Source organism: Oncorhynchus masou, chromosome 10 (genome assembly GCF_036934945.1).
Source record: "Oncorhynchus masou masou isolate Uvic2021 chromosome 10, UVic_Omas_1.1, whole genome shotgun sequence".
NCBI classification, from domain to species: Eukaryota; Metazoa; Chordata; class Actinopteri; order Salmoniformes; family Salmonidae; genus Oncorhynchus; species Oncorhynchus masou.
In genome coordinates, this window is record NC_088221.1 from 43,005,539 (window position 1) to 43,077,627 (window position 72,089).

At 45.9% G+C, this 72,089-nt stretch overlaps 1 protein-coding gene across 1 annotated transcript; it reads left to right on the forward strand.

The window, feature by feature from the left end:
• Positions 1-16,518: 16,518 nt before the first annotated feature.
• Positions 16,519-33,881, forward strand: LOC135546868 (proline-rich protein 2-like; the record flags this gene model as incomplete). The annotated part of the gene is made up of 3 exons (XM_064975434.1): positions 16,519-16,560; positions 20,258-20,446; positions 33,345-33,881. Coding segments are annotated over exons 1-3 (768 nt in total), but the record flags the coding sequence as incomplete, so codon positions are not given.
• Between the last annotated feature and the right edge of the window lie 38,208 nt (positions 33,882-72,089).

Here is a 72,089-nt window from a genome sequence, read left to right on the forward strand (position 1 = left end):
ATGTGTTTTAAGCACTCTGTCACAAACCAGCCCATCATTTCAGATAAATCTAGGTCCGATGGTATGGCAAAGAGACGGGATGGGATTTGTATAAAATTGAAGCTCACTTATTTAATTTTTACACAAATTAAAAACAGTTCAAATCGAAATTTGGAGAAAGGTAAAAACAAGCAACAGTGACTCCAGCCATGATCACCTTGTTGCTGTAGTTTCCTTCACGTCAGACAATATGGGATTTAAAGGGATAATCCACCCCAGAGGTAAAAGTCTTCATGTTTTATTTATCCTTTATTTATGACTAATATCTCCTTCATGAATTTTAAACACCAGCTGTCAGAGCAGCTCATAGATCACTGCACCTGTACATAGCCCATCTGTAAATAGCCCATCCAACTACCTCATCCCCATACTGTTCTTTTTGTTGTTGTTGCTCCTTTGCACCCCAGTATCTCTACTTGCACATTCATCTTCTGCACATCTATCACTCCAGTGTTTAAATTGTAATTATTTTGTCACTATGGCCTTACCTCCCTTATCTTACCTCATTTGCACACACTGTACATATTCTTTTTTTCTATTGTCTTATTGACTGTATGTTTGTTTATTCCATGTTTAACACTGTGTTGTTATTTGTGTCGCATTGCTTTGTTTTATCTTGGCCAGGTCGCAGTTGTAAATTATAACTTGTTATCAAATAGCCTACCTGGTTAAATAAAGGTGAAATTAAAAAAACTTTATTTAACTAGGCAATTCAGTTAAGAACAAATTCTTATATACAATGAAGGCCTACCCTGGCCAAACCCGGACGACGCTGGGCCAAATGTGAAACTCCTGTGGATTTGGTGAAAGCCTATGTTATATCTGTAACCACGTTTCCATTCATATGTTTTTATGCGAGCAATGTCATATCGTATAAAACAAAATCAAGACACCTGTCATGGAAACAGGAAGTTTCAGTACAATTTCATGAATGCAGCCAGATCATTTGTTCGTTCGATATGGTGGGATCATTTTGTGTTGGTAAGAATAATTATGCGAGAAATGTCAGTGGAAACACCTTTATGCGCAAATATTGATATAATAACCATTATATCAAAGTAAATTCATCATGAGATGATATGGTATGTGATCCTTCTACTACAACTCAGGAAACCATGCCGTTTATTTAGCTACAGATGAAATAACTTACGATGAACTTCACAGGTTGATGAAAGTACACAGTGATCTTGATGCTCCTTTACAGTAAATATCGAGGGCATGATTCTGGTGACATGATGATCGATACTTGACTGCCGTTTGACTAATAAAAATAATCTCGCTCTTATCCATAATAATCTCATCATGTAGACTAGTTTACCCGCTCTGTATCTGTGAGCTGTTGGCTAGAGCGCAAATGCCAAGACCAGAGTAGGCACATTTGGTATTTAACCCAACAGTTTTTGTGACAAACTAGAGTAGAGTTAAAAATGTGATGGATGTACGTTGAACTTTACATTTGATTCTCTACATAAAAACTTAAGCAAAAAAGTGCATTTTTTTAGTGCACTGTCATCACGCACTGATTTTGTATCTGCAACGAGTTTGTTTGGTGGGAAAATGCACACCTTTTTTTAATGCTGATTTTGAAAATTTGTCATCAGTCTAAACTGTGTACTAAATTCTTCAACTCAGTTTCTCCCTTTAAGTACCATCTTGCAATGCTCAGTAGCTGCGTTTCAAACTCATAAAAGACACCCTCGTCCACTTACCCTCGGCCTTATACCCTTGGGGGAATCCCCGCGGGCATATTTGTCATTTGTCCAAGTGATTAGTTTGCAACGTAAGCCCCTCAGCCCTCGTATTTAATGGAGTTTGCAAGTGTACAATTATGTTCACTTCGGGGCCTGAAACGCCCCATAATTCAATTTGCGATGATTGTACATCCCTAACCCTAAGAAAAGTCAGCCAAAACTTAAAACCTCAACGTCAATATGGAGTCAACATACAAGTGTAAGTAAAAACAAATGTAAATATGTTAGAAGTTGTCCTACTAATGCACAAACACGTCTTGTAAAAGTAAATATGTTTTTGTTTAGTTAGCTTTTGGATATTGTAGAAATAAAACATTTTCCTTCTTCAGAAGTTCCAGCTTTGCAGGCTGACGTTAGTTAGCTCATTCATTTGCTAACTATTATACTTATAGTAATAATTATATGGTTAATATGAGTAGACATGCAACAGTAGAGCATATAAAACACAATCGTTGCAGGACAAACGAGTGATGAATTTCAGAGAAAAAATGTAATGAATTAAAATGAATTCCTTCCTCCCTCGCCGCCTTGTAAGTGTAAACTCGTCAGATACGTCATCAGAAGTGTCCACTTATTCTGAGGGCTGAGGGTAGAGGGTATGTCTGTTAAGTGTTTGGAATGCAGCCAATGTCTGTGGGAAAGTGCCATTGTTGCCACAGCAATGTACTCTGCACTCGCTTTGGGCAGAGGTGGACTGCAAGTTGAACTCCTGAGATGGACTCTTAAATTGATAGTACAGTTTGTTAGGCATTTTTTTTTTTTACAGCTAGCTAGCTACTGACTTTGGTATAATTGTTTGGATTTACGTTTGCTAGCTAGCTAGCTAGTCAGCCAGCCCAGAGAGAGATCATTGCATCGTGGGTTTTGTAGTCGACTTGAGCTGCAACAGATTTCCACAATGATTTTGACGTTGCTGTCATGTTCGGACCTTTATTTCCTTTGTTTTGTCATTATTTAGTATGGTAAGGGCGTGAGTTGAGGTGGGCAGTCTATGTTTGTTTTTCTATGATTTGGGTATTTCTATGTTTCGGCCTAGTATGGTTCTCAATCAGAGGCAAAAAATTCAAATCAAAATCAAATCAAATTTATTTATATAGCCCTTCGTACATCAGCTGTTATCTCAAAGTGCTGTACAGAAACCCAGCCTAAAACCCCAAACAGCAAGCAATGCAGGTGTAGAAGCACGGTGGTTTGGAAAAACTCGCTAGAAAGGCCAAAACCTAGGAAGAAACCTAGAGAGGAACCAGGCTATGTGGGGTCGCCAGTCCTCTTCTGGCTGTGCAGGGTGGAGATTATAACAGAACATGGCCAAGATGTTCAAATGTTCATAAATTACTAGCATGGTCGAATAATAATAAGGCAGAACAGTTGAAACTGGAGCAGCAGCACGGCCAGGTGGACTGGGGACAGCAAGGAGTCATCATGTCAGGTAATCCTGGGGCATGGTCCTAGGGCTCAGGTCCTCCGAGAGAGAGAAAGAAAGAGAATTAGAGAGAGCATATGTGGGGTGGCCAGTCCTCTTCTGGCTGTGCAGGGTGGAGATTATAACAGAACATGGCCAAGATGTTCAAATGTTCATAAATTACCAGCATGGTCGAATAATAATGAGGCAGAACAGTTGAAACTGGAGCAGCAGCGCGGCCAGGTGGACTGGGGACAGCAAGGAGTCATCATGTCAGGTAGTCCTGGGGCATGGTCCTAGGGCTCAGGTCCTTCAAGAGAGAGAAAGAGAGAGAGAAGGAGAGAATTAGAGAACGTACACTTAGATTCACACAGGACACCGAATTGGACAGGAGAAGTACTCCAGATATAACAAACTGACCCAGCCCCCCGACACATAAACTACTGCAGCATAAATACTGGAGGCTGAGACAGGAGGGGTCAGGAGACACTGTGGCCCCATCCGAGGACACCCCCGGACAGGGCCAAACAGGAAGGATATAACCCCACCCACTTTGCCAAAGCACAGCCCCCACACCACTAGAGGGATATTTTCAACCACCAACTTACCATCCTGAGACAAGGCTGAGTATAGCCCACAAAGATCTCCGCCATGGTACAACCCAAGGGGGGCAACCCAGACAGGTGCCATTAGTTGTCTCTGATTGAGAATCATACTTAGGTAGCTTGGGTTTCACTGTGTGTTTGTGGGTGATTGTTCCTGTCTCTGTGTTTGCACCAGATAGGGCTGTTTAGGTTTTCTCACGTTTATTGTTTTGTTAGTCTATTCATGTATAGTTTTCTTTATTAAAGAACCATGAATAGAAACCACGCTGCATTTTGGCCCGCCTCTCCTTCAAGTCAAGAAAACCGTTACAGAATCACCCACCACAACAGGACCAAGCGGTGTGGTGACAGGCAGCGGCAGCAGGAGCAGCGAGAAGAGCAATGGACATGGGAGGACGTTTTGGACGGCAGGAGTATGGACTATACTACTTGGGAGGAAATAGACAGGTGGGCGGTCGACCCAGGAAGAGTGCCGGAGACCGCCTGGGATTTGCTGGAGCAGTGCGAAGAGGGGTATAGGAGAATATAGTTGGAGAGACAAGCACGGCGGCGCGGTAGGAAGCCCGCAGTTACATAGCCAAACAGCAGTTACCTAGCCATACAGCAGTTACCTAGCCAAACAGCAGTTACCTAGTGAAACAGCTGTTACCTAGTGAAACAGCAGTTACCTAGTGAAACAGCAGTTACCTAATCAAACAGCAGTTACCTAATCAAACAGCAGTTACCTAGTCAAACAGCAGTTACCTAGTGATACAGCAGTTACCTAGCCAAACAGCAGTTACCTAGCCAAACAGCAGTTACCTAGCCATACAGCAGTTACCTAGCCAAACAGCAGTTACCGAGCCAAACAGCATTTACCTAGTGAAACAGCAGTTACCTAGTGATACAGCAGTTACATAGCCAAACAGCAGTTACCTAGCCAAACAGCAGTTACCTAGTCAAACAGCAGTTACCTAGCCAAACAGCAGTTACCTAGTAATACAGCAGTTACATAGCCAAACAGCAGTTACCTAGTCAAACAGCAGTTACCTAATCAAACAGCAGTTACCTAGTCAAACAGCAGTTACCTAGTCAAACAGCAGTTACCTAATCAAACAGCAGTTACCTAATCAAACAGCAGTTACCTAGCCAAACAGCAGTTACCTAGTGATACAGCAGTTACATAGCCAAACAGCAGTTACCTAATCAAACAGCAGTTACCTCGTCAAACAGCAGTTACCTAGTCAAACAGCAGTTACCTAGTCAAACAGCAGTTACCTAATCAAACAGCAGTTACCTAGCCAAACAGCAGTTACCTAGTCAAACGGCAGTTACCTAGTCAAACAGCAGTTACCTAGTGAAACAGCAGTTACCTAGTGAAACAGCAGTTACCTAATCAAACAGCAGTTACCTAATCAAACAGCAGTTACCTAGTCAAACAGCAGTTACCTAGTGATACAGCAGTTACCTAGCCAAACAGCAGTTACCTAGCCAAACAGCAGTTACCTAGCCATACAGCAGTTACCTAGCCAAACAGCAGTTACCGAGCCAAACAGCATTTACCTAGTGAAACAGCAGTTACCTAGTGATACAGCAGTTACATAGCCAAACAGCAGTTACCTAGCCAAACAGCAGTTACCTAGTCAAACAGCAGTTACCTAGCCAAACAGCAGTTACCTAGTAATACAGCAGTTACATAGCCAAACAGCAGTTACCTAGTCAAACAGCAGTTACCTAATCAAACAGCAGTTACCTAGTCAAACAGCAGTTACCTAGTCAAACAGCAGTTACCTAATCAAACAGCAGTTACCTAATCAAACAGCAGTTACCTAGCCAAACAGCAGTTACCTAGTGATACAGCAGTTACATAGCCAAACAGCAGTTACCTAATCAAACAGCAGTTACCTCGTCAAACAGCAGTTACCTAGTCAAACAGCAGTTACCTAGTCAAACAGCAGTTACCTAATCAAACAGCAGTTACCTAGCCAAACAGCAGTTACCTAGTCAAACGGCAGTTACCTAGTCAAACAGCAGTTACCTAGTCAAACAGCAGTTACCTAGCCAAATAGCAGTTACCTAGCCAAACAGCAGTTACCTAGTCAAACAGCAGTTACCTAGCCAAACAGCAGTTACCTAGTGATATAGCAGTTACATAGCCAAACAGCAGTTACCTAGCCAAACAGCAGTTACCTAGCCAATCAGCAGTTATCTAGCCGTACAGCAGTTACCTAGCCAAACAGCAGTTACCTAGTGAAACAGCAGTTCCATAGCCAAAAAGCAGTTACCTAGCCAAACAGCAGTTACCTAGCCAAACAGCAGTTACCTAGCCAAACAGCAGTTATCTAGCCAAACAGCAGTTATCTAGCCAAACAGCAGTTACATAGCCAAACAGCAGTTATCTAGCCAAACAGCAGTTACCTCGTCAAACAGCAGTTACCTAGTGAAACAGCAGTTACCTAGCCAAACATCAGTTACCTAGCCAAACAGCAGTTACCTAGCCAAACAGCAGTTACCGAGTCAAACAGCAGTTACCTAGCCAAACAGCAGTTACCTAGTGAAACAGCAGTTACCTAGCCAAACATCAGTTACCTAGCCAAACAGCAGTTACCTAGCCAAACAGCAGTTACCGAGTCAAACAGCAGTTACCTAACCAAACAGCAGTTACCTAGCCAAAGCCATCTACTACAGTCATTACTTCCTCTGCACTGTTTTTAGAAAAAGTCGCACTGTTCTCTGCAGCTGTGTCGACCCGTTCTCCATAGAACAAGCAAGCCAGCCATACAGACACTCTTTTGCCATCCCGCTCCCAGGTGTCCTCATGGTCCTCAAGTCAGCCCTCTAATACCGCTAAACTGCATTTTCCTTTTAATTGGGATTGGAATGATTTCAGTAGCCTATTTTAAATGGCTGTTGAGCTTGGGTATGGTGACTGGTCACAATGTATGACATCTTTTCTGCCAACATCTGATAAGCCAACTCATACTAAATAGTACCAAGTATGTCAACTCCATGATGATTTAATCCACGGAGTTGAGCGTAGACTACAGATTTTGAAATTAACATCTGACTAATTAGTCACTATGCAGTCGATAATATATATATTTTTTTACATTTTAAACCCCTTGTTTGATGAAAAACATACTTTTTAATAAAAAATCAAATAAACCCATTGACTGCTCCCTTGTTGAGATTCAATTGGCACATGCACATTTGCGCTGAGTTGCCATTTTAGATCAACAGCAATGAGGAAGCAGTCGGTAGTTGTATTTTATTTATGATTTATTAAAAAGGATGGAATTCAACAAACAAGATAGGCACTCAACAACAGAGGACAAATATAAGTACACGGTAAGGATAAAAACACACTAGTCTGCGCCCAACTCCGTGGATGAAATCATCGTGGACTTGAGGTACTTTGTAAACTTCGGAGCAGAGTAAAGTGTCGTTGTTTATGACAGTTCACTTACTGTGTTAATCAACAAATTACATTGTTCTTACTGCAGTAGACCCAGCTCATAAGTGAAACTTTCACCAGTGATGTGGTTTTTAAATGACTAAGGCTCTCTAGGCCTACTTCAAAGGGATGCTCTACATTTACAAGGCCACCCAAAGTCCTGAGAATTGCTTACACACAATGTAAAAGCCTTTTTTCAGTCAGTGGAATGCCTGAAAGTGTGATAAGTCAGCTGCATGACAAATCATATTCTGACCGATACAGTGTGATTTTAATAGCATAGTAAATCATTTTATATTCAATCACTTTTTGACAACCCCTTTTGATTTGAACAGAACCTTCCATATGTATTTGCCCATTGTAGAAGTGCTCAGAAAGTAACTTTTTGGACCTTTTTGGGCCAAAATCATTTGAGATAAAGGTGTTTTTTTTGCATAACCCACCATACCATGAGACATACAGTACCAGTCAAAAGTTTGGAAACACCTACTCATTCAAGGGTTATTTTGTATTTTTTTTACTATTTTCTACATTGTAGAATAATAATGAAGACATCAAAACTATGAAATAACACATCGAATCATGTTGTAACCAAAAGTGTTAAACAAATCAAAATATATTTATTTTTTAGATTCTTCAAAGTAACCACCACCTCGATGACAGCTTTGCAAACTCTTGGCTTTCTCTCAACCAGCTCATGAGGTAGTAACCTGGAATGCTTTTCCAACAGTCTTGAAGTTCCCACACATGCTGAGCACTTGTTGGCTGACTTTCCTTATTTACAATGACGGCCTACCATGGCCAAACCCGAATGACACTGGGCCAATTATGCGCCGCCCTATGAGACTCCCAATCACGGCAGGATTTGAACCAGGGACTGTTGTAACTCCTCTTGCACTGAGATGCAGTGCCTTAGACCACTATGCCACTTGGGAGCCCATTTCAATGAGCATTTAACAACAGAGTTTTAAGCTGCCCTACCGACACTAGGAAATCCAGGAGTTATTAGTTTTGTAAGGTATTCTATAATTATGGTGCATTAAAACTATAGGCAGATTTACCAAACCTTGTGGAGACAAGCGGAACCTCCAGAGTTAACCAACACTGCGAGCTGGACACAAGAAGGGAGTAATGAAGTGATCTAAAGGGATTTATACTGTCAATCCTACATAGGAACAATATTGAAATAATAGAAATAGATAATAGAATACACATAACCATTTAAGTTGACAATCGACAGTGGGTGGGCCGGGCGGCCATCTTTATGGTAGTAATTCAAATGTAGCAGCTAAATTCCAGTGGTCTGAAGGGATAGGTCCATTCTATGAATTATAGTATTGAAATGGCACCCACTCTGTTTTCAGAAACATGTTGTGTCTCAACTGATGGTGGGCACTACACCACCTCAGATGATGTAACGTAGGGTCTAAGCTACATCATAAGTGAATATGAAAATAAAGAAAATTGTAGTTGACACATTTTTAGATAATTGACATTAAAGGTTCAAAACATTTCAGTTTGACAACCTTGTTTGTAAGCTTTTAAATGATATCAAACCCAACCGTTTATGTTTTGGAGTGATATGGTATCTCATGGATTGGTGGGGTAGGCAAAATGTTTAAACTGAGCACCTTTATCTCCTGAATGTTTTGGCTTTCAGGTCCAAAATGTAGCTTTCTGAGCACTTCTTGCATGATCAAACATGTATGTAAAGTTTTGTTTAAATCAAAAGGGATGCTGTCAAAAAGTGATTGAATTCAAAGGGATTTACCCAGCAGTATAGAGGCAATAGCACAGTTATAAAAGCAAATGAATGGCTCACCTCTCACATGTAGGGTCATTTCCAAAAGGAGGACTGATATTCTTGAGTGGGGCACTGTAGTTTGTTATATATAGTCTGTGAAGTTCTACAGTGTAAAACACATTAAGGACACTTGATCTTTCCATGTCATAGACTGACCAAGTTAAAGCTATGATCCCTTATTGATGTCACTTGTTAAATCCACTACAATCAGTGTAGATGAAGTGGAGGAGACAGGTTCAAGAAGGATTTTTAAGCCTTGAGACAATTGAGACATGGATTGTGTATGTGTTCCATTTGCCTTTGAACGGGGTATGGTAGTAGGTGCCAGACACACCGGTTTGTGTAAAAAACTGTAATGCTGCTGGGTTTTTCACGTTCAACAGTTTCCCGTGTGTATCAAGAATGGCCAACCACCCAAAGGACAACCAGCCAACTTGACACAACTGTGGGAAGCTTTGGAGTTTTGGAGCTTTGGATCCCTGTGGAATGCGTTCGACACATTGTCGAGTCCATGCCCCGACCAATTAAGGGCTGTTCTGAAGGCAAAATGAGGGGGTGCAACTCAATATTAGGAAGGTGACCTAAATGTTTTGCACACTCAGTGCATATTGGACTGCCTTTCCATTTTCCTGGCTATTGTTCGTATTACTGTGCCTTCTCCTTCTCCCCATTCAAAGCAGCACAGAGAGATTAACACATGTCCATGTGCCTATAATTATAGCTGTAGTCCCTTTCAGTGGATCCTTAAATGATTGGCTTTTACATAAAGCCTGCGCTTGTGAAGTACAAGGGCACGACTCCCTCAATTAAAAGAAGGAAAAGTCACTGCTCACTCATTTCACCGCTTTGAAACCTTAATCTGCGGAAAATGGGAGCCGCCTCCCCTTTTCTAATATGAGATCAAAGGAGTTATGAATAGCATTACACGTTCCTTGCTCGATGTGGGAAGCCGCTTAAATTTGCATTGTCAACCTGAAAAGCCTGCCATGAGAAGACTGAATGAAAGGTTTTTAGGACACAATATTACCCTCTGTTTTGCTGGTTGAGCACTGATCCTAATGGAATCATGGTTAGTCTCATGACTGCAGTACCCACTTTTGAACAATATCTGTGAATATTATTGCCCTATGACCTATAACTTGATTATAAATCAGGATGGAAAATTCTATACATTAGGAATGTAGTCTATTTCAAGTATGTCATCTAACTAAACCTTTCAATCAAAAATAAGACGATGCTCTTATGCCTTGATATATACCATGTTATCTATTCAGGTTCAAGGAAGAGAAAATGACAGAAGCTTAACCTATTTTCTCAAATATTTTCCCACATGTCAAATTGCAGTTTATTTGACTGTCTAGTGTATGCATTTCTATATTTAGATGTGTAGTAGGTGTGTTATGCTATATATGTATTTACGACATTTGTCAAGTGAGACCTCATCCTTAACTACCTTCCGGACGGTGCACAACACAGACTGAAATGTAGTTAGCCTCCGCCTCAGTTCTCAGCATCTACAGTATCTGAGGCGATATCTCATCCGATCTTATATTTAGGATAAATAAACCCTCACAGAGGAAGTATCAGATCTATAGCCTCTTCCCTTTTAAACCCCATCCAATATGTTGATACACACACACACACACACACACACACACACACACACACACACACACACACACACACACACACACACACACACACACACACACACACACACACACACACACAAACACAAACACAAACAGAATGCATGCTGAAACCCTGAATGGCTGAAAGGACCAAAGGGAGGTGTTGGAATCTGGCACGCTCCAGCGATCTGTGTTTGTAGTGCTTCTGGTGACGACTTTAATGGTCACGATTGGTCCTCACTGTGACGTCTTTATGCATTTTTTATATGGAATCACAGCGGCTCAGGCTGCCTCCCCCACCGTTGCTATTTAGGTCTATGTAAATCCTGTGTTTCTGCATGAAATCCCTTTGCACCTCAGGGCGGTGTGTGTGTGTTTTTCAAAGGTACACACACATGATTTATAAAGCTGTGGTGATGATTGGCTGATTGTCCTTAGATCTTCACTGTATTCGCCCTATGCTCTGGAAATGTTGTCAGTGATGTTGAGGATGTGAAGCTACATTATAAATGTGAAGGCATTGTGCTAAAGATTAAACCAGACAACAACAATTGTCCAATATTCACTTTTTGTCATATTGTTTTGTTTCCAGACAGGTGTTTTCGGTCTAAAGACTAACCCTATCTGAGAGTCTCCAGACAGACAGGTGTTTCAGTCTAAAGACTAACCCTATCTGAGAGTCTCCAGACAGACAGGTGTTTCAGTCTAAAGACAAACCCTATCTGAGAGTCTCCAGACAGACAGGTGTTTCAGTCTAAAGACTAACCCTATCTGAGAGTCTCCAGACAGACAGGTGTTTCAGTCTAAAGACTAACCCTATCTGAGAGTCTCCAGACAGACAGACAGGTGTTTCAGTCTAAAGACTAACCCTATCTGAGAGTCTCCAGACAGACAGGTGTTTCAGTCTAAAGACTAACCCTATCTGAGAGTCTCCAGACAGACAGGTGTTTCAGTCTAAAGACTAACCCTATCTGAGAGTCTCCAGACAGACAGGTGTTTCAGTCTAAAGACTAACCCTATCTGAGAGTCTCCAGACAGACAGACAGGTGTTTCAGTCTAAAGACTAACCCTATCTGAGAGTCTCCAGACAGACAGGTGTTTCAGTCTAAAGACTAACCCTATCTGAGAGTCTCCAGACAGACAGACAGGTGTTTCAGTCTAAAGACTAACCCTATCTGAGAGTCTCCAGACAGACAGGTGTTTCAGTCTAAAGACTAACCCTATCTGAGGATCTACAAACAGACAGGTGTTTCAGTCTAAAGACTAACCCTATCTGAGAGTCTCCAGACAGACAGGTGTTTCAGTCTAAATACTAACCCTATCTGAGTCTACAGACAGACAGGTGTTTCAGTCTAAAGACTAACCCTATCTGAGAGTCTCCAGACAGACAGGTGTTTCAGTCTAAAGACTAACCCTATCTGAGAGTCTCCAGACAGACAGGTGTTTCAGTCTAAAGACTAACCCTATCTGAGAGTCTCCAGACAGATAGGTGTTTCAGTCTAAAGACTAACCCTATCAGAGAGTCTCCAGACAGACAGGTGTTTCAGTCTAAAGACTAACCCTATCAGAGAGTCTCCAGGCAGACAGGTGTTTCAGTCTAAAGACTAACTCTATCTGAGAGTCTCCAGACAGATAGGTGTTTCAGTCTAAAGACTAACCCTATCAGAGAGTCTCCAGACAGACAGGTGTTTCAGTCTAAAGACTAACTCTATATGAGAGTCTCCAGACAGATAGGGTTAGTCTTTAGACAGAAACACCTATCTGAGAGTCTCCAGACAGACAGGTGTTTCAGTCTAAAGACTAACCCTATCTGAGAGTCTCCAGACAGACAGGTGTTTTAGTCTAAATACTAACCCTATCTGAGGATCTACAAACAGACAGGTGTTTCAGTCTAAAGACTAACCCTATCTGAGAGTCTCCAGACAGACAGGTGTTTCAGTCTAAATACTAACCCTATCTGAGTCTACAGACAGACAGGTGTTTCAGTCTAAAGACTAACCCTATCAGAGAGTCTCCAGACAGACAGGTGTTTCAGTCTAAAGACTAACCCTATCAGAGAGTCTCCAGACAGACAGGTGTTTCAGTCTAAAGACTAACCCTATCAGAGACTCTCCAGACAGACAGGTGTTTCAGTCTAAAGACTAACTCTATCTGACAGTCTCCAGACAGACAGGTCAGGTAGTGAAATGAATAGTCAGCATTCACAGAGAGTCTCCAGACAGACAGGTGTTTCAGTCTAAAGACTAACCCTATCAGAGAGTCTCCAGACAGACAGGTGTTTCAGTCTAAAGACTAACCCTATCAGAGAGTCTCCAGACAGACAGGTGTTTCAGTCTAAAGACTAACTCTATCTGACAGTCTCCAGACAGACAGGTCAGGTAGTGAAATGAATAGTCAGCATTCACAGTGTCCTTACCTTGTTATTCACTCCTGGGTGGTGTGGTGCGTTGGGGATTCCCTTTCATAGCAGCGTGAGGGGGAGAGAACGGTGACATGAACCCTTTCAGTTCATTTCTGAGGTGGAAAGATGTCAGCACCCTGAATACTCTGAAGAGGTGGGCGAAAGGTATAGGTGAGGAGAGATTTGATCGTCAGTGGGTCCATTTCGCAATGGTTGGAAATCACCCCGGAGATGTGGTCTAAGACCTGTTGTTTCGTGTTCTATTCCAACAACTGTTAGCTGTTGTTATGCCGAGCTTTCTACAGCAATGGTCCATCGTCTATCCACGTGTTTTGTTTGTAATTGTTTTTTCTGTATAAGCGTCCATAATGTTTTGTGCTTGACAAGAGTCACACACAGTAGGTCAGAGATGTCAATATGTAACAAAGATTTCTACATTTAGCTTTTGTTTACACATTTATGCTGCCAGTATGTCTTGGTATTCCATTAGGGGTTTTGGATCAATGGGTCACAATTGTGCTTTCAGGATGATAGATTTTTGTCATTGGCCTAAACTTCTGTTTGCCCTGAAAAACATCCACTTTCTACTGAACTCCACGTCTTTTAAACTCCTAAAGGGTTTGTCATTTACAAAAAGATTGCACAGCTCATTCCCTACTTAAGATATGACTTGCATTTCAGAGCGAGAGAGGGACCAAGATATTGACTGATTGGAAAGTCTGTGGGCGAACGATGAGTTACCCATTGTGGGCAGGAAGAATGAGATGGAGGACAGTATTTACTGTAGATGTAAACAGGATGTCATGGTGAGAGAATTAATTGGAAAATAAATTGCACTCAAACACAGTTTTTATTTTATTTAACTGTTATTTAACTAGGCATGTCAGTTAAGAACAAATCCTTATTTCCAATGACGGCCTTTCGCTACACTCACATTAACATCTGCTAACCATGTGTATGTGACAAATACAATTTGATTTGATTTGATTTGCCTACCTCGGCCAAATCCTAGCAAAGTACGAAGCTGGACCAATTGTGCGCCTCCCTGTGGGACTCCCAATCACGGCCTGTTATGAAACAGCCTGGAATCGAACCAGGGTCTGTAGTGACACCTCTAGCACTAAGATGCAGTGCCTTAGACCGCTGCACCACTCTGGAGCCCAGTGTCCTGTATATCAATGTATTCCCAGCATTTTAGGCTGCCATTTCCTTCTATCGCCATCACTCATATTCTTCCTTGCGCTTGCCATTCCATTACACTACCAGATAGAGTTTGTGATGACTATTTTACAAAAAACGAATTTGTATGTGATTGTCAATTTTCTGTAACTAATACATTTGGAAAAGACTGTGTGGGCTTAGCTCAGCACATATTTGTATTTGCTCCACAGGAAATGAATAGATTATACTTCCCAAAATGTAACTGGTCCTTTCCTTTTCCCTGCCAAGGAGGCCTTCATTGCCAACCTCTGATTTCCCCATCATTTCATATTCTTACTGCAGTGTTCTTTGTCCTTGCTTACGATCATCCCATGTTTCTCTCCTCAGAATCAGCATAGCCTATCCATGAGTGTGCTTCTGTTGGAGGTGCTCCCACAAGCAGCTGATAGACCTGTTCAGAGAGAATGTGGAAGACTGCGTAGCCATCAGCAGCCCAGGCCATCCCGGCCAGCCCCTCATACAGGTTAACACAAAGACGCAGGATGGAGTTAATTGATACATTCCTGAGTAAGATTGCTAGGTAATTGGTGTTGCATAACATACACTGGGTTTCTCTTTCCAAGACGCTGTTTGTGAGTTTCCATGTACAGTGAGCTCAGTATAGGGGAAATCCAATTCCTCTGTTTTGGTACAGTGAGATGGAGAGTGGGGCATGCGGTTGTCAGCTATTCTAAGGTACCCTGGTATCACTCACTAGATGTCAGAGATTGGGATTCCATTCCGTCATTTACTTCCACGTAGAGGGTTTAGCTAATATGTAGAGCAGGTGTGTCACACTCATTTTGGCCCGCAGGTCGCATTCAGTCTTCACCAAGGTCTGGATGGCTTCACTTAAAATGTATTATATTTTCTTGTCATAAAAGTTTGCAAACATAATCCTCTATCCCAGGGTTTCCCAAACTCGACCCCCTGAATGCTCTGGCCCTACACAGCCGATTCAAATAATATTGATGATGATTTGGTTATTTGAATCAGCTTTGTAGTCCTTGGGAAAAACCAAAACGAGTTTGGGTAACCCTGCTCTATCCCATTGCTTCTAGAATTTCCAATGCTCACTGATTGTCTATCTTTCGGTTTGATTACTGTTAGCAAGCTGGACAGCGTGAAGAGACTGTAAATATAGGTTCATTTTCATTTCTACAGTTTCCATTTGGTTTTAGTCATTTCCATTTCGAATGAGATTGTCCCCCCCCCCCCCCAAATGTTTTCTTTCCTAAACAAAATAATTGAAAGGGTTCTGTATGTTTGACACCTTATTAATAAGGGAGGAACCCAATGTATAACAGTAGTTAGTCATCCTCTTTTTGTGCGTTGGAATTGCTTGCATGTTTTATTAGCAACTTTCCTTTGTCATTAAGCCAGAGTGTGCAGTATAATCATTTGATGAGAAACTCTGCTTTGCAGAAACTGGTCTGATTCAGGACTTGGTGAGTACTTGACAGATTGCCAAAGATGGGGTGATTTACTATACGTCAGGAAAAGCGATGCAGTGATGCTGCAGTCCTTCCACACACCCACAGGACTACCACTCAGGTTGATGTGTAACCTTCTTGTTTGGTTTTTGATCTCTTATCTGTCTTATCTGCAACACTGCTGTAACGGTTGCTACTGAAGAAACACAGTGGGCGAGCCACGTCACATACAGTAGAGTGAAATTCCTACTTCAAAAGGTCATCAGTCAAAATGAAGACAGGTAGTCAAATCGGTAGTGGCTCGATAGCCTACATTATGGAGTGCCATGTTGCTAAGTAATAGCTCATACAGTAACTAAACTAAAAGCAATTTTCTCTTTCTCTTCTTTTTTATGATACGTTTTGATACAGAACGAGATATTCCCTTTTCCCGAAGTGAAAACAAGTTGTAATTCAACACATAACAAATCAAAATGTTCTACTTATTATTCATATAATACAAAACGGAAAGCAAAAAAAAAGAATCTATTTCCTGCTAAAGTGATACATTAAGTAACTCCTCCAGTCTCTGTGCTTCTAATTCTTAACTACACTGGATGTCCCTGTGGACTATTCTACTGGCAGGAACAAGTTAAAAGTAGAGAACTCTCATCTGGTTTGAGTCAGAGCCCTGCATTACCAACAGAGTTTAGGCGGTGAGGGTGATTTCTGTAACGTGCAGTACTGTAGGCCTCTTTTGGTTTTGATCGAAGGCCCAAACAGGCCAGGAAATTGTGCTAATCCCAGGTCTGAGAGGCACACGGGGACGTGATCTTAGCGATGGCTCGTGGACTCAACCACATCAAAGAGTCCTGCTCATGGGTAAAGGGGACTGACTGACTGATGAAGGGACGAGCCATGGCTTGAAGTCACTTAGGGAGTTGCTGGAGCTTCAAAGACTCATCACTGAGCACGCAACAGATACAGAGACGGAGAGAGAGAGATGTGTGTTCCACAGGGCTGCGGTGGAAACGATGCAGTTCTTATAGCCTTTAGCCGTACCCTCATCCTACTCCTCCTCTGTTCCTCTGGTGATGTAGAGGTTAACCCAGGCCCTGTGTGTCCACAGGCGCTCTCATTTGCTGACTTCTGCAACCATAAAAGCCTTGGGTTCATGCATGTTAACATCAGAAGCCTCCTCCCTAAATTTGCTTTATTGACTGCTTTAGCACACTCCACCAACCGTGATGTCCTAACCGTATCTGAATCCTGGCTTTTCCATCCCCAAGGTTGCGGAATTGCAATCTACTGTAGAGATAGCCTGCAGAGTTCTGTCATACTATCCAGGTCTACGCCCAAACAGTTCGAGCTTCTACTTTTAAAGATCCATCTCTCCAGAAATAAGTTCCTCACTGTTGCCGTTTGCTATAGACCCCCCTCAGCTCCCAGCTGTGCCCTGGATACCATATGTGAATTGATTGCCCCCCATCTATCGTCAGAGTTCGTACTGCTAGGTGACCTAAATTGGGATATGCTTAACACCCCGGCCGTCCTGCAATCTAAGCTAGATGCCCTCAATCTCACACAAATTATCAAAGAACCTACCAGGTACAACCCCAAATCCGTAAATGTGCACCCTCATAGATATCATCCTGACCAACTTGCCCTCTAAATGCACCTCTGCTGTTTTCAACCAGGATCTCAGCTATCACTGCCTTATTGTCTGCGTCCGTTATGGGTCTGTGGTCAAACAACCCCCCCCCCCATCACTGTCAAACGCTCCCTAAAACACTTCTGTGAGCAGGCCTTTCTAATCGACCTGGCCCGGGTATCCTGGAAGGATATTGACCTCATCCCATCAGTAGAGGATGCCTGGTTGTTCATTAAAAGTAATTTGCTCACCATCTTAAATAAGCACGCCCCTTTAAAAAAATGTAGAACTAAGAACAGATATAGCCCTTGGTTCACTCCAGACTTGACTGCCCTTGACCAGCACAACAACACTCTGGGGCGTACTGTACTAGCATCGAATAGTCCCCACGATATGCAACTTTTCAGGTAAGTCAGGAACCAATACACACAGTCAGTTAGAAAGCAAAGGCTAGCTTTTTCTAACAGACATTTGCATCCTGTAGCACTAATCCCAAAAAGTTTTGGTACACTGTAAAGACAATGGAGAATAAAAGTACCTCCTCCCAGCTACCCACTGCACTGAGACTAGGAAACACTGCCACCACTGATAAATCCACGATAATCGAGAATTTTAATAAGTGTTTCTCTACGGCTGGCCATGCTTTCCACCTGGTTAACCCTACCCCGGCCAACAGCTCTGCACAACCCACAGCACTTGGCCCAATACCCCCCCTGATTTTCATTCACTCAAATCCAGACAGCTGATGTTCTGGATCCCTGCAAATCAGCTGGGCTAGACAATCTGGACATTCTCTTCCTAAAAGTATCCTCCGCCATTGTTGCAACCCCTATTACTTGTCTGTTCAAACTCTCTTTCGTATCATCTGATATTCCTAAAGATTGGAAAGCGGCCGCGGTCATCCCCCTCTTCAAAGGGCGAGACACTCTAGACCCAAACTGCTACAAACTTATATCCATCCTGCCCTGTCTTTCTAAAGTCTTCAAAAGCCAAGTGAACAAACAGATTACCGACCATTTTGAATCCCACCGTACCTTCTCCGCTATGCAATCTGGTTTCCGAGCTGGTCAAAGGTGCACCTCAGTCACGCTCAAGGTCCTAAACGATATCATAACTGCCATCGATAAAAGACAGTACTATCCAGCCATCTTCATCGACCTGGCCAAGGCTTTCGAGTCTGTCAATCACCATATTCTTATCAACAAACTCAACAGCCTTGGTTTCTCTAATGACTACCTTGCCTGGTTCACTAACTACTTCTCAGTTAGAGTTCAGTGTGTCAAATCAGAGGTTCTGTTGTCCGGACCTCTGGCAGTCTCTATGGGGGTGCCACATTGTTCAATTCTCGGGCCGACTCTTTTCTCTGTATGTATCAATGATGTCGCTCTTGCTGCGGGTGATTCTTTGATCCACCTCTACGCAGACGACACCATTCTGTATACATCTGGCCCTTCTTTGGACACTGTCTTAACAAACCTCCAAACGAGCTTCAACGCCATACAACACTCCATCTGTGGCCTCCAACTGGTCTTAAATGCTAGTAAAACGCATGCATGCTCTTTGACCGATCGCTGCCCGCATCCACCCGCCCGACTAGCATCACTACTCTGGACGGTTCTGACTTAGAAGATGTTGACAACTATAAATACCTAGGTGTCTGGCTAGACTCTAAACTCTCCGCCCAGACTCACATTAAGCATCTCCAATCCAAAGTTAAATCTAGAATCGGCTTCCTATTTCGCAACAAAGCCTCCTTCACTCATGCTGCCAAACTTACCCTCGTAAAACTGACTATCCTACCGATCCTTGACTTCAGCGATGTCATTTACAAATTAACTTCCAACACTCTACTCAGCAAATCTGTTTTGTCACCAAAGCCCCATATACTACCCACCACTGCGACCTGTATGCTCTCGTTGGCTTGTCCTCGCTACATATTCGTCGCCAAACCCACTGGCTCCAGGTCATCTATAAGTCTTTGCTAGCTATAGCTCCGCCTTATCTCAGCTCACTGGTCACCATAGCAACGCACTCCAGCAGGTATATTTCACTGGTTATCCCCAAAGCCAACACCTCCTTTGGCCGCCTTTCCTTCCAGTTCTCTGCTGCCAATGACTGGAACGAATTGCAAAAATCACTGAAATTGGAGACTTATATCTCCCTCACTAACTTTAAGAGTCAGTTGTCAGACGCGGCTTACCGATCGCTGCAGCTGTACCCAGCCCATCTGTAAATAGCCCATCCAACCAACTACCTACCTCATCCCCATATTTGTTTTTTTACTGCTCTTTTGCACACCAGTATTTCTACTTGCACATCCTCATCTGCACATATTTCACTCCAGTGTAAATTGATAAATTGTAATTTCTTTGCCACTATTGGCCTATTTATTGCCTTACCTCCTTACTTCATTTGCAGACACTGAATACAGATTTTTCTATTGTGTTATTGACTGCACGTTTGTTTATCCCATGTGTAACTCTGTGTTGTTGTTTTTGTCACACTGCTTTGCTTTATCTTGGCCAGGTTGCAGTTGTAAATGAGAACTTGTTCTCAACTGGCCAACCTGGTTAAATAAAGGTGAAATAAAAAATATATAAAAAAATGAATAGGGTGCATGAGTGATGGGCAAGGCTGGGTGGATTATCCTGCTGGGGGAAAGTTAGTACATCTGGGTGATGTTAATGTTTTACCTGCTGGTTTTAAAACCAATGGCTATTAAATTAATTTTAGAGGTTGGCATCGGAGGGAACATTTAATTCTGACATGGCTCAGCTAAAAAAGACAGTTCTCTCTCACCTCCCAAAGTTTCATTTTAGTCACACAGTAGTAGGGACATAGAGGATTGGCATTTGTTAGTGAGGAATTAATGTATTTGCAGATAGATGAACTCACCATCCTGACCCACTGTGCTATGTTCTGGTCTAGTGTGGTCTGGTCCTCAGGGTACTGAACCTGTCTGAGCTGGTGGCCCTTTGCCCTGACCTGGCCACACTGAAAAATGTGCTATACTTCCGACAGAACCAGCTGGTCTATCCGGTCCGCAAGAGACAGGACAGACACTTCCAGTATGGATGCAACCAGGTCCTCATGGTGAAGATTGACCTGGCCTTGACTGTACAGTACACAATGGATTTGGTGCCATGTGTGTGTACCTTATTATCACAGTTAACATGAACAAAACTAACGTCAAAGCAAACAGCTGTCCCAAGAAACAAGAGCCCTAACAAGCAAGGAAAAATTAGCAGCACGCATAATTACTCTGTGTATTTAAAATAACAACAACACTATTCATACGGTAATAGTTTGTCTTAATGAGCATGTCAGGGGTGCGCAACATGATTGGTTAATTGAGATAGGCCAACATGATGCTCTCTGGGTAATTAAAGTCACTTGTGTCGAGCGACTGCGTTGTCATTAATCAGAGGGCAAACAGTAAAGAGAGAGGCACTCTAAAGAAAAGTCATTGTTGTTGATCTGCGTAGGGCAACGCGTCAATAAGCCAGTTCTGTAAGGCCCACTCAATCTACTTTAATGGCATTAACCCAGTCAAATATGGCAGCATTAAATAATACGCTACTCAAAGGGAATGTATCATTAAGAGATGTTTGATTGGATTCAAGCCAGATTGCTTTGCTAATTTGAATTATAATGCAGGGCTTTCGTTGTAATGAAAGAGAATGGGAGCCATTTTAGACTGTACAGATAAATGCACACTATGCTGAACCTTTCCATGTGGCACACAGAATCTGCAAATGAACGGCACAGCAGTGTCACTTTGTGTGTGTGTGTGTGTGTGTGCGTATGTGTGCATGTGTGTGTGTGACACTGACTGTGTGCACCCTCCCCCCCCCAGCTTGGTGGAAGATGTTCAACTCCTCTTTTTTTCAACACGGAGTCATTCCTGTCCTCCATTTCGTCCTTCATGAAGATGATTCCGGACCACAGGCCCTAAGACCTGGACATGCTCATCTGCCCAAAGGGCCAGGTCCTCCACTTCCCCATCCAATCCCCCCATGTCACAAGGTCAGTGTCATCATCCTTGGCTACAGTCATTTGCCTTCTAGGGTAAACCAGGCCACTGATGCCACTGATTAAAGGAAGCAGAGTTGAGAGAGAGAGTGTTGCAGGCTCCTAATCCGACCCAGAGAGCTGATAGGGTTTGGAAGCATGGTTAATGGCAATCTGACTGACTGGAGAGAAGTTAGTTCTGTAAGAGTGTCAAGATTAGAAGTGACTACGGAGCTTTAATATCCTGTTTTGTTGAAGCCCATCTATCACTCTCATCCGTACTGTCCTATGTATATGTTACAGATGTCGGCGTGACGTTACAGATTTCGTTGTGACATTGCAGATGTCAAAGTGGCGTTACAGATTTCGGTGTTTAGTGGACCTGTGTAAAGTGTTTGGGTGAGATGGTCAGAGGTGGCAACATTAAGAATTAAACGGTTTTTGTTTGTTATCTCTTTAAGTTCTTCATCAGTGTAAAAGGAATATAAACTCAGCAAAAAATGAAACATCACTTTTTCAGGACCCTCTCTTTCAAAGATAATTCTTAAAAATCCCAAAAACTTCACAGATCTTCATTGTAAAGGGTATTAACACTGTTTCCCATGCTTGTTCAATGAACCATGAACAATTAATGAACATGCACCTGTGGAACGGTTGTTAAGACACAAACAGCTTACCGACGGTAGGCAATTAAAGTCACAGTTATGAAAACTTGCCTTTCTACTGACTCTGAAAAAAGAAAGATGCCCAGGGTCCCTGCTGATCTGCGTGAACATGCCTTAGGCATGCTGCAAGGAGGCATGAGGACTGCAGATGTGGCCAGGGCAATAAATTGCAATGTCCGTACTGTGAGACGCCTAAGACGGCACTACAGGGAGACAGAACAGACAGCAGATTGTCCTCGCAGTGGCAGACCAGGCCAGCGAAGAGCATGGATCTCACTCCATTGAGCATGTCTGGGACCTGTTGGGTCGGAGGGTGAGGGCTAGGGCCATTTCCCCCAGAAATGTCCGGGAACTTGCAGGTGTGTTGGTGGAAGTGTGGTGTAACATCTCACAGCAAGAACTGGCAAATCTGGTGCAGCCCATGAGGAAATGCACTGCAGTACTTAATGCAGCTGGTGGCCACACCAGATAATGACTTTTGATTTTGACCCCACCTTTGTTCAGGGACACATTATTCCATTTATTTTAGTCACATGTCTGTGGAACTTGTTCAGTTTATATCTTAGTTGTTGACTCTTGTTATGTTCATACAAATATTTACACATGTTAAGTTTGCTGAAAATAAACTCAGTGAGAGGAATTTTCTTTTTTTGCTGAGTTTAGTGTCGAGGGGTGGTACTATATTTATAAGCTGTTTTCTCGGCTCAGTGACGAGGGATGGTACTATATTTATAAGCTGTTTTCTCGGCTCAGTGACGAGGGGTGGTACTATATTTATAAGCTGTTTTCTCGGATCAGTGACGAGGGGTGGTACTATATTTATAAGCTGTTTTCTCGGATCAGTGACGAGGGGTGGTACTATATTTATAAGCTGTTGTCTCGGATCAGTGACGAGGGATGGTACTATATTAATAAGCTGTTTTCTCGGATCAGTGACGAGGGGTGGTACTATATTTATAAGCTGTTGTCTCGGTCAGTGACGAGGTGTGGTACTATATTTATAAGCTGTTGTCTCGGATCAGTGATGAGGGGTGGTACTATATTTATAAGCTGTTGTCTCGGATCAGTGACGAGGGATGGTACTATATTAATAAGCTGTTTTCTCGGATCAGTGACGAGGGGTGGTACTATATTTATAAGCTGTTGTCTCGGTCAGTGACGAGGGGTGGTACTATATTTATAAGCTGTTGTCTCGGATCAGTGATGAGGGGTGGTACTATATTTATAAGCTGTTGTCTCAGATCAGTGACGAGGGGTGGTACTATATTAATAAGCTGTTGTCTCGGATCAGTGATGAGGGGTGGTACTATATTTATAAGCTGTTGTCTCAGATCAGTGACGATGGGTGGTACTATATTAATAAGCTGTTGCCTCAGATCAGTGATGAGGGGTGGTACTATATTTATAAGCTGTTGTCTCGGATCAGTGACGAGGGGTGGTACTATATTTATAAGCTGTTGCCTCAGATCAGTGATGAGGTGTGGTACTATATTAATAAGCTGTTGTCTCGGATCAGTGACGAGGGGTGGTACTATATTTATAAGCTGTTGTCTCGGATCAGTGATGAGGGGTGGTACAATATTTATAAGCTGTTGTCTCGGATCAGTGATGAGGGATGGTACTATATTTGTAAGCTGTTGTCTCGGATCAGTGACGAGGGGTGGTACTATATTTATAAGCTGTTGTCTCGGATCAGTGACGAGGTGTGGTACTATATTAATAAGCTGTTGTCTCGGATCAGTGACGAGGGGTGGTACTATATTTATAAGCTGTTGCCTCAGATCAGTGACGAGGGGTGGTACTATCTTATTGCTCTGTTCAAAAATAATGTACTCTCTGCGAAGCACTCAAACTCGATGCAACAGAGAGGGCCAGCTTCTTATCAGAGACCAAATCAACAACATTACAGTTCTTCACATGAAAGTGAGAATATCGTAACAGTTTAAACTTAAATATTAATATTGAAACTCCAAATGTATTCTGACAAAGTCTGACAATTGGTTGCACAGGTTTGTGCATGTCACCCCGTCGTATGTGTCGCTGCTTGAACAATTCTCGGATGTATCACACACAGCTGGAATTTCTTACATGGTATCCCATTTTTAAGCGAAACCATAATGCCTAATATTTTCATCGGGGCAGCGTAGCGTTTATTGAATAGGAACTGACAAACACCTGATGCAGTTTCTTTTACGAATCCTCTGCTTGCTTTCTTGCCAGCCTTGCCTTTATGGAAAAGATAAAAGTAGTTTCCGTCGCTCACCCAAGTTGCTCTGAGTATACTCTTTTGGCATATTATAGCTAATTATGTAGGCCTACATCCCCTTGGGAGTTCCCTCTCCATGAAACTTGTGTGTGAGAGTGTGTGACCCTGCCGGCAGTTATTGTGTCATGCAGACTTTATTTTATGGCCTTTCCAATTAGAGCGAGTGAGTTATGTGATTTGAGTCCACTCTGATTTATGCTGGATGCACATATACCCTCACGGGGATAGGTTTAACATGATAATGCATAAACCACATAACTAGCCAGCTTTTGTGCCTAGATTAAGAGTAAGGTTTGTTTATAGTATTTAGAGAGTATTTATTTTGCCTTTTGAAATTTTAAGTACATTGAAAGCAATGATGAGCAGAATCTGTGTGTGTATTTCCACATGTTTCGCTGTATATTAGCTGGGGTAAGAAATACTGAAAGTGAGATGACAAGGATGACGCAGGCCTCTCGCCCAGAGTGATTTTCAGCTCATTTTCAGATGGTAATTTGCCTGATCCAAAGCAAACTCACGGAGTGTAAGTAAGCGATTATATGCATGGCCGACAATCCCTAAACATGCCTGCGGTCCATTTCCAAACACAGTTAGTCCAGCTCTTTGAAAAGATACAACTCTCAAAGGAACACCAGATGATTGTTCTGTATTTGTGTTTTCATTGTCTCTGAAATGTTCTCTCTGTCCAAGCACTCAAATCCTCTGGATAGTGTGTGTTTTCGGTATCCATCTATCACTCGGCTTTGGAGAGGTGGACTTTTGTAATTGAATTGCGATTGACCTGAGCCAGCAAAAACCTGCAGTGAGAGACAAAGCTATCACATTTATCATGGTGGAACAGCGGGACATTGAATTTATTTGAGGGTTGTCAATTCAGAGGTCTGGTGTGTAATCAAATCAATATGCAGATAATCAGCAGGTGCCAGATTCTGGGACCCCACTGCAGTCTCCCCATTCACCCCAGTCTCCCCGTTCACCCCATTCACCCCAGTCTCCCCATTCACCCCAGTCTCCCCATTCACCCCAGTCTCCCCAGTCACCCCAGTCTCCCCGTTCACCCCATTCACCCCAGTCTCCCCATTCACCCCATTCACCCCAGTCTCCCCAGTCTCCCCATTCACCCCAGTCTTCCCAGTCACCCCAGTCTCCCCATTCACCCCAGTCTCCCCATTCACCCCAGTCTCCCCAGTCACCCCAGTCTCCCCATTCACCCCAGTCTCCCCATTCACCCCAGTCTCCCCAGTCACCCCAGTCTCCCCGTTCACCCCATTCACCCCAGTCTCCCCATTCACCCCATTCACCCCAGTCTCCCCAGTCTCCCCATTCACCCCAGTCTTCCCAGTCACCCCAGTCTCCCCATTCACCCCAGTCTCCCCATTCACCCCAGTCTCCCCAGTCACCCCAGTCTCCCCGTTCACCCCATTCACCCCAGTCTCCCCATTCACCCCATTCACCCCAGTCTCCCCAGTCTCCCCATTCACCCCAGTCACCCCAGTCTCCCCATTCACCCCATTCACCCCAGTCTCCCCAGTCACCCCAGTCTTCCCAGTCACCCCAGTCTCCCCATTCACCCCAGTCTCCCCATTCACCCCAGTCTCCCCAGTCACGCCAGTCTCCCCATTCACCCCAGTCACCCCAGTCTCCCCATTCACCCCATTCACCCCAGTCTCCCCAGTCTCCCCATTCACCCCAGTCACCCCAGTCTCCCCATTCACCCCAGTCTCCCCATTCACCCCATTCACCCCAGTCTCCCCAGTCTCCCCATTCACCCCAGTCTCCCCATTCACCCCAGTCTCCCCATTCACCCCAGTCTCCCCATTCACCCCAGTCTCCCCATTCACCCCAGTCTCCCCAGTCTCCCCAGTCTCCCCAGTCTCCCCAGTCTCCCCATTCACCCCAGTCTCCCCATTCACCCCAGTCTCCCCATTCACCCCAGTCTCCCCATTCACCCCAGTCTCCCCATTCACCCCAGTCTCCCCATTCACCCCAGTCTCCCCAGTCTCCCCAGTCACCCCAGTCTCCCCATTCTCCCCAGTCTCCCCAGTCTCCCCATTCACCCCAGTCTCCCCATTCACCCCAGTCTCCCCAGTCTCCCCAGTCACCCCAGTCTCCCCATTCTCCCCAGTCTCCCCAGTCTCCCCATTCACCCCAGTCTCCCCAGTCTCCCCATTCACCCCAGTCTCCCCAGTCTCCCCAGTCACCCCAGTCTCCCCATTCTCCCCAGTCTCCCCAGTCTCCCCAGTCTCCCCAGTCACCCCATTCACCCCAGTCTCCCCATTCACCCCAGTCTCCCCAGTCTCCCCATTCACCCCAGTCTCCCCATTCACCCCAGTCTCCCCAGTCTTCCCAGTCACCCCAGTCTCCCCATTCTCCCCAGTCTCCCCAGTCTCCCCAGTCTCCCCATTCACCCCAGTCACCCCAGTCACCCCAGTCTCCCCAGTCTCCCCAGTCTCCCCATTCAACCCATTCACCCCAGTCTCCCCAGTCTCCCCATTCACCCCAGTCACCCCAGTCTCCCCATTCTCCCCATTCACCCCAGTCTCCCCATTCACCCCAGTCTCCCCAGTCTCCCCATTCACCCCAGTCTCCCCATTCAACCCATTCACCCCAGTCTCCCCAGTCTCCCCATTCACCCCAGTCACCCCAGTCTCCCCAGTATCCCCAGTCTCCCCATTCAACCCATTCACCCCAGTCTCCCCAGTCTCCCCATTCACCCCAGTCACCCCAGTCTCCCCAGTCTCCCTATTCACCCCAGTCTCCCCATTCACCCCAGTCTCCCCATTCACCCCAGTCTCCCCAGTCTCCCCAGTCACCCCAGTCTCCCCAGTCTCCCCAGTCTCCCCATTCACCCCAGTCTCCCCATTCACCCCAGTCTCCCCATTCACCCCAGTCTCCCCAGTCTCCCCAGTCACCCCAGTCTCCCCAGTCTCCCCATTCACCCCATTCACCCCAGTCTCCCCATTCACCCCAGTCACCCCATTCACCCCAGTCTCCCCAGTCTCCCCAGTCACCCCATTCACCCCAGTCTCCCCATTCACCCCAGACTCCCCATTCACCCCATTCACCCCAGTCTCCCCAGTCACCCCATTCACCCCAGTCTCCCCATTCTCCCCAGTCACCCCAGTCTCCCCAGTCTCCCCAGTCACCCCATTCACCCCAGTCTCCCCATTCACCCCAGTCTCCCCAGTCTCCCCATTCACCCCAGTCTCCCCAGTCTCCCCAGTCACCCCATTCACCCCAGTCTCCCCATTCACCCCAGTCTCCCCATTCACCCCAGTTTCCCCAGTCTCCCCAGTCTCCCCATTCACCCCAGTCTCCTCATTCACCCCAGTCACCCCAGTCTCCCCATTCAACCCATTCACCCCATTCACCCCAGTCTCCCCAGTCTCCCCAGTCACCCCATTCACCCCAGTCTCCCCAGTCTCCCCAGTCACCCCAGTCTCCCCATTCTCCCCAGTCTCCCCAGTCTCCCCATTCACCCCATTCACCCCATTCACCCCAGTCTCCCCAGTCACCCCAGTCACCCCAGTCACCCCAGTCTCCCCAGTCTCCCCATTCACCCCAGTCTCCCCATTCAACCCATTCACCCCAGTCTCCCCAGTCTCCCCAGTCTCCCCAGTCTCCCCATTCACCCCAGTCACCCCATTCACCCCAGTCTCCCCATTCACCCCAGTCTCCCCAGTCTCCCCAGTCTCCCCATTCACCCCAGTCTCCCCATTCAACCCATTCACCCCAGTCTCCCCATTCACCCCATTCACCCCAGTCTCCCCATTCACCCCAGTCTCCCCATTCACCCCAGTCACCCCAGTCTCCCCATTCTCCCCAGTCTCACCAGTCTCCCCATTCACCCCAGTCTCCCCATTCAACCCATTCACCCCAGTCTCCCCATTCTCCCCAGTCACCCCATTCATCCCAGTCTCCCCAGTTTCCCCAGTCTCCCCAGTCACCCCATTCACCCCATTCACCCCATTCACCCCAGTCTCCCCAGTCTCCACAGTCACCCCATTCATCCCAGTCTCCCCAGTCTCCCCAGTCTCCCCAGTCTCCCCATTCACCCCAGTCTCCCCAGTCACCACAGTCTCCCCATTCACCCCAGTCTCCCCAGTCTCCCCATTCACCCCATTCTCCCCAGTCTCCCCATTCACCCCAGTCTCCCCATTCACCCCAGTCACCCCAGTCTCCCCATTCACCCCAGTCTCCCCAGTCTCCCCATTCACCCCAGTCTCCCCAGTCTCCCCAGTCTCCCCAGTCTCCCCATTCACCCCAGTCTCCCCAGTCTCCCCATTCACCCCAGTCTCCCCATTCACCCCAGTCTCCCCATTCACCCCAGTTTCCCCAGTCTCCCCAGTCTCCCCATTCACCCCAGTCTCCTCATTCACCCCAGTCACCCCAGTCTCCCCATTCAACCCATTCACCCCATTCACCCCAGTCTCCCCAGTCTCCCCAGTCACCCCATTCACCCCAGTCTCCCCAGTCTCCCCAGTCACCCCAGTCTCCCCATTCTCCCCAGTCTCCCCAGTCTCCCCATTCACCCCATTCACCCCATTCACCCCAGTCTCCCCAGTCTCCCCAGTCACCCCAGTCACCCCAGTCTCCCCAGTCTCCCCATTCACCCCAGTCTCCCCATTCAACCCATTCACCCCAGTCTCCCCAGTCTCCCCAGTCTCCCCAGTCTCCCCATTCACCCCAGTCTCCCCATTCAACCCATTCACCCCAGTCTCCCCATTCACCCCATTCACCCCAGTCTCCCCATTCACCCCAGTCACCCCAGTCTCCCCATTCTCCCCAGTCTCCCCAGTCTCCCCATTCACCCCAGTCACCCCATTCACCCCAGTCTCCCCAGACACCCCAGTCTCCCCAGTCTCCCCATTCACCCCAGTCACCCCATTCACCCCAGTCTCCCCAGACACCCCATTCTCCCCAGTCTCACCAGTCTCCCCATTCACCCCAGTCTCCCCATTCAACCCATTCACCCCAGTTTCCCCATTCTCCCCAGTCACCCCATTCATCCCAGTCTCCCCAGTTTCCCCAGTCTCCCCAGTCACCCCATTCACCCCATTCACCCCATTCACCCCAGTCTCCCCAGTCTCCCCAGTCACCCCATTCATCCCAGTCTCCCCAGTCTCCCCAGTCTCCCCAGTCTCCCCATTCACCCCAGTCTCCCCATTCACCCCAGTCTCCCCAGTCACCACAGTCTCCCCAGTCTCCCCATTCACCCCAGTCTCCCCAGTCTCCCCATTCACCCCAGTCTCCCCAGTCTCCCCATTCACCCCAGTCTCCCCATTCACCCCAGTCTCCCCAGTCTCCCCATTCACCCCAGTCTCCCCAGTCTCCCCATTCACCCCAGTCTCCCCAGTCTCCCCATTCACCCCAGTCTCCCCAGTCTCCCCATTCACCCCAGTCTCCCCAGTCTCCCCATTCACCCCTGTCTCCCCATTCACCCCAGTCTCCCCAGTCTCCCCATTCACCCCAGTCTCCCCATTCACCCCAGTCTCCCCAGTCTCCCCATTCACCCCATTCTCCCCAGTCTCCCCATTCACCCCAGTCTCCCCAGTCTCCCCATTCACCCCAGTCTCCCCAGTCTCCCCATTCTCCCCAGTCTCCCCATTCACCCCAGTCTCCCCAGTCTCCCCATTCACCCCAGTCTCCCCAGTCTCCCCATTCACCCCAGTCTCCCCAGTCTCCCCATTCACCCCAGTCTCCCCATTCACCCCAGTCTCCCCAGTCTCCCCATTCACCCCAGTCTCCCCATTCACCCCAGTCTCCCCAGTCACCCCAGTCTCCCCATTCACCCCAGTCTCCCCATTCACCCCAGTCTCCCCAGTCACACCAGTCTCCCCATTCACCCCATTCACGCCAGTCTCCCCATTCACCCCAGTCTCCCCATTCACCCCATTCACCCCAGTTTCCCCATTCTCCCCAGTCACCCCATACACCCCATTCACCCCATTCACCCCAGTCTCCCCAGTCACCCCATTCACCCCAGTCTCCCCGTTCACCCCAGTCTCCCCATTCACCCCAGCCTCCCCAGTCTCCCCAGCCTCCCCATTCACCCCAGTCTCCCCAGTCTCCCCATTCACCCCAGTCTCCCCAGTCTCCCCATTCACCCCATTCACCCCAGTCTCCCCATTCACCCCAGTCTCCCCATTCACCCCAGTCTCTCCAGTCTCCCCATTCACCCCAGTCACCCCATTCACCCCAGTCTCCCCATTCACCCCATTCACCCCAGTCTCCCCAGTCTCCCCAGTCTCCCCATTCACCCCAGTCTCCCCAGTCTCCCCATTCACCCCAGTCTCCCCAGTCTCCCCATTCACCCCATTCACCCCAGTCTCCCCAGTCTCCCCAGTCTCCCCATTCACCCCAGTCTCCCCAGTCTCCCCAGTCACCCCAGTCTCCCCAGTCACCCCATTCACCCAGGTCTCCCCAGTCTCCCCATTCACCCCAGTCTCCCCAGTCTCCCCATTCACCCCATTCACCCCAGTCTCCCCAGTCTCCCCATTCACCCCATTCACCCCAGTCTCCCCATTCACCCCATTCACCCCAGTTTCCCCAGTCACCCCATTCACCCCAGTCACCCCAGTCTCCCCAGTCTCCCCAGTCTCCCCATTCACCCCAGTCTCCCCAGTCACCCCATTCACCCCAGTCTCCCCATTCACCCCATTCACCCCAGTCACCCCAGTCTCCCCAGTCTCCCCATTCACCCCAGTCTCCCCAGTCACCCCATTCACCCCAGTCTCCCCAGTCACCCCATTCACCCCAGTCACCCCAGTCTCCGCAGTCTCCCCATTCTCCCCAGTCTCCCCAGTCACCCCATTCACCCCAGTCTCCCCATTCTCCCCAGTCTCCCCAGTCTCCCCATTCACCCCAGTCACCCCATTCACCCCAGTCTCCCCATTCTCCCCATTCTCCCCAGTCTCCCCAGTCTCCCCAGTCTCCCCATTCACCCCAGTCTCCCCATTCACCCCAGTCTCCCCATTCACCCCAGTCTCCCCATTCACCCCAGTCTCCCCATTCACCCCAGTCTCCCCAGTCAGCCCAGTCTCCCCATTCACCCCAGTCTCCCCAGTCTCCCCAGTCTCCCCATTCACCCCATTCTCCCCATTCACCCCAGTCTCCCCATTCACCCCAGTCTCCCCAGTCATCCCAGACTCCCCAGTCACCCCAGTCTCCCCAGTCTCCCCATTCACCCCAGTCTCCCCATTCACCCCAGTCTCCCCAGTCACCCCAGTCTCCCCAGTCTCCCCATTCACCCCAGTCTCCCCATTCACCCCAGTCTCCCCAGTCACCCCAGTATCCCCATTCACCCCAGTCTCCCCAGTCTCCCCATTCACCCCAGTCTCCCCATTCACCCCAGTCTCCCCAGTCTCCTCAGTCACCCCAGTCTCCCCATTCACCCCAGTCACCCCAGTCTCCCCAGTCTCCCCAGCCTCCCCAGTCTCCACATTCACCCCAGTCTCCCCAGTCTCCCCAGTCTCCCCAGTCTCCAAAGCCTCCCCAGTCTCCCCAGTCTCCCCATTCACCCCAGTCTCCCCATTCTCCCCAGTCACCCCATTCACCCCAGTCTCCCCAGTCTCCCCAGTCTCCCCAGCCTCCCCAGTCTCCACATTCACCCCAGTCTCCCCATTCACCCCAGTCTCCCCAGTCTCCAAAGCCTCCCCAGTCTCCCCATTCACCCCAGTCTCCCCATTCTCCCCAGTCACCCCAGTCTCCCCAGTCTCCCCAGTCTCCCCAGTCTCCCCATTCTCCCCAGTCTCCCCATTCACCCCATTCACCCCATTCACCCCAGTCTCCCCATTCACCCCATTCACCCCAGTCTCCCCATTCTCCCCAGTCACCCCATTCATCCCAGTCTCCCCAGTCACCCCAGTCTCCCCAGTCTCCCCATTCACCCCAGTCTCCCCACTCACCCCAGTCTCCCCATTCACCCCAGTCTCCCCAGTCTCCCCATTCACCCCAGTCTCCTCAGTCACCCCAGTCTCCCTATTCACCCCATTCACCCCAGTCTCCCCATTCACCCCAGTCTCCTCAGTCACCCCAGTCTCCCCATTCACCCCAGTCTCCCCAGTCTCCCCATTCACCCCATTCACCCCAGTCTCCCCATTCACCCCATTCACCCCAGTCTCCCCAGTCTCCCCATTCACCCCATTCACCCCAGTCTCCCCATTCACCCCATTCACCCCATTCACCCCAGTCTCCCCATTCTCCCCATTCACCCCAGTCTCCCCAGTCTCCCCATTCACCCCATTCACCCCAGTCTCCCCATTCACCCCATTCACCCCAGTCTCCCCAGTCTCCCCATTCACCCCATTCACCCCAGTCTCCCCATTCACCCCATTCACCCCATTCACCCCAGTCTCCCCATTCTCCCCAGTCTCCCCATTCTCCCCAGTCACCCCATTCACCCCATTCACCCCAGTCTCCCCAGTCTCCCCAGTCTCCCCATTCTCCCCATTCACCCCAGTCTCCCCATTCACCCCAGTCTCCCCAGTCATCCCAGTCTCCCCAGTCACCCCAGTCTCCCCAGTCTCCCCATTCACCCCAGTCTCCCCATTCACCCCAGTCTCCCCAGTCACCCCAGTCTCCCCAGTCTCCCCATTCACCCCAGTCTCCCCATTCACCCCAGTCTCCCCAGTCACCCCAGTATCCCCATTCACCCCAGTCTCCCCAGTCTCCCCATTCACCCCAGTCTCCCCATTCACCCCAGTCTCCCCAGTCTCCTCAGTCACCCCAGTCTCCCCATTCACCCCAGTCACCCCAGTCTCCCCAGTCTCCCCAGCCTCCCCAGTCTCCACATTCACCCCAGTCTCCCCATTCACCCCAGTCTCCCCAGTCTCCAAAGCCTCCCCAGTCTCCCCAGTCTCCCCATTCACCCCAGTCTCCCCATTCTCCCCAGTCTCCCCATTCACCCCAGTCTCCCCAGTCTCCCCAGTCTCCCCATTCACCCCAGTCTCCCCATTCTCCCCAGTCACCCCATTCACCCCAGTCACCCCAGTCTCCCCATTCACCCCATTCACCCCAGTCTCCCCATTCACCCCATTCACCCCAGTCTCCCCATTCTCCCCAGTCACCCCAGTCTCCCCATTCTCCCCAGTCTCCCCAGTCTCCCCATTCACCCCAGTCTCCCCATTCACCCCAGTCTCCCCATTCACCCCATTCACCCCAGTCTCCCCATTCACCCCATTCACCCCAGTCTCCCCATTCTCCCCAGTCACCCCAGTCTCCCCAGTCTCCCCAGTCTCCCCAGTCTCCCCAGTCTCCCCATTCACCCCAGTCTCCCCAGTCTCCCCAGTCTCCCCAGTCTCCCCAGTCTCCCCATTCACCCCATTCACCCCAGTCTCCCCATTCACCCCATTCACCCCAGTCTCCCCATTCACCCCAGTCTCCCCATTCACCCCATTCACCCCAGTCTCCCCATTCACCCCAGCCTCCCCAGTCTCCCCATTCACCCCATTCACCCCAGTCTCCCCATTCACCCCATTCACCCCAGTCTCCCCATTCACCCCAGTCTCCCCATTCACCCCAGTCTCCCCAGTCTCCCCAGTCTCCCCAGCCTCCCCAGTCTCCCCATTCACCCCAGTCTCCCCAGTCTCCCCAGTCTCCCCAGCCTCCCCAGTCTCCCCATTCACCCCAGTCTCCCCAGTCACCCCAGCCTCCCCAGTCTCCCCAGTCTCCCCAGTCTCCCCATTCACCCCAGTCACCCCATTCACCCCAGTCTCCCCAGTCTCCCCAGTCTCCCCATTCACCCCAGTCTCCCCAGTCTCCCCATTCACCCCAGTCTCCCCATTCACCCCAGTCTCCCCAGTCTCCCCATTCACCCCAGTCTCCCCAGTCACCCCAGTCTCCCCATTCACCCCAGTCTCCCCAGTCTCCCCAGTCTCCCCATTCACCCCAGTCTCCCCAGTCTCCCCATTCACCCCAGTCTCCCCAGCCTCCCCAGTCTCCCCAGCCTCCCCAGTCTCCCCATTCACCCCAGTCTCCCCAGTCTCCCCAGTCTCCCCAGTCTCCCCAGCCTCCCCAGTCTCCCCATTCACCCCAGTCTCCCCAGCCTCCCCAGTCTCCCCATTCACCCCAGTCTCCCCAGCCTCCCCAGTCTCCCCAGCCTCCCCAGTCTCCCCAGTCTCCCCATTCACCCCAGTCTCCCCAGTCTCCCCATTCACCCCATTCACCCCAGTCTCCCCAGTCTCCCCATTCACCCCAGTCTCCCCATTCACCCCAGTCTCCCCAGTCTCCCCAGTCTCCCCATTCACCCCAGTCACCCCAGTCTCCCCAGTCTCCCCAGTCTCCCCAGTCTCCCCAGTCTCCCCATTCACCCCATTCACCCCATTCACCCCAGTCACCCCAGTCTCCCCATTCACCCCATTCACCCCAGTCTCCCCAGTCTCCCCATTCACCCCATTCACCCCAGTCACCCCAGTCTCCCCATTCACCCCATTCACCCCAGTCTCCCCAGTCTCCCCATTCACCCCATTCACCCCAGTCACCCCAGTCTCCCCATTCACCCCATTCACCCCAGTCTCCCCAGTCTCCCCATTCACCCCATTCACCCCAGTCTCCCCAGTCTCCCCAGTCTCCCCAGTCTCCCCATTCACCCCATTCACCCCATTCACCCCAGTCACCCCAGTCTCCCCATTCACCCCATTCACCCCAGTCTCCCCATTCACCCCAGTCTCCCCATTCACCCCAGTCTCCCCAGTCTCCCCATTCACCCCAGTCTCCCCAGTCACCCCAGTCTCCCCATTCACCCCATTCACCCCATTCACCCCAGTCACCCCAGTCTCCCCATTCACCCCATTCACCCCAGTCTCCCCATTCACCCCAGTCTCCCCAGTCACCCCAGTCTCCCCAGTCTCCCCAGTCTCCCCATTCACCCCAGTCTCCCCATTCACCCCAGTCACCCCATTCACCCCATTCACCCCAGTCTCCCCAGTCTCCCCATTCACCCCAGTCTCCCCAGTCACCCCAGTCTCCCCATTCACCCCAGTCTCCCCAGTTCTCTCTGAGGTGTTTGTGTAGCTGTCAGGCAGCGTGTATTTCTGTTCCTCTGGAGAACAGAACGCCGTCAGGTGCTCAAGGGGGAGTGAAACCAGATTGATCATGATTAGTCTATTGTTATTTCATTTTCTCACAAAGAATGTTGAAGGAACCAAGGGTATGTAGGGTTATATGGAACAGGTTCTCCATTGTTAATGTTAAAGGGAAAAAGAAGGGACTCTTTCATGTTCTTCCATGAAAAGATATCAATGCAGGTTTCAACTCTGCATGAAAGCGTTGCACGTCCTTTAGGACCTCCCACTGATGACCGGTTTTCATTAAAGTCCCTTAACTCACTGCAGATAACTGAAGAAAACTTTTAAGTTGATTGGGAAAAGGTTGTTCTTTTTTTGGCTACCTTTAAAAGCCATTGATGTGGCTCCTTGTGAAGAAGCAGTCAAGTCAGTCAGCTCAGGTCTCAAATGACTGACTCCTGGAATGAGTCTGCTGGAGGAGCAGATGGCAGGATATCCTGTTTGAAATGTTCATTTGACAAAGTTCAAATGCAACTGGACGTTTTCGCAACCGATGAAGATGGTAACACTTTTAAACGGGAGGACACAAATAATGTGTAGTCCCAACACTATCCACAATAACGTAATTTGTCTTGTCCGTTGTGTCCTGCTATACAGTAAAGGTTGTGTGTTACTGTTTGACTGATGAGACAGACACATCTAGACGTTTAGGTGAATACTGTGATGTGTGAAAAATGGAGAGGTAAACCGGTTTTGCATTAGTGTCTGATTAGAGAGATTGTTGTTGTATCAGCCACCCCACATGGAGAACCTATGAAGAGAAAACCACCCCAAGGAATGTTGACAGTTTTCCAGATTCTGGACATCTGAAGGCAGTTGTTGCCACGTGCCTCGGTGAGCCTTGGTGAGGCTGTTTAGCCGTGGGACTGTGGGGACTAATTGGAAACATTAAAGCGATGGAGCAGAGGAATCTGAAAGGCAGTCTGGGTCTACTGGCTTAGTGAGAGGGGTTTGTGTTAAACAGGGGTTGTGTAGACAGACAGTAGACTGACTGATGGGATTTATTTACCATGGGATCAACAGGGTCATTTTGCATTAGAAATTAACACTTAGAGCATTCAATGTATTATGTAGGTTATTGTTCCCAGGCCGTCATTGAAAATAAGAATTTGTTCTTAACTGACTTGCCTGGTTAAATAAAGGTAAAATTAAAATTAAAAAACTTGAAGCTATGTGGAAAAGTGAAAATAATTCAGACTTTGTGGTAGAACGTTGATGGTGCATATCTCCTTACTGTGAATTGTATTCAGATGATTCTCTCACTTTGACTTTCTTCATGGATTGACTGGAGACTGATCCTCTTGTTTACCCTCTACACAATCAGTTGGCTTCTCTCTGGCCGGCACTCCATAATGCCCATGGCCAAGAAGAACGTGTTCAAATCTTCCTTTGTTCCTTGTGCTGTTGGACTACTAAATGCAAAGTCAATTGTATCGGTATATGTACTAATCTATCTAGTGCATTTGGGACAATGGTCAGTTGTGAGTGAATGTATTAATGTCCTCTAAGTTTTTAATGTATGCAACATGATGGACTGACTGGTTTAAATGTGTATGATGTGACAATATCTGTGATCCTTTTAATGGAAGGTGATGCCAAAGAAAAATGTCCATCCTGGATCGACCAAGTTTTATTCTATTCTAACGAAAACATAGAACAATATTTTGTGTTCAACATAATTCTATTACCGTGTACTTGTGTACTCCAATCTGAACTTCTAATCTTGATCATGACACCGAGTTAGAGACAAAGACAATGAGGTACATCTCCCTAAACCTCACCTCAACCAGCCAGCCACTCACCCAACCACCTCAACCAGCCAGCCACCTGGACACCAACCCAGCTAACCACTCACCCAGCCACCTCAACCAGCCAGCCACCCAGCCATCAACCCAGCCAGGCAGCTGTCAATCCAGCCATCAATCCAGCCACCTACCCACTCAGCCACCAACCCAGCCAGCAACCCAGCCAGCCAGCCAGCCTTATCTAGCCAGCCAGCCATCAACCTAGCCAGCGAGCCATCAACCTAGCCAGCCAGCCAGCCATCAACCCAGCCATCAACCAATCAACCCAGCCAGCCAGCCATCAACCCAGCCAGCCACCCACTCAGCCAGCCAGCCACCAACCCAATTACCCAGCCAGCCAGCCAGCCAGACACCAACCCAACCAGCCACCAACCCAGCCTGCCCATAATAGCCAGCCTCGCTCTGCCCACCATAAATTTCACAAGTCACTCAAGCATCCAGCCAGCCAGCCACTCTCACAGCCAGCACAGGCTAGCCAGCCTCGTTCTGCTCTGCTCTGCTCTGCTCTGCCCTGCCCTACCCTAAACCTCACCCGCCAGCCCAGCTCTGCCCAGCCCCGTCCCGCTCTGCCCCGCCCCTCGAGGGTTTCGTCCACTGTCACCATTTGGCTCCTAAGCCTGTCATCTTATCAGACAACTCAACACTCGTCCCACAATGTCCTCTTTGATTAATCTCCAGTGAACGGCCGGCGGTCACCCTGACTGCGAGGGTAGGTGGAGGGAGAGGCGAGGGGGAGAAGGGTAGGGGCTGGAGGAGGGGGAAGCCTAGCTTTCCTCATTAAACCACCCATGTTTAAGCTCATCGGTGACATGATGAAAACAGCTGTCGGTCGGGTTGGTCTACTATCCCCCCCCCCTCACGTTTGAGTACAGTATGTATGGAATAAGAGCTCAGCCCAAAGTATGATGACAATGTACAGCCAAACTGCAGGTACGGTGGTGCCTCGGTTTTCAGTGCCAGGAACGACCACAATTAGGTCCATATAGTGTCTTTGAAGTTCGGGGAACTAACTGTGATGATTAGGAACGAATTAAAGATCAAACCCTGTATTGGTGATTTGTCCTTAATACCAACCATTAGCTAAAACACATTGGCATCTGTTCAGTGGTGACATAATTAACTTTTAGCACATAGCAAGTCTGAAATGTGCGTTACACATTCTCAATAACAAAAAATGTAAATACATTTTTCCATTTTTTTGTAATAATGATACTTCACATTGTAAAATACAGTTGAAGTCGGGAGTTTACATACACCTTCGCCAAATACATTTAAACTCAGTTTTTCACAATTCCTGACATTTAATCAGAGTAAAAATTCCCTGTCTTAGGTCAGTTAGGATCACCAATTTATTTTAAGATTGTGAAATGTCAGAATAATGGGTGTCAGAAGTTTACATACACTCAATTAGAATTTGGTAGCATGGCCTTTAAATTGTTTAACTTTGGTCACGCCTTTCGGGTAGCCTTCCACAAGATTCCCACAGTAAGTTGGGTGAATTTTGGCCCATTCCTCCTGACAGAGCTGGTGTAACCGAGTCAGGATTGTAGGCCTCCTTGCTCGCACACGCTTTTTCAGTTCTGCCCACAAATTTTCTATGGGATTGAGGTCAGGGTTTTGTGATGGCCACTCCAATACCTTGACTTTGTTGTCCATAAGCCATTTTGTCACTACTTTGGATGTATGCCTGGGGTCATTGTCCATTTGGAAGACCCATTTGCGACCAAGATTTAACCTCCTGACTGATGTCTTGAGATTGTTGCTTCAATAAATCCACAACCTTGTCTTGCCTCATGATGCCATCTATTTTGTGAAGTGCACCAGTCCCTCCTGCAGCAAACCACCCCCACAACATGACGCTGCCACCCCCGTGCTTCACGGTTGGGATGTTGTTCTTCGGCCTGCAAGCCTCCCCTTTTTCCTCCAAACATAACAATGGTCTTTTTTATGGCGGTTTTGGAGCAGTGGCTTCTTCCTTGCTGAGCAGCCTTTCAGGTTATGTCGGTATAGGACTTGTTCTACTGTGGATATAGATACTTTTGTACCTGTTTCCTCCAGCATCTTCACAAGGTCCTTTGCTGTTGTTCTGGGATTGATTTGCACTTTTCTCACCAAAGTACATTCATCTCTTGAAGACAGAACGCGTCTCCTTGGCTTCCTGAACTCGGTAGGAACTCGCCTTTCATCTCATTAATCTTGTCCATCTTGTTTAAAATATATTAATTATTTTAGATTAGGAGATGATTGAGATTTTTGGTTCCAACCGCCTTGTCTTTGGAAGATGCAGAGTTGGTGAACGGAATATCTTTGCATGTCTAGTTCCCACCGTGAAGCATGGAGGAGGTGGTGTGATGGTGTGGGGGTGCTTTGCTGGTGACACTGTTAGTAATTTATTTAGAATTCAAGACACACTTAACTAGCATTGCTACCACAGCATTCTGCAGCGATACGCCATCCCATCTGGTTTGCACTGAGTGGGACTATCATTTGTTTTTCTACAGGACAATGATCCAAAACACCTCCAGGCTGTGTAAGGGCTATTTGACCAAGAATGAGAGTGATGGAGTGCTGCATCAGATGACCTGGCCTCCGCAATCACCCAATCTCAACCCATTTGAGATGGTTTGGGATGAGTTGGACATATTAAATCATTCCTTAACCCAGTGTGCTGTTCCCACATGCTTCAAGAGGGCCACCATTGTCCCTGTTCCCAAGAAAGCTAAGGTACTGAGCTAAACGACTACCACCCCGTAGCACTCACCTCCGTCATCATGAAGTGGTTTGAGAGACTAGTCAAGGACCATATCACCTCCACCCTACCTGACACCCTAGACCCACTCCAATTTGCTTACCACCCAAATAGGTCCACAGACGATGCAATCTCAACCACACTGCCCTAACCCATCTGGACAAGAGGAATACCTATGTGAGAATGCTGTTCATCGACTACAGCTCAGCATTTAACACCATAGTACCCTCCAAACTCGTCATCAAGCTCGAGACCCTGGGTCTCGACCCCGCCCTGTGCAACTGGGCATTGGATTTCCTGACGGGCCGCCCCTAGGTGGTGAGGGTAGGTAACAACATCTCCACCCCGCTGATCCTCAACACTGGGGCCCCACAAGGGTGCGTTCTGAGCCCTCTCCTGTACTCCCTGTTCACCCACGACTGCGTGGCCATGCACGCCTCCAACTCAATCATCAAGTTTGCGGACGACACTACAGTGGTAGGCTTGATTACCAACAACGACGAGACAGCCTACAGGGAGGAGGTGAGGGCCCTTGAAGTGTGGTGTCAGGAAAATAACCTCACACTCAACGTCAACAAAACTAAGGAGATGATTGTGGGCTTCAGGAAACAGCAGAGGGATCACCCCCTTTCCACATCGATGGGACAGTAGTGGAGAGGGTAGTAAGTTTTAAGTTCCTCGGCGTACACATCACAGACAAACTGAATTGGTCCACCCACACAGACAGCATTGTGAAGAAGGCGCAGCAGTGCCTCTTCAACCTCAGGAGGCTGAAGAAATTCGGCTTGTCACCAAAAGCACTCACAAACCTTTACAGATGCACAATCGAGAGCATCCTGTCAGGCTGTATCACCGCCTGTTACGGCAACTGCTCCACCCAGAACCGTAAGGCTCTCCAGAGGGTAGTGAGGTCTGCACAACGCATCACTGGGGGCAAACTACCTGCCCTCCAGGACACCTACACCACCCGATGTCACAGGAAGGCCATAAAGGATAACAACCACCCGGGCCACTGCCTGTTCACAACGCTATCATCCAAAAGGCGAGGTCAGTACTGGTGCATCAAAGCAGGGACTGAGAGACTGAAAAAACAGCTTCTATCTCAAGGCCATCAGACTGTTAAACAGCCACCACTAACATTGAGTGGCTGCTGCTAACACACTGACTCAACTCCAGCCACTTTAATAATGGGAATTGGTGGAAATTCATGTAAAATATATCACTAGCCACTTTAAACAATGCTACTTAATATAATGTTTACATACCCTACATTACTCATCTCATATGTATATACTGTACTCGATACCATCTACTGCATCTTGCCTATGCCGTTCTGTACCATCACTCATTCATATATCTTTATGTACATATTCTATATCCCTTTACACTTGTGTGTATAAGGTAGTAGTTTTGGAATTGTTAGGTTAGATTACTCGTTGGTTATTACTGCATTGTCGGAACTAGAAGCACAAGCATTTCGCTACACACGCATTAACATCTGCTAACCATGTGTATGTGACAAATACATTTTTTTTTTTTTTTTTTTTTTACTGCAGAGTGAAGAAAAAGCAGCCAACGAGTGATCAGCATATGTGGGAACTTCTTCAACACTGTTAGAAAAGCATTCAAAGTGAAGCTGGTTGAGAGAATGCCAAGAGTTTGCACATCTGTCATCAAGGCAAAAGGTGGCTACTTTGAAGAATCTAAATTATAAATCTTTGTTGATCGATTTAATACTTTTTTGGTTACTACATGACTCCATATGTGTTATTTCATGGTTTTGATGTTTTCTCTATTATTCTATAATGTAGAAAATAGTAAAAATAAAGATTAACCCTTGAATGAGTTAGTGTGTTCAAACTTTTGACTGGTACTGTATCAGTCCAGTGCAATATTGTTCCTAAACATTTATCCCGTTACACAAATGTTATTTATACCCCATACTTGAGATTTAGAAGGAAAATGACAATTATGTAACCTTGATGACAGGTCAACAGAGCATTACATCATGGAAAGATGGCGGCCTCCATGCACTTAACACAAATTCCTAATTTTAAAGTATTTCTAGATTTTAATTTTAAAGTATTGTACTTTGCTCTCCGATACAACATTTTTTTGGTGGTCATTAGCACTGTATACATGATACCAATTTTAGCTTCAAGATGCCGGCAATTGGAAAAAATGAAAACGTATATTGTGTTGATTTATTGACACGTGGAACCATGTCACATGCTCTAATAAAAAAACAATGACATATCTCAATTCTGCCATCTTTATGCATGACTACCATTACAGTCTTTTCTCCTGGGATGGATAGTGCTTGCGTGTCACAATGGAAGGCGCTACTTTTATTCTCTGTTCCAACCCAGTCAATGACAATGGTTCACGTTCAGGGAAACAGTTATGAGAAAAAACGGCCCATGTATTGTGAGCACGGAGGTCAGTTTGATGTCTCAGTGGGATCTGTGCTGTACGGTGTACCTTTTTTTTCTCCCTCTTTGCAATGCATTATGGGGCCTTTATAGTCCATTTTTTTGTTTGTTGTGATGACAAATCAAATCCTGACATGGGGATGTTACATTAGGATTTTCATGTCTGAAGCTCAACCTGGATGAAAACATTGAGCGGACAGGTTATATTGGTGAGGGTATTACCGTCCAATCTCCTCTCCACAGCAGATGTCTGGGCTTTGTGTCTCTGGTGAAAGCTGATTGTTCCCGATGTCACATTCTGCAAGCCATAAGCATATTACATAATGTCAGCATTTTCCCAGAATAATCACCACAAAAAACTCACTATGATTTTATCTGACTTTTGGATCTCTAAGCTCTACTGTTTTGCCATGACGCTGAAGGCAAAATGTCATCCACCCTCCTCTGTCCTCCTCGCTCCTCTTCCTTCCGTCTTAATCTCTGTCTAAGTCTGAACACTCGTGGGGAATTTCCCCCTGGGCCCTCACTCTGACCACAGCCTCCTATCACCATGCCAGATGGAGAGGACCAGTGTTCCTCATAGGGATGCTGCAGAGTGGACCTATAGCTTCTGACTAAAGGGTCAGCTCGCCAGCCTCGTAATGACTGTAAAGTAGATCTTAATGTGTTTTAACAACCTGCTCCGTCCATGCCACAGAGGCTGAGGCTTCTCCCAGTGTTCTCTGGCTGCCTCTGGAATGACTATCGCGGCGGTCTGGCCTTCCCTCATCAAGCCACTATGAGCTGGGCTAAATGCCCTATCCTGGTTCTTTAGGATTATACTGATGAGATTATTTTGAAGTTTTGGCCTCAGGACAGTAACCTTGCTGCTAAACCTTTGGATGGTTTTCTCTTCTATACTCTAGTGGCCAATCACTTACTCTGTCAGGTCAAGTTCACCCTGAGGAGGAAGGAGCAGGAGTTGTCTTTGACCACCTTAAAACCAGATGTAAGTAATCCCCAAAATGAATGATACAGTTGAAGTCAGATGTTTACATCCACCTTAGCCAATTACATTTAAACTCCGTTTTTTCATAATTCCTGACATTTAATCCTAGTAAAAGAATTCCCTGTCTTTGGTCAGTTAGGATCACCACTTCATTTTAAGAATGTGAAATAGTAGAGAGAATTATTTATTTCAGCTTTTTATTTATTTCATCACATTCCCAGTGGGTCAGAAGTTTACAAACACTCAATCAGTATTTGGTGGCATTGCCTTTAAATTGTTTAACTTGGGTCAAACGTTTCAGGTAGCCTTCCACAAGCTTCCCACAATAAGTTGTGTGAATTTTGTCCCATTCCTCCTGACAGAGCTGGTGTAACTGAGTCAGGTTTTTAGGCCTCCTTGCTTGCACACACTTTTTCAGTTCTACCCACAAATTTTCTATAGTATTGAGGTCAGGGCTTTGTGATGGCCACTCCAATACCTTGACTTTGTTGTCCTTAAGCAAAAACATGATGCTGCCACCCCCCCGTGCTTCACGGTTGGGATGGTGTTCTTCAGCTTGCAAGCATCCCACTTTTTCTTCCAAACATAACGATGGTCATTATGGCCAAACATTTCTATTTTTGTTTCATCAGACCAGAGGACATTTCTCCAAAAAGTATGATCTTTGTCCCTGTGGATATGGATACATTTGTACCTGTTTCCTCCAGCATCTTCACAAGATCCTTTGCTGTTGTTCTGAGATTGATTTGCACTTTTCTCACCAAAGTACATTAATCTCTAGAAGACAGAACGCGTCTCCTTGGCTTCCTGAACTCGGTAGGAACTCGCCTTTCATCTCATATTAATCTTGTCCATCTTGTTTAAAACATATGAATTATTTTAGATTAATAACTATAAATTGATCTCTGAATGTGCTACAGTGCAAAACCACTGTCTCCTGTTGTGCTGCGATATCAGGATTCCAGGTGTTGTTAGTGGCTGTGACGTTGGGTTCAGCAGGACTTGATGGACAGTCAGAAGAGCGAATGAAAAGCTGGGAGGGACATCCCAGCTTCAAGTGGTGCCAGATTTCACATCTTGCTTCACACAGGCTAAAGAGACAAGCCCTTTTCATCTATGGTGTCCACAGATCGATTTATAAGTGAAAATGTTGGTCAGAACTGGTACTGGTAGCAGAAACACAAAGGTCCCCAATAAGGCACTAGGGGATGTGGTATATGGCCAGTATACCACGGCTAAGGGCTGTTCTCCGCACAACGCAATGCGGAGTGCCTGGATGGAGCCCTTAGCCATGGAATATTGTCCATATATCACAAACCCTCAAGGTGCCTTATTGCTATTATAAACTGATGACCAATGTAATTTTAAAAAATACATGTTTTGTCATACCTGTGGTATATGGTCTGATATACCACGGCTGTCAGCCAATCAGCATTCAGCCAATTGGCTCAAACCACCCAGTTTATAATATTGTTTATAAACTGGTTTTGGGGAACCTATGCTGATCATTTCCTGTTACCATATGAGCTATAGATTTCACATCAACCTCACAAACAAAGAAGAAACACCATCACCTACAATTCTTCATTGTCATTATACTTATTTATAGTCACATTAGCAAACAACACAATAATACTGTGACTGAACAGCACACATGGCCTCCATTCTCCTGCCTCCCCAGAGCAGAGCATAGAGCCCAGCCCTGCTTCACCATGGCTCAAAGTCACTGCTGTTTTTCATTACCCGGTGGGAAATTAGATCAAATGATTTTTGACTTCCCCCTTCGTCCTTTCACATTTAATCACATGCAGATATAATGGCTTCACAGAAATTGCTGTTGGTTTAAAAATAAGCAGCATTGTTTTTGAAGTACCTCTGTCTGTCTGTCTGTCTGTCTGTCTGTCTGTCTGTCTGTCTGTCTGTCTGTTTGTCTGTCTTTATTATCCCTAGTCAAAACCTCTTCATCCAAATGTTTAAATGGCTTATCAAATAATATGTTCACAGGGTGCTGTGAGGCAGCCTCATTGCTCATACCTAACCACAAGTGTCTCCTTGTCAGCTGTTCGGCAGAGATGATCCCATGTCCATATCTGTTAGTTAATATATCTGCCTACTTTATCCCACTTTTTCAGTTTTATCAAGGTAATGCCTGGCAGCATGGTTTCAGCAACACTGCTTTGAAAATAAATGTTTTTATAGATTCTCTAGAGATGGACAGCACTTACCATAAAGCTTAGCTTAGTGTTTTCATGTATTCCTTATGCTAATCTTTCCACAGCCAAGGCAATATTATCGCCCTCTATTCATTCTGTCTCCCTAAGCAAGCTTCATTATATGACAAGGAAATGTATGAAGTTGGCATGAGGAACCTGTTTTCACCTAGAGCAACCATATGTTGTAGCCTATGTGCTACCACATTCTAGTTTGTTTCACTCTTCCAGAAATAGAATGAAAAGGCCATAAACACCATCAACATCTTATGGTGACATTTCTAGATCTGTCAGCGGAGATTCGTCACGCCGTGATGTCATTCTCACCATTATGGCGTCAGTAACAAGACTTGAATGAAATTCAGGATGTGCCTAAACTCCACTATTCAGACCCCTTGACTTTTTCCACATTTTGTTATGTTACAGCCTTATTCTAAAATTGATACAATTATTTTCCCCCTCATCAATCTACACACAATACCCCATAATGACAAATCAAAAACATGTTTAGACATCTGTCCGGGGGTGTCCTCGGATGGGGCCACAGTGTCTCCTGACCCCTCCTTGTCTCAGCCTCCAGTATTTATGCTGCAGTAGTTTATGTGTTGGGGGGCTAGGGTCAGTTTGTTATATCTGGAGTACTTCTCCTGTCCTATTCGGTGTCCTGTGTGAATCTAAGTGTGCGTTCTCTAATTCTCTCCTTCTCTCTCTCTTTCTCTCTCTTGAAGGACCTGAGCCCTAGGACCATGCCCCAGGACTACCTGACATGATGACTCCTTGCTGTCCCCAGTCCACCTGGCCGCGCTGCTGCTCCAGTTTCAACTGTTCTGCCTTATTATTATTCGACCATGCTGGTAATTTATGAACATTTGAACATCTTGGCCATGTTCTGTTATAATCTCCACCCTGCACAGCCAGAAGAGGACTGGCCACCCCACATATGCTCTCTCTAATTCTCTCTTTCTTTCTCTCTCTCGGAGGACATGAGCCCTAGGACCATGCCCCAGGACTACCTGACATGATGACTCCTTGCTGTCCCCAGTACACCTGACCATGCTGCTGCTCCAGTTTCAACTGTTCTGCCTTATTATTATTCGACCATGCTGGTCATTTATGAACATTTGAACATCTTGGCCATGTTCTGTTATAATCTCCACCCGGCACAGCCAGAAGAGGACTGGCCACCCCACAGCCTGGTTCCTCTCTAGGTTTCTTCTGAGGTTTTGGCCTTTCTAGGGAGTTTTTCCTAGCCACTGTGCTTCTACACCTGCATTGCTTGCTGTTTGGGGTTTTAGGCTGGGTTTCTGTACAGCACTTTGAGATATCAGCTGATGTATGAAGGGCTATATAAATACACTTGATTTGATTTGACTTTGCAAATTTATAAAAAAAATACAAAACTGAAATATCACATTTACGTAAGTATTCAGACCCTATACTCAGTACTTTGTTGAAGCACCTTTGGCAGCGATTACAGCATCAAGTCTTCATGGGTGTGACGCTACAAACTTGGCACACCTGTATTTGGGGGGTTTCTCCCATTGTTCTCTGCAGATCCTCTCAAGCTCTATCAGGTTGGACGGGGAGTGTCGCTGCAAAGCTATTTTCAGGTCTCTTCAAAGATGTTCGATCGATCGGGTTCAAGTTCGGGCTCTGGCTGGGCCACTCAAGGACATTCAGAGACTTGTCCCGAAGCTGTGTGCTTAGGGTCATTGTCCTGTTGAAAGGTGAACCTTCGCCCCAGTCTGAGGTCCTGAGCACTCTGGAGCAGGTTTTCATCAAGGATCTCTCTGTACTTTGCTCCGTTCATCTTTGCCTCGATCCTGACTAGTCTACTAGTCCCTGCCGCTGAAAAACATCGCCACAGCATTATGCTGCCACCACTATGCTTTATGGAGTGGCTTCAATCTTTTTCTTATTTTATTTTACATTTATTTAACCAGGCAAGTCAGTTAACAACAAATTCTGATTTTCAATGACTGCCTAGGAACAGTGGGTTAACTGCCTTGTTCAGGGGCAGACCTTGTCGGCTCAGGTATTCGATCTTGTGACCTTTTGGTTACTCGTCCAACACTCTAACCAGCAGGCTACTCTACCACTGTTTCTACAAATCAAGTTGTAGAAACATCTGAAGGATGATCAATGGAAACAGGATGCACCTGATCTCAATGTTGAGTCGCATAGCAGTGTCTGAATACTGATGTAAATGAGGTATTTCTGTTTTTTATTTTTTACTTTGTTTTCACTTTGTCATTATGGGATATTGTGTGTAGATTGCTGAGGATTTTTGTTCATTGAATCCATGTAAAAATAAGATTGTAACGTAACAAAAAAGTCATTGTATTTTCTACAATAGTTGCTGGTTCATTTGGTTCCGGTATAGTCGCTGAGAAAGACCAAGGCCGTGGGCGGTATGCTTTGATACACAGTGGGGTCCAAAATGATTGACACCCTTGATAAAGATGAGCAGTAATGACTGAGTAAAACAAATAATTCAAATATTGAGCTGTATTGTATGCTGAAATTAAATGACATTAAATGACCCCACTGTACTGTGTCGCAGTGTTCCTCACCCACTGGAAAAATACAGGTATTCATAAAGCCAATGAGAATGACTTTGAACCAACCAGGAACTCTTGAGTAATACTTATTGGCCTAATCATGGTTTGGCCCTGAGGTCTCATATTGAAGTGGCTGAACCTCCACACTAGAGAGGTAACAATACACTCTGAAGGATGCCAAGTAACGGCTCCATAAATCCACCCTAGCCACGAACACTTGCCTTGGTGCCAGCATTTTCAATGTGTTCCCCATTCCTTCGTCAATGACATCAGCATCTTTCCATGCTTGTTTGCTTCCTCATCCCTGTCTCACTCTCCAAGCAAAGCAGAAGACGACCGAAGATTTCAGTAGCATTAGAAGATCCTCCTTCGTTTGTTTTCATTAGTGATTCTGTTGTCTTATGATGCATACCATTCAAGATTCACAAGATGGATACAGTTCTATGAGGATATTTTCATATCTACTTAGATTTCTGTGAAATTTAAGTGTGTGCATTTAACAATATTCCTAGAAGTATATGCTTTCTGTATATGCTCTCCTCCCTGGACACAAGCTCACAGGCCAGCAGTCTTGTTTTAATGACCTCAGAGCCCCACAACCCTCACAGGGTAAACACATGTCTCCAGGCAGGCCAGAGGCTCACAGGGTCAACCCATGTCTCCAGGCAGGCCAGAGGCTCACAGGGTCAACCCATGTCTCCAGGCAGGCCAGAGGCTCACAGGGTCAACCCATGTCTCCAGGCAGGCCAGAGGCTCACAGAGTCAACCCATGTCTCCAGGCAGGCCAGAGGCTCACAGGGTCAACCCATGTCTCCAGGCAGGCCAGAGGCTCACAGGGTCAACCCATGTCTCCAGGCAGGCCAGAGGCTCACAGGGTCAACCCATGTCTCCAGGCAGGCCAGAGGCTCACAGGGTCAACCCATGTCTCCAGGCAGGCCAGAGGCTCACAGGGTCAACACATGTCTCCAGGCAGGGGCTCACACGGTCAACCCATGTCTCCAGGCAGGCCAGAGGCTCACAGGGTCAACCCATGTCTCCAGGCAGGCCAGAGGCTCACAGGGTCAACCCATGTCTCCAGGCAGGCCAGAGGCTCACAGGGTCAACCCATGTCTCCAGGCAGGCCAGAGGCTCACAGGGTCAACCCATGTCTCCAGGCAGGCCAGAGGCTCACAGGGTCAACCCATGTCTCCAGGCAGGCCAGAGGCTCACAGGGTCAACAAATGTCTCCAGGCAGGCCAGAGGCTCACAGGGTCAACCCATGTCTCCAGGTAGGCCAGAGGCTCACAGGGTCAACCCATGTCTCCAGGCAGGCCAGAGACTCACAGGGTCAACCCATGTCTCCAGGCAGGCCAGAGGCTCACAGGGTCAACCCATGTCTCCAGGCAGGCCAGAGGCTCACAGGGTCAACACATGTCTCCAGGCAGGGGCTCACAGGGTCAACCCATGTCTCCAGGCAGGCCAGAGGCTCACAGGGTCAACACATGTCTCCAGGCAGAGGCTCACAGGGTCAACCCATGTCTCCAGGCAGGCCAGAGGCTCACAGGGTCAACCCATGTCTCCAGGCAGGCCAGAGGCTCACAGGGTCAACCCATGTCTCCAGGCAGGCCAGAGGCTCACAGGGTCAACCCATGTCTCCAGGCAGGCCAGAGGCTCACAGGGTCAACCCATGTCTCCAGGCAGGCCAGAGACTCACAGGGTCAACACATGTCTCCAGGCAGGCCAGAGACTCACAGGGTCAACACATGTCTCCAGGCAGGCCAGAGGCTCACAGGGTCAACCCATGTCTCCAGGCAGGCCAGAGGCTCACAGGGTCAGAGACTCACAGGGTCAACCCATGTCTCCAGGCCAGAGGCTCACAGGGTCAGAGACTCACAGGGTCAACCCATGTCTCCAGGCAGGCCAGAGGCTCTATGGTAACACACTAGGAATAGTAATAATATGAAATAATAAGCCATTGGCTATGAAAAATTACTAAGCTTTTCATTGTTAAATAGTGTCATTATTGGGGCCTCCCGGGTGGCACAGTGGTTAAGGGCGCTGTACTGCAGCGCCAGCTGTGCCACCAGAGACCCTTGGTTCCCGACCAGGCTCTGTCGTAAACGTGTGCGCTAACCAAGTTTGCCAGGTGCACAGTGCTTCCTCCGACACATTGGTGCAGCTGGCTTCCGGGTTGGATGTGCGCTATGTTAAGAAGCAGTGCGGCTTGGTTGGGTTGGGTTGGGTTGGGTTGGGTTGTGTATTTTTGTATTTTATTTCACCTTTATTTAACCAGGTAGGCTAGTTGAGAACAAGTTCTCATTTGCAACTGCGACCTGGCCAAGATGAAGCATAGCAGTGTGAACAGACAACACAGAGTTACACATGGAGTAAACAATTAACAAGTCAATAACACAGTAGAAAAAAAAGAGAGTCTATATACATTGTGTGCAAAAGGCATGAGGAGGTTGGCAAATAATTACAATGGAGTGATAAATGATCAGATGGTCATGTACAGGTTGAGATATTGGTGTGCAAAAGAGCAGAACAGTAAATAAATATAAACAGTATGGGGATGAGGTAGGTAAAATTGGGTGGGCTATTTACCGATAGACTATGTACAGCTGCAGCGATCGGTTAGCTGCTCAGATAGCAGATGTTTGAAGTTGGTGAGGGAGATAAAAGTCTCCAACTTCAGCGATTTTTGCCATTCGTTCCAGTCACAGGCAGCAGAGAACTGGAATGAAAGGCGGCCAAATGAGGTGTTGGCTTTTGGGATGATCAGTGAGATACACCTGCTGGAGCGCGTGCTACGGGTGGGTGTTGTCATCGTGACCAGTGAACTGAGATAAGGCGGAGCTTTAACTAGCATGGACTTGTAGATGACCTGGAGCCAGTGGGTCTGGCGACGAATATGTAGCGAGGGCCAGCCGGCTAAAGCATACAGGTCGCAGTGGTGGGTGGTATAAGGTGCTTTAGTAACAAAACGGATGGCACTGTGATAAACTGCATCCAGTTTGCTGAGTAGAGTATTGGAAGCTATTTTGTAGATGACATCGCCGAAGTTGAGGATCGGTCAGATAGTCAGTTTTACTAGGGTAAGTTTGGCGGTATGAGTGAAGGAGGCTTTGTTGCGGAATAGAATGCCGACTCTAGATTTGATTTTAGATTGGAGATGTTTGGTATGAGTCTGGAAGGAGATTTTACAGTCTAGCCAGACACCTAGGTACTTATAGATGTCCACATATTCTAGGTCGGAACCATCCAGGGTGGTGATGCTAGTCGGGCGTGCGGGTGCAGGCAGCGAACGGTTGAAAAGAATGCATTTGGTTTTACTAGCGTTTACGAACAGTTGGAGGCCACGGAAGGAGTGTTGTATCGGAGGACGCAGGACTTTCAACCTTCGTCTCTCCCGAGCCCGTACGGGAGTTGTAGTGATGAGACAAGATAGTAGCTACCAAAAACAATTCAATACCACAAAATTGGGGAGAAAAAGGGGTAAAATTCCACACACACAAAAAATTATTGGAATAATAAAGTGCAGGATCATCATCGAGGGCCATTTTATATTGTGTTTGTCTTTATCACATCATGAAGTGGTGGCAGTACAGTGTCTTCAACCCCCAACAGGCCTGAAGAGCTGCTGTGTCCAGTAGAACAGGAGGAAGTAGAGGCACCTCTCAGCTCTCTCATTACCCCTCTGGCTCCCAATGCACTGCTCTTGAGCCTAGAGCCAGAGGCTGCCATGCTGGATCAGAGCGAAGGCACTGGGCAGGCTGAGGCTTCTACTCATCCCAGGGAAGAGCGAGGGCCTGGGGGAGAGATAGAGGAGTAGGACTGGCCTCATTGGTGGTAAGTTGATTACTCCCCATCTCTCTGTGCTCCACAAGTACATATACACAGTCGGTAATGATGAATTACCGATGCTAACCGTAGTTGATTGTTTTGTAAAGATCTTGTGTAAAAGAAAGTGTTTGGCGCCAACCGTGAAGGCTAGCGTGTTAGCGTATCGTAACGCCTGTCACGATTTACAGAAACAGCCCAACTGGCCTGTTATTTCCTTGCTTGCTTTTCTGTGTTTGCTGCTCCTGACATCGCACGGCATGACTTGCAACAAAGTAGCAACACAAATAATAATCATCAAGTTGTAGGCCTGTCCTGGAACCTAAATGACCCGGAAATACTTCTCTAACAGCAATGCACGTACTTACCAACCAAGTTATTTTCTTTGGATCGTTAGAGGGTTGTCTTGACAACAAACTGAGGGCATGGAAAATGACTTACACACATTTTTGTGTAACAGTGTCAAAGGGGAAATCTAGCTAGATATTGTTGGTTGTGTGTTGAGCTCAAGCTTTAAGGCCTTCATTAAGGATAATCTATAAACAGGTATGCTCTTATTGTGTGGTTGCCTTGGCAGCATTAGCCATAGAATGTAAAAGCACAAGTTTAATGAAGTAACACTTTATTTGGTTCCATGTAGATGGTTTGTAGATGTTTGTAGATGTTCAATAAATGTCAACATTTCAACTAACTACAGTACCTTGCAAAAGTATTCATCCCCCTTGGCGTTTTTCCTATTTTGTTGCATTACAACCTGTAATTTAAATGTATTTTTATTTGGATTTCATGTAATTGACATACACAAAATTGTCAAAATTGGTGAAGTGAAATTAAAAAAATAACTTGTTTTAAAAAATAAAAAATAATTAACAACTGAAAAGTGGTGAGTGTATATGTATATGTATTCACCCCCTTTGCTATGAAGTCCCTAAATAAGATCTGGTGCAACCAATTACCTTCAGAATTCAATAATTAGTTAAATAAAGTCCCCCTGTGTGCAATCTAAGTGTCACATGATCTGTCACATGATCTCAGTATATATACACCTGTTCTGAAAGGCCCCAGAGTCTGCAACAACACTAAGCAAGGGGCACCACCAAGCAAGCAACACCATGAAGACCAAGGAGCCCTTCCAGTAGGACAATGACCCTAAGCATACTGCTAAAGCAACACTTGAGTGGTTTAGGGGGAATCATTTACATGCTTTGGAATGGTCTAGTCAAAGCCTAGACCTCAATCCAATTGAGAATCTGTGGTATGACTTAAAGATTGCTGTACACCAGTGTAATCTATCCAACTTGAAGGAGCTGGAGCAGTTTTGCCTTGAAAAATGGGCAAAAATCCCAGTGGTTAGATGTGCCAAGCTTATAGAGACATAACAGAGACCTGAAAAATTGCTGCAAAGGGTGGCTCTACAAAGTATTGACTTTGGGGGGGTGAATAGTTATGCATGCTCAAGCTTTCTGTTTTTTTGTCTTATTTCTTGCTTGTTTCACAATAAAAATATTTTGCATCTTCAAAGTGGTAGGAATGTTGTGTAAATCAAATGATACAAACCCTCAAAAAATCTTTTTAATTCCAGGTTGTAAGGCAACAAAATAGGTAAAATGCCAAAGGGGTGAATACTTTTGCAAGCCACTGTATCTACTAACCCTGAACTTAACCCTTACCCTAACCTTAGGCCTAAACCTAACCGTATAACCTAACCATAACCTTAGCAAGCAGTTGCTTATCAACAGATAGTCTGTAGAGCATCTACAGTGCCTTGCGAAAATATTCGGCCCCCTTGAACTTTGCGACCTTTTGCCACATTTCAGGCTTCCAAATAAAGATATAAAACTGTATTTTTTTTTGAAGAATCAACAGAAAGTGGGACACAATCATGAAGTGGAACGACATTTATTGGATATTTCAAACTTTTTTAACAAATCAAAAACTGAAAAATTGGGCGGCAAAATTATTCAGCCCCCTTATGTTAATATTTTCGCCTCTTTTGCTGCATTACAGCTGTAAGTCGCTTGGGGTATGTCTCTATCAGTTTTGCACATCGAGAGACTGAAATTTTTTCCCATTCCTCCTTGCAAAACAGCTCGCGCTCAGTGAGGTTGGATGGAGAGCATTTGTCAACAGCATCCAGTTCTTTCCACAGATTCTCATTGTTTTCATGGTCTGGCTTTGACTTGGCCATTCTAACACCTGGATATGTTTATTTTTGAACCATTCCATTGTAGATTTTGCTTTAAAACTTTGGATCATTGTCTTGTTGGAAGACAAATCTCCGTCCCAGTCTCAGGTCTTTTGCAGACTCCATCAGGTTTTCTTCCAGAATGGTCCTGTATTTGGCTCCGTCCATCTTCCCATCAATTTTAACCATCTTCCCTGTCCCTGCTGAAGAAAAGCAGGCCCAAACCATGATGCTGCCACCACCATGTTTGACAGTGTGGATGGTGTGTTCAGAGTGATGAGCTGTGTTGCTTTTATGCCAAACATAACGGTTTGCATTGTTGCCAAAAAGTCCAATTTTGTTTTCATCTGACCAGAGCACCTTCTTCCACATGTTTGTGTGTCTCCCAGGTGGCTTGTGGCAAACTTTAAACAACACTTTGTATGGATATCTTTAAGAAATGGCTTTCTTCTTGCCACTCTTCCATAAAGGCCAGATTTGTGCAATATACGACTGATTGTTGTCCTATGGACAGAGTCTCCCACCTCAGCTGTAGATCTCTGCAGTTCATCCAGAGTGATCATGGGCCTCTTGGCTGCATCTCTGATCAGTCTTCTCCTTGTATGAGCTGAAAGTTTAGAGGGACGGCCAGGTCTTGGTAGATTTGCAGTGGTCTGATACTCCTTCCATTTCAATATTATCGCTTACACAGTGCTCCTTGGGATGTTTAAAGCTTGGGAAATATTTTTGTATCCAAATCCGGCTTTAAACTTCTTCACAACAGTATCTCGGACCTGCCTGGTGTTTTCCTTGTTCTTCATGATGCTCTCTGTTTTAACGGACCTCTGAGACTCTCACAGTGCAGATGCATTTATAGGAGACTTGATTACAAGAGGTGGATTGTATTTATCATCATTAGTCATTTAGGTCAACATTGGATCATTCAGAGATCCTCACTGAACTGGAGAGAGTTTGCTGCACTGAAAGTAAAGGGGCTGAATAATTTTGCACGAATTTTTCAGTTTTTGATTTGTTAAAAAGAGTTTGAAATATCCAATAAATGTCGTTCCACTTCATGATTGTGTCCCACTTGTTGTTGATTCTTCACAAAAAAATACAGTTTTATATCTTTATGTTTGAAGCCTGAAATGTGGCAAAAGGTCGCAAAGTTCAAGGGGGCCGAATACTTTTGCAAGGCACTGTATATGGAACTATCCAAATAAAGTGTGACCAAAACATGACTGTTATCAAAATACTGTGGGTGGATTTGTAATTTTTGTATTTTAAGAAAACAGAAATATCATTTACATCATTCAGAGTAGTGTTTTTTGTTTTGCACACCGTTTCTCTATAGCTGGCTCATCTGTGTTGCAGAGGAAAGAGTCTCTCTCTGTGGATTAACATTTTCTCCTCTGACTCCATCCTCCTTTCAGCAGCGAGTTTCTTCACCAAAACATGTCCGTAAATCAGATTAACAACCGCAAAGACCACCAGTACCGTAGTTCCTCGCTGGCGCCGTGATTTGCCATCGTCACTATCATCCATTCTCCTTCCTGCTCATTGTTTTCATGGGGCAGCGTCTGTCTTTCACCTACTCTTATATCATTTACAACAGCAGCCATCATGTAATCTCTTCTAAACTGAGCAAAACACAGATGGATTAGCGCTCACAACATCCAGGCTCCATAAACGTTGGCTTTATTCTAGGGCAAATTAGGAGCGAGAAAGGGAGAGGGAGAGAGAAGGAAAGGGAGAGAGAGAGTTGGAGAGACAGAGAGGGATGGAAAAGGAAAGAGCGAGAGAGATGGAAAGGGAGAGAGAGAGAGTTGGAAAGAGAGAGGGAGAGAGAGAGATGGAAAGGGAGAGAGAGAAAGAGTTATAAAGAGAGAGGGGGAGACAGAGAGGTGGAAAGAGGGAGAAAGGGATGGAGAGAGAGTTATAAAGAGAGAGTGAGAGGGAGAGACAGAGAGAGGTGGAAAGAGGGAGATGGAAAGGGATAGAGAGAGAGAAAGGCAAAGGGAAAGAGAGTGACAGAAAGAAAGAGAGAGTGGGAAATAGAGACAGATAGAAAGAGAGAGGATAATCTCCATTGATTCTGCTCACAGTTTGTTTAATTTCATTCTCCTAATTTCTCTCTCTCTCTCGCTATCTCTCTCTCTCTCTGCCCTCACTTTTTCTGGGCTCATCATTGGTTGCAGATTGTTAATCTGCGTGTGGCCTGGATAGGCATTTTCCCTCAGATTACAGGACTGTTTCATTGCAGGCAGTGGCCCGGGTGGCCAAAGGGAATCAGATCAGATCCTGCCCAGCCTGGCCCACCAGAGGACAGGACAGCTGTTTACAGGTGAAGATGGCTTCGTGCCACAGTAGTGATGATAACATCCAGCCAGTGGAAGAGCAGAGGTTAATTCTCTGTTGCCAGGGGCTTTAGCTCCATTTAAGGTTGATCAGGATCAGCTTTTACCTCAAGAGGATTGTCCTCCTGGAGTATTTCTGATTGCAAAACAAACAAAGCAATCAAGACGTGTAGACGCACGCAGGCACACCGCTGAAGAAGAAACAGCAGGTGATAGACAAGAAGCACATCGTGGGGGTGTAAGACCCGTTGAGGGGCTAGACTTACGTCGTTGAGGGGCTAGACAAGCGTCATTGAGGGGCTAGTCTAGCGTCATTGAGGCGGCGGGGTGTATTGCTTGTTGTTTTTCTGCTAATCCCTGTCCGGACGGGCCACTTATCATTAAGTCCTGACGAACAGACAGGCCACCCGTCCAGTGATGTGCCTACAGTCCAGAAGTATTGGCCCCATCCATCCTGGTCTGGGCTTTCCCCTGACATGGCCTCAGGCCACCACCCTAATCTCAACCAACCCTTAGGACTTAACAACATACATAGGACCAGGAAATGAAAGTTAAACACAGGGTATGATCTGATGGACTAATCTTTTTTGGCCAGTTCTGTTTCTCAGGGTCATCCCTACAATGTGGTGTTTGTCATGCTTTATGGCCATTTATTCATCATATGTGATCCCACATCCCTAGTGTGGCCAGCACTGTACTCCAATGAGACTATGTCATGTGGGGCCGGTACAGTGTAGTAGGCAGCAGGCACTGGAGAATACATGTAGACTTTGTGTGTGAAGATGGAGCCCGTTGCCATTCCCAAAGTTATATTTATAGAAATGTCTAACCATTTGTAGTTCTCCTAGACGTAGTATGGTTTGAAAATCCCCACTATCTACAGTGGAGCATGTTGTCAGGCCTTTGAACGGAGGATTCTCATTGGTCCGCTCCTTCTGCATGTTGGTCTGTCTTAATCAATCTTCAACAACCAAGTCTTTGTCTTTCAAGTGTCCCCTTAATTAATGCGCAATCCTTTGGTTTCTGGTGATTGGGCTCATTTCACAATTGTGCGTTGGAGTAAATAGTATTTGAATTTTAAAACGCACCTCTTGGGTGCAACATAAAGTAGAATATGTAATCAGATTTTTAAATGAGAGGATCTTATTTTCTTTTGGATTCTACGTGATGCATATTAATGAGGTTTCTCTGGGTAGTATGGAGCATACTTTTTTCATGATCATTTTACCCAACTTCATCTGTGAGGTCACAGGGGTGATAACACACCACAAAGGACTTATAAAGTAAGAGCAGAAAGAGAGGAGAGGTCAGGACTCTGTGCAGGCCAGTCAAGTTCTTTCACTCCGATCTCAGCAAATCATTTCTGCATGGACCTCGCTTTGTGCACAGGGGCATTGTCATGCTGAAACAGGAAAGGGCCTTCTCCAAACTGTTGCTACAAAGTTGGAAGCATAGCATTGTCTAGAATGTCATTGTATGCTGTAGTGAAGTGTAGCCCGAACCATGAAAAACAGCCCCAGACCATTATTCCTCCTCCACCAAACTTTACAGTTACAATTTTGCATTGGGGCAGGTAGCGTTCTCCTGGCATCCGCCTAACCCAGATTTGTTCGTTGGAATGCCAGATGATGAAATGTGATCCATCACTCCAGAGAACACATTCACACCGCTCCAGAGTCCAATGGCTGCAAGCTTTACACCACTCCAGCCGATGCTTGGCATTGCACATGGGGATCTTAGGCTTGTGTGAGGCTGCTCGGCCATGGAAACCCATTTCATGAAGCTCCCGACAAACAGTTATTGTACCGACGTTGCTTCCACAGGCAGTTTGGACCTCGGTAGTGAGTGTTGCAACCGAGGACATACCATTTTTATGCGCTTCAGCACTCGGCGGTCCCGTTTTGTGAGCTTGTGTGGCCTACCACTTTGCGGCTGAGCTGTTGTTGCTCCTAGACATTTCCACTATACAATAACAGCATGTACAGTTGACCGGGAAAGCTTTAGCAGGGCAGATATTTGACGTACTGACTTGTTGGAAAGAAGGCATCCTATGACGGTGCCATTTTGAAAGTCACTGAACACTTCAGTAAGGCCATTCTACTGCCAATGTTTGTCTATGGAGATTGCATGGCTGTGTGCTCGATTTTATACACCTGTCAAAAACGGGTGTGGATGAAATATCTGAATCCACTAATTTGAAGAAGGGGTGTCCAAATATTTTTGTATATATACTGTATATATACGGAAAGTATTCAGACCACTTGACTTTTCCCACATTTTGTTACATTACAGTCTTATTCTAAAATCCTCATCTATGTACACTCAATACCTCATAATGACAATGGAAAAACAGGTTTATAGGAATGTTTGCTAATTTTATATAAAAAAATAATAATTTTAAATCACATTTACATAAGTATTCAGACCCCTTACTCAGAAATGTGTTGAAGCACCTTTGGCAGTGATTACAGCCTTGAGTCTTCTTGGGTTTGACTCTACAAGTTTGGCACACCTGTATTTGGGGAGTTTCTCCCATTCTTCTTTGCAGATCCTCTCAAGCTCTGTCAGGTTGGATGGGGAGTGTTGCTGCACAGCTATTTTCAGGTCTCCAGAGATTTTCGATCTGGTTCAAGACCTGGTTCTGGCTGGGCCACTCAAGGACAGTTAGAGACTTATCCCGAAGCCACTCATTGTTTTGGCTGTGTGCTTAGGGTTGTTGTCCTGTTGGAAGGTGAACCTTGTCCCAAAGCCACTCAAATCAAAATCAAATCAAATTTTATTTGTCACATACACATGGTTAGCAGATGTTAATGCGAGTGTAGCGAAATGCTTGTGCTTCCAGTTCCGACAATGCAGTAATAACCAACAAGTAATCTAACTAACAATTCCAAAACTAATATCTTATACACAGTGTAAGGGGATAAAGAATATGTACATAAAGATATGAATGAGTGATGGTGCAGAGCAGCATAGGCAAGATACAGTAGATGGCATCGAGTACAGTATATACATATGAGATGAGTATGTAAACAAAGTGGCATAGTTAAAGTGGCTAGTGATACATGTATTACATAAGGATGCAGTAGATGATAGAGTACAGTATATACGTATACATATGAGATGAATAATGTAGGGTATGTAAACATTATATTAGGTAGCATTGTTTAAAGTGGCTAGTGATATATTTTACATCCTTTCCTATCAATTCCCATTATTGAAGTGGCTGGAGTTGAGTCAGTGTGTTGGCAGCAGCCACTCAATGTTAGAAGCTGTTTTTCAGTCTCTCGGTCCCAGCTTTGATGCACCTGTACTGACCTCGCCTTCTGGATGATAGCAGGGTGAACAGGCAGTGGCTCGGGTGGGTGTTGTCCTTAATGATCTTTATGGCCTTCCTGTAACATCGGGTGGTGTAGGTGTCCTGGAGGGCAGGTAGTTTGCCCCCGGTGATACGTTGTGCAGACCTCACTACCCTCTGGAGAGCCTTACGGTTGTGGGCGAAGCAGTTGCCGTACTAGGCGGTGATACAGCCCGCCAGGATGCTCTCGATTGTGCATCTGTAGAAGTTTGTGAGTGTTTTTGGTGACAAGCTGAATTTCTTCAGCCTCCTGAGGTTGAAGAGGCGCTGCTGCGCCTTCTTCACGATGCTGTCTGTGTGAGTGGACCAATTTAGTTTGTCTGTGATGTGTGATGTGTATGCCGAGGAACTTAAAACTTACTACCCTCTTCACTACTGTTCCATCGATGTGGATAGGGGGTGTTCCCTCTGCTGTTTCCTGAAGTCCACAATCATCTCCTTAGTTTTGTTGACGTTGAGTGTGAGGTTATTGTCCTGACACCACACTCTGAGGGCCCTCACCTCCTCCCTTTAGGCCGTCTCGTCGTTGTTGGTAATCAAGCTTACCACTGTTGTGTCGTCCGCAAACTGATGATTGAGTTGGAGGCGTGCGTTGCCGTGCAGTCGTGGGTGAACAGGGAGTACAGGAGAGGGCTCAGAACGCACCCATGTGGGGCCCCAGTGTTGAGGATCAGCGGGGTGGAGATGTTGTTGCCTACCCTCACTACCTGGGGGCGGCCCGTCAGGAAGTCCAGTACCCAGTTGCACAGGGCGGGGTCGAGACCCAGGGTCTCGAGCTTGATGACGAGCTTGGAGGGTACTATGGTGTTAAATGCCGAGCTGTAGTCGATGAACAGCATTCTCACATAGGTATTCCTCTTGTCCAGATGGGTTAGGGCAGTGTGCAGTGTGGTTGAGATTGCGTCGTCTGTGAACCTATTTGGGCGGTAAGCAAATTGGAATGGGTCTAGGGTGTCAGGTAGAGTTGAGGTGATATGGTCCTTGACTAGTCTCTCAAAGCACTTCATGATGACGGAAGTGAGTGCTACGGGGCGGTAGTCATTTAGCTCAGTTACCTTAGCTTTCTTGGGAACAGGAACAATGGTGGCCCTCTTGAAGCATGTGGGAACAGCAGACTGGTATAGGGATTGATTAAATATGTCCGTAAACACACCAGCCAGCTGGTCTGCGCATGCTCTGAGGGCGCGGCTGGGGATGCCGTCTGGGCCTGCAGCCTTGCGCGGGTTAACACTTTTAAATGTTTTACTCACCTCGGCTGCAGTGAAGGAGAGACCGCATGTTTCCGTTGCAGGCCGTGTCAGTGGCACTGTATTGTCCTCAAAGCGGGCAAAAAAGTTATTTAGTCTGCCTGGGAGCAAGACATCCTGGTCCATGACTGGGCTGGATTTCTTCTTGTAGTCCGTGGTTTTGGCTGTGTGCTTAGGCTTGTTTTCCTGTTGGAAAGTGAACCTTCGCCCCGGTCTGAGGTCCTGAGCGCTCTGGAGCATATTTTCATCAAGGATCTCTCTGTACTTTGCTCTGTTCATCTTTGCCTTGATCCTGACTAGTCTACGGACAATTCCTTCGAACTCATGGCTTAGTTTTTGCCCTGACATGCACTGTCAACTGTGGGACCTGAGATAGACAGGTGTGTGACTTTCCAAATCATGTCCAATATACCACAGGTGGAATATACCACAGGTGGACTCCAATCAAGTTGAAGAAACATCTGAAGGATGATCAATGGAAACAGGATGCACCTGAGCTCAATTGTGAGTCTCATAGCAAAGGATCTGAATACTTATGTTAATAAGGTATTTCTGTTAAATTTTTAATACATTTGCCAAAAAAATAAAACAATTAACTGTTTTCACTTTGTAACTATGGGGTATTGTGTATAGATTGCTGAGATTTTTATTTATTTAATCCATTTTAGAAGGCTGGTAACGTACCAAAATGTGGAAAAAGTATGTGAGTACTTCTGGAAGGCACTGTGTAAGCACCTTCCTAATATTGAGTTGCACCCCCTTTTGCCCTCAGAACAGCCTCAATCAGGGCTGTTTAAAGTGTTCCACAGGGATGCTGGCCCATGTTGACTCCCATGCTTCCCACAATTGCGTAAAGTTGGCTGGATGTCCTGTGGGTGGTGGACAATTCTTGATACACATTCTTGAGCGTTAAAAACCCTGCAGTGTTGCAGTTCGTGACACAAACCAGTGAGCCTGGCACCTACTACCATACCCCGTTCAAAGACGCTTATATATTTTGTCTTGCCCATTCACCCTCTGAATGGCACACATACACAATCCATGTCTATATTGTCTCAAGGCTTAAAAATCCTTCTTTAACCTGTGTTCTCCTCTTCGTCTACACTGATTAAAGTGGATTTAACAACTGACCTCAATAAGGGATCATAGCTTTCACATGGTCAGTCTGTCAGGGAAAGAGCAAGTGTTCCGGGTGTTTTGTACAGTACACTCTGTATGCGTGGGCGCGTGTTTTTAAGTAGGAGCTGGAAACTTAAGAAGTTGAAATAAGCAACGAATATGCACTAACCTCATATCAGTTGAGGTCATAGGCAACTACTGTACTAAACTAATGGACAACACGTTGGCTTCTACTTCCAGATTATACATATAGTACAAACATTTACTAAAAAAAATAAAGTAAAAAATAAAACTAATATAAAAAGTAACACAATAAAATAATAATGACAGGAGGTACCAGTAATTGGTAGGTAGGGTTAAAGTGACTATGCAAAGATAATATACAGCGAGTGGCGGCAGTGTAAAAACGAAGGGGGTGGGGTGTCAATGCAAATTGTTCAACAATCTTATGGCTTGGGGGTAGCAGTTGTTAATGAACCTTTTGGACCTAGACTTGGCGCTCCGGTGCCGCTTGCCGTGCAGTAGCAGAGAGCACAGTCTATCACTTGGGTGACTGGAGTGTTTGACAATTTGTTGGGACTTCCTCTGACACTGCCTGGTATATAGGTCCTGGATGGCAGGAAGCTTTGCCCCAGTGATGTACTGGGCCTGTACGCACTACCCTCTGTGGCACCGTACGGTCAAATTCTCAACCGGTGAACATACCAGGCAGTATTTGAACCGGTCAGGATGCTCTCGATGGTGCAGCTGTAGAACTTTTTGAGGATCTGGGGACCCATGACAAATATTTTCTGTCCCCTGAGGGGGAAAAGGCATTGTCGTGCCCTCTTCAACTGTCTTGGTGTGTTTGGACCATAATAGTTTGTTGGTGATGTGGACACCAAGGAACTTGAAACTCTCAACCCGCTCCATTACAGCCACGTCAATTTGAAAAAGGGCGTGTTCGTCCCCCCTTTTCCTGTAGTGTTTATTTTACAATAGTTATCTTTTGTTTGTTTTCAATCCAATCCTTCGTCCTTCACATAGCCTTCGTTTGTCACTCTCCCTCTAATCAGTGGGATGACGGCTCCCTCCGATTTGGTTGACTATCGCTAGGGGTTAACAGTCCTCATTAACAGATCTAGGTCATTAGTGGGGAGTCACGGCGTGTGTGTGTGTCCCTATGCGTGCCTGTGTGTTTGACAGTCAGTGCAGAGAACGTTGTCATCACAGACTCATTGTCCTACAGAGGGGGACGCTAGTGCAGAGGTGTGCTGGGGGCAAGAAAAGGCCACTTTAACATTTGCAGTTTTGTTACCCAACACAATGCCACAGATGTCTCAAGTTTTGAGGGAGCGTGCAATTGACATGCTGAGTGCAGGAATGTCCACCAGAGCTGTTGCCAGAATGTAATGTTAATTTCTCTGCTGTAAGCCGCCTGAAGTCATTTTAGAGAATTTGGCTGTTCGTTCAACTGGCCTCACAACCGGAGACCACGTGTAACCATGCCAGCACCAGGACCTCCACATCTGGCTTCTTTACCTGCGTGATCGTCTGAGACCAGCCACCCGGACAGCTGATCAAACTGTGGGTTTGCACAACCAAATAAAATCTGCAGAAACTGTCTCAGGGATGCTTGTCTGAGTGCTCGTTGTCCTCACCAGGTCTCGACCTGACTGTAATTCGACTTCATAATCGATGTGGGCAAATGCTCACTTCCGATGGCCACTGGAAAGCTGGAGAAGTGTGCTCTTCAATGATCCCGGTTTCATCTGTACTGGGCAGATTGTAGACAGAATGTATGGCATTGTATTGGCAAATGCTTTTTATCCTTCATATCCCTCCTCTTGGTTGAGATGAGGGCCATGGGAGGTTTAGTGACCAGAGAGAACCAGGACCTACATTGGTTGTTTCACATCCAGGGCGATGGCCTAGTCACAACCTGGTAGTCTCACAGACCCCCGCTCTACAGCTTCAGAGGTAAGCCACAGATCCACAGGGTCATACCTCCACCGGGTCATTCAGTCACAGGGTCATACAGGGTCATACCACTATTTGCATGTAGTCAACGTTCATACATTTTCTAGAGTTTATACTGGTGACAAACAGTAAATGGAAGTGAGGTGAAAAGCCTACTCTACTGGACCTTCACTGTTTCACCCATTATCTGTTTTGTATTATCTAAAGGAGGTTGTTAATGAGAATGAGCAGACACTCCTGTTAGAGGAGCGGCAGGGTAGCCTAGTGGTTAGAGCGTTGGACTAGTAACAGGAAGGTTGCAAGTTCAAACCCCCTAGTTGACAAAACTGTCATTCTGCTCCTGAACAGGCAGTTAACCCACTGTTCCTAGGCTGTCATTGAAAATAAGAATTTGTTCTTAACTGACTTGCATAGTAAAATAAATCGTCACTAAAGGAGTTTTTTGTGAGAATGAGCAGACACTCCTGTTATCTCAGTTGACTTTCGTCCCTATTCCATCCTTCAGATTAGCATGGAGGTGAGTGACTTTCACAGCATGACATCTGCTCTCCAGCTGAGCACAGCACCTGTGTTAACTAGGATCACTCCTCCCAGGGTCAACGGGGCTTCTCTCTGAGCCAACAGGGATCTCTGTCTCTCTCTCTGTCAGCTTGTTAATTCCTCCACCTGGTGCACCACACCAATACCACAGTCAAGAGTCCTCTAGGGAGTGCTATGATCTTTCTCTCTTTCAGCCTTGGCTTGTGTAACCTGGCCTGTCTAGTACGTGTGTGTGTACGCGTGTGTGTGTATAAATCCCAAAGCAGAATGGTACTGGGAGGCGTAAGCCTCCGGGTGCCTGGTGCACACCAGGCACACACACACGAGCCTTTCTACAAGTAAAGCATTTAGTGTGCTCTGGTTCGGCGATGGCACTCATTTTCAAAGCAGCAGTGGATGTTTGGGTTTAAAACTCAGTTCATTACTCAGTTTACGGCAGTGTGGTGCACCAGGTGGAGGAATTAACAAGCTGACAGAGAGAGAGACAGAGATCCCTGTTGGCAGTGTAGTCTACGCTTTTGCAGCCAAGGTGTTATGATGAGTGCTCTGGCTTTCAGTGTGACTGGTCCTTTCAGTAGGTGGGATTCAGTGGGTTAAGGCAGAGACCAGTGTTTTTAGCCCTCAGGACAGTATTTCATTGATCTTCTTCCTATTAGTAGATGATGATTCTACAATGACATTGGGATGCTGTAATTTATTCACAGTTGAGTGTTAAGTCAATTAATTCACATTCTGGCCCATGGCTGGAAGCAAAGACAGGCTAACAGCAAACATACTCAATTATATTGGGATGTCAACCTTTATAGGAGGATAAACATGGAAAGAGAACGTACATTTTTCTCATATTTAGTTATTACGTTTATGATTGCTCAGAAGGTAATCGTGTTAGAACAATTTTAATCTAGTCACTTTATTGATTATTTTCATCTCTCGTCTGTTTCTCCCAATCTCCGATTGTATATAGATTAAGTTCTGACCCGTGTTTTTGATATAAAGAGTTCATTTTCCTCTGTTATCCTAGATTCACTGTTCCTAGGCCGTCATTAAAAATAAGAATTTGTTCTTAACTGACTTGCCTAGTTAAATAAAGGTAAATGTCACAGAGAGATGTACTGAAATGCATGTTGTTGCATTATGTTATTTAGTAAACTGAAGTCTTTATGTAGGAATCTAAGTGGTTATAAAGTCACAAAGTGAGTGACTGAACAAAGCTGATGAATCTACTCAGACATTTTACTTAATTAAATGAAAGCAGATCAAATAATGTTATTTGATCTCATTCATACAGTAACATACATTGTTTTTGTAAATAATCAACATCAGTCTCTCTCTCCCTTTATCTCTCTCTCTCCCTTTATCTCTCTCTCTTCATCTCTATTTCTCTCTCTATCTATATCTCTCTATCTTTATCTCTCCCTTTATCTCTCTCTCTCTCCCTTTATCTCTCTCTCTTCATCTCTATTTCTCTCTATCTATATCTCTCTTTTATCTCGATCTCTCTCTACCTATATCTCTCTCTTTATCTCTATCTCTCTCTTTATCTCTATCTTTATCTCAATCTCTATCTCTCTCTTTATCGCTCTCTCTTCTCTTTATCTGGATCTCTATCTATATCTCTCTTATCTCTTTATCTCTTTCTTTATCTATCTCTATATATATCTCTCATCTATTTATGTCTCTCTTTATCTCTCTCTCTATCTATATCTCTATCTCTCTTTATCTTTATCTTGATCTCTCTCTCTATCTGTATCTCTCTTATCTCTTTATCTCTGTTTTCATCTCTCTCTCTTTCTCTCTGTCTTTATTTCTCTCTCTCTCAATCTTTTTCTCTCTCTACCTTTCACTCTTCATCTCTCTCTCTCTCTCTCTCTTTATTTATCTTTCTCTCCCTCTCTCCCTCCACATTCAGACATCTTTGCGGAAGAAAAGTTCATATTTTGTAATAATAACAAAATATGAACTGCTGAACGAATGAATGAAAAGTGGTGTTCATGTGAAGGAAACATTTGTTTGAATTTGACATGTTGTCTACATGAATACAATTGAGATGGTTCATTAAAACTGAAGGCGTTTGGTCAGATCTTGTCTACAACCAAGGTCGAACAGGAGCCAGAGTCGGGAGGTGTTACTTCAGCAAAAGGAGGAGGAGGGTTGTGATCTTAGAGAACACCATGCTGGCTATATCCTTCTGCCTACAGCACAAAGTCCCATCTAACAGATAGGTCCATGGGAAAGGTACACTATGTATGCTCTGTGTGGCAATATGAGAATCTGTCTCCGACAGAGCGAGGACAACATGTAGAAGCTTGACTGTGTGCAATAATGAAGCCACGTGCTAATTATGGTTGTGAAAAATCCTATTCTGACTTTGAGGCCGGAATGTCCGTCTGGGGGAGTCGTGTACAGTGATCGTCTCCACTTACCAAACCAGGGGGATCTGAGACACACAAGTCCACCCACTGAGCTCCATTGATGGTGGACCTTGTGGTGGTGGTGGTGGTGGTGGTGGGAGCTTTCTGTGTGTTTTGGACAACACAGAAAAAAAACACACATTGAATGGATCAATATGAACACTGGGGTTTCCCTCCAGCCTCCAATTGGCTTACCGAAAGTAAACAAAATAGATATCAGTGCTCGTTGAGTGTTCCATTCCATTACGTTCCTTTTCAAGTCAGTAAGGGATTTAGAATAGATGCTTAATGTTATCAGCTTCACATACTGTGGCATTCAAAGCTGGAAAATAGTTTGACGCGTTTCTCATTTCCACATTCTTCTTCAGGATAAACAAGAGCACAATCAGAGAAAAGAGTAGTGAAGTCATATTGCCTGACCAGAGGTGTGTTTTAGTCCTCATTATTCTTTCATTTGGCCTAATCTGATTAATTATGTGCTAGCAATGTGAGCAGACGCATATTCATGCCCTGAAGTGAATAAGTAATTTAGCCCAGCAAAATTGTCAGCTAATTCTATTTTAGGAAGAAAGCCTGTCAACCATAACCATGCCCACTTTACACACAACGCCACTGAAACGGAACTGACCTTAATAATCGGTTTCATAGATTTCGCTGTCATAGACCACGGGGCTATTGTCTTGCTACCTTTAAATTAGCTTGATTAGCCATGCCATTCTTTGGAATGCAGGCGAAGACTATTCGACTATTAGAAAGCGTAAACCACTTTCATACAAGCCCGAAAGGTAGTTCCTCTCATTAAACCTAGGACAAACTGTTGTCTGTCAAACATGTTAGGATGAAAGAATAAGACTATTCATTTTAATAAGACCATCATTAAATAGTCTGTAAACAATTAGTACTGAGCTAGTTATTACTAGCTGTTAGCCAGTTTGGCACATTTTAGAATGCAGACTACAGGGTGTGTTTACCGCATGGGACTAGATGTGTGAGGAGCTTTTGCCCATCCATTTTAGTCTTAACATGAAATGAAACTCTGAAAAACTAATCCCATGTTTAAAAATGTATGTCTGTTGCATGAGGAATGATGTACTAAAATGATGGAAAGGAGTGAAATGGAGGTGTCATCAAATATTGATGCACATTCTACAAAATATTTAAATAGGCAGGTTTATGCACTGGTCAGTAGTGTTCAGATATGTTCAGTGAAAGTAATGGGAAGCTCTATGTACCATAATATACTATGCCATACCATACTATATCACATCATTCCATTGCTATACTATACCATACCCTACCATGGTATTACCATACCCTACTATACCATTACCATACCCTTCCATACCATCTATTGCCATACTATACCATTATCATACCTTACCATACTATACCATGACCATACCCTACCATACTATATCATTACAACAATATCATTACTAAACCCTACCATACTATTCCATTACCATATCATTACCATACCCTACCACAACATATCATTATCATTCCATAGCATTTCATTACCGAACTATACCATAGCATTTCATTACCGTATCATTACCATACATACCATACCATTACCATACATACCATATCATTACCATACATACCATATCATTACATATCATTATCATACCCTACATACATACCCATATCATTACCATACCCTACCATAGCATTTCATTATCGTATCATTACCATACATACCATACCATTACCATACATACCATATCATTACCATACATACCATATCATTACCATACATACCGTATCATTACCATACATACCGTATCATTACCATACATACCATATCATTACCATACATACCGTATCATTACCATACATACCGTATCATTACCATACATACCATATCATTACCATACATACCATATCATTACCATACATACCGTATCATTACCATACATACCATATCATTACCATACATACCATATCATTACCATACATACCATATCATTACCATACATACCGTATCATTACCATACATACCACATCATTACCATACATACCATATCATTACCATACATACCAATTGTCTTCTCTGTCTTCCAAGTTATTTCAGGAGATGAACGTTTAAAAAAAATAAGTTATTCACATTTGAAAACTTTTGTATTGGTTTTAGTTCCTCTCTATTTGGTTTTTAACGTCCTGTAACATTGATGGGTCCACTGAAAGAGCGGCTTTTCTCTCCACATCATTTTGACAATGGGGTAATGCGGTGCTGGGAAATGTGCTAGCCTCGTCTGGATGCTTTCTTTCCTCTAGATATTCCCAGCTAGTATATGGGGCTTTATTTATTCAAAACTGTGCATGAAATAAGCAATGTCAACAAAGACACAATGGGACCCATTTTGACATCGCTGTTAGGCTCATGGCATTATTAGTGCCAGATATTGTGTTCACTATCCAATTTTGGGGACAGAGCAAACCAACTTTTGTCCATCATTGGCAAGACCAGAACTCATTTTTTTTAGTAAATGGATTTCTGACAAAATGGTTATGTATAGAACTGGTGCCCAAATGTGGAGCCACTGTATTACTTGTTGGTTTTAAGCCAATGCTTTCGACGGGAAACTAAATGAGACCGTTTTATAATGCAGGCTAGAAAATGTTCATTGTGGCTGCTATCGAATGTGCCCCGGGGCTGTAGTGTATCCTTACATATTACCATGTATTCCCAGTATGCTATAATACACCATTATAAGACATTTCATTCTCTAATTTTATTATCTCTAGAAGTGTGTTGTATTTAAATGTTCACGATGTAAACCTGCAAAATCAAACACAGAAATTGGACCTGGTGCTTAACAACAGAGATGCGCTTGTCCCTTTAATCAGATTAGTATAAATAATGCGACTTTAAAAAATAATATTAGTTCAGTTATGTAAAATCTATCCCAGTTCAGGGTAAAATGTATTTTTTATGATAAAAGTGAACGGTGTTCAGCTCGTGCTTTGATGTTTTTGTTTAATTAAAGATGTATGTTCTCCTACATTAATGTGATGCTCTCCCTCCTACAGCTGGGTATCTGTAATCTACACCTGAACACTGTAATGTTAATGTGATGCTCTCGCTCCTACAGCTGGGTATCTGTAATCTACACCTGAACACTGTAATGTTAATGTGATACCCTGCTGTAGGAGTGAGAGCATCTGTAGTCTACACCTGAACACTGTAATGTTAATGTGATACCCTGCTGTAGGAGTGAGAGCATCTGTAGTCTACACCTGAACACTGTAATGTTAATGTGATACCCTGCTGTAGGAGTGAGAGCATCTGTAGTCTACACCTGAACACTGTAATGTTAATGTGATACCCTGCTGTAGGAGGGAGAGCATCTGTAGTCTACACCTGAACACTGTAATGTTAATGTGATACCCTGCTGTAGGAGTGAGAGCATCTGTAGTCTACACCTGAACACTGTAAATTGACAGTTGACACCACAGCTTATTCCTGCCTTTTATTCTTTCGTCTGTGTTCCACTTTAGGTTGACACTAGTGCCTATTCCTGGGATGCTCTGAAGGAGAACTTCAGGAGTCTGCTGGCATGCGAAGAGGACCACCATCCCTGACAGACAGAGACTGGGCCCAAGGCGAGGCAGGTCAGGCAGTAGCCTCCAGTCTCCACAGATCTGCTCAGAAGTGGCAGAATGAGATAAATGTAAAGGTTGATGGAAAGTCTGAAGTGTAGCGAGGGAGGGAGAGTCTCGGGGGGACGTCGTCATAGCTTCCTGACATGGAGCCACGGGCCACAAACCTGTGGTGGCTTCAGACAGCCTGTCCCCACCACCTCTCTCTCCACTCAGCTCTACTCTTCTCCGCTCGGCTAAAATCAAAGCCATGCCTTTTTGGAGACATTGTGCCGGCTGTAAACGTTCCCCATCTTCACGTGCGAGAGAGAGAGTCTTTCATGTCTACTGTGGTTTCTATTTGAAAAAAAGAGAAAAGAAGGACACATGTGTAAAGTCTTTCATGTTTCCCAAAGGCGGTACCACCTCATATATCCGGTTGTATCCATTTTTATCCTTTGTACTGGAAAGGACGTGGGGCTGCAAATCGTTGTCCGTCCGTCCCCCCCCACCACTCCTAACAGAGTTGCAGCCAAGTTGTGGGTTGAAATGCTATTCTCTACCTCCCCACCTGCCAGACCTGGAGTCTCCCTGAGAGCCTGCTGAAGTACCTAAACATTATTTTTCTTCGTCTGCTGGTGTCAATGCAGGTTTCTCTGTTTGCTCTCTGATTTCTTGTAAATACCACTGCAACTGGTTCCAAGTTGTTGTTTTTTATTACTTTGTTTTGTATTTGTTTTGCAGAATATAGTATTTGTGTTTGTTTTGAGAATGATCAACATATTACAATACTAGAATCCATTTCTGACAAGTGAATGTCTTTTGGTCCTTTCAATTTCAGATGGAGCTCTCATAATGTGTCATGCCCAGACTGCCTGTACTATCACAGCAATCATGTACTGCCACGGTTTAAATAATGGATCAGCCTCTTTAGAGAATACCTCACAACCATGTATCCAAGGTAGAGCAGACACTTCCATTAGCGGAGGATGGAAGAGTTTAAGGTTAACCTTATCATCAGGACTGAACCATATAGGTCTAACTGCAGCATTGTTTGGCCTCCTTCCCCTTTCAATCTATCCACTTCTCAAAGCATGTTCCCCTTTAGTGTTGCTAGCAGCAACCTGAATCCTTCGCCTTCTCATGTACCCTTGATGTTTTATGGAGTAAAAGCAGGCCAATAAAACAGAATTTGTCCAAAACGGGCTCATACGACACAGAGGGAAAAGATGTTTAAAACAGATTTTTAATACTTGAATTCAACTTTTTTTTTAATGAGAACATACTGTAGGGCATCTGTGTTTTTAGGGTTAGGCTGCATGGGGACTGAGTACACTAGTGAGTACACTGGGAGCCTCAGTATGTTGACTGTATTATTATGTTAGTAGGAGGAGTGAGTACACATTCTGTTAGTAGGAGAACAGAGCCCTCAGTATAGTGACTGTATTCTG